The sequence below is a fragment of the Vidua macroura genome, chromosome 2 (assembly GCF_024509145.1).
Source record: "Vidua macroura isolate BioBank_ID:100142 chromosome 2, ASM2450914v1, whole genome shotgun sequence".
Classification (NCBI taxonomy): Eukaryota; Metazoa; Chordata; class Aves; order Passeriformes; family Viduidae; genus Vidua; species Vidua macroura.
Window position 1 is genome coordinate 114257503 of NC_071572.1, and position 72089 is coordinate 114329591.

Below are 72089 nucleotides of genomic sequence, written 5' to 3' on the forward strand. Positions count from 1 at the left end.
CTGTGAAGTGTCAAAGACCTCCTCCTCCTCCACCTAAAAGTGTCTTCTCATCAACTTTGGCTTAAATGCAATCCTGCACTGCAGCACTTCACTGCCTGAAGTTTTGTCAGCCACTGAAAGAACTGCAGCTCCTAGGCAGGGACACCTGAGGATGTTGATAAAATAGGAGGATAAACAATTTAATGAATAAATAATTAACATGTAATTAAAGCTTTATTAAACCAGACTTGCATTAGATGTGCATACTCTGACTCTTAGTGCTTTCCTGAGATCTTACAGGCCTGACTCACTCATTTTTTTGTATTTTCTGTGTAGATCTTTGCCGTGAAAAAGTTAAAAATTAACTGCTACCAGAGTGTAGTGTCTTTTGAGCTATTGTAAATTAATGCACATATTAATGGTAATCAAACCCCAAACCCATTCTTTTTCAAATTATCATGAAATATTGCTATCGTTAATTACATTTATTCCTATTTGCAAAATCTCCCTTCCTACAGAACAAATTGTTTGTTTCAGAGCTCAGCCATGTATAAATTAGGCATAGCAGTATTGCAGAGAACTAAATAAATCTGCTGCAAAAGATTAGGTTCCACAAGACCTAAATTGCTGTTTCTGCATATGCACAAGTAATTAAAAATGATTCATAGGGGCTGTGAAAATACAAGAACCTCCCATAAATATTGTGGACATCAGAAATGGGAGAGGCAGGTTTGGTGAAGTGCAGGAGATCTGATGCTGACCTTTCACAGTGAAATGATGGAGAGAAGGTCCTGACAAGTCACAGCTTCTCTGCCTCCATGGGAAACAGAGAAAACACTTCTGCTCCTCACTGTAATTCTTCTCCTTGTTCATTGTCACCAACCTGATTTTCTAATAAAGCCAGTTGGTTGCTACATTTATTCCTCAGACTCCATTATTTAATAAGTGCACCCTGGAAGGTGACAAGTGCTGGCAGTGGGTGAACTCATATTTCAAGTGCAGAGAAAAGTTTTACAAATTAGTCTTAACTGGTTTACAAAACACAGTTTGCTGAATTAATGTCACTGAAAAAATATTACACTTTGAAGAGGTGATGCATCCACGGCAAAATTCAAAAATTAACTTTCCTCCAGACTGCAAAACTTATAAAAAGATCATCTCAAGATCCCAGTTTAACCCCCTCCTTTTAGAGAGAATCCAAAATATCCTGTGTCATACACATCATTTTTTATCAGATAGGGAAAAGGCTGTGTGGGGTTTAGTAGGCACTGCTGCTAATTTCTGAAATTAGAAGCACAGGGTAAGGAAATAAGAAAGTGCAACTGAACCTTTTAACATCTACATCTTTTTTGTCATTTATTGGGGAGCTTGACTAGTCTTGCTACAGGCCATGCTGTAGAAAATCATATTTTAAATGGGGGGTGAGGGAGAAAAATAACAGAATGAAACAACAAGAATTAATTTATTTTTCAAGAAAGGAAAAAAAAAAAGGAAGTAAGCTTTATGGCATTTTCAAGTTTTAATTGTGTGAAAAGCTTTAATATTTTGCCATTTTAAGAACTTAGTTAAAAGTAGACAGCCCTTGGCAGGACTTTTTCAGAGAGCCATTAACCTCACCCCATACAAAGAAATACATCTTTAACTTGCACTTTTAAAATTTCAAAATATAAAGTTATTGTAGTACACCTGGTCTGTTAAACACCTTCTTTAAGGTCACCTTTCATCCTGCTTTGCTCCCTGCTTCTTTTCCCACAAAGAAAACCTGAATTTTAAACTAATATATATTGTCTCACAACTCTTTTTTAGAAAACCACTGAAATTCAAATATATTATATAAAACTGAATGTGATTCTCAGCAGGCTTTTTGAAGGTATCTCACCACATTGGTTCTTACAGAAACCAATCTGCCTTGGGGTAGTAAGGAAAGCCTGCTTATACATTAATAAGTGCTCAAGAAAAAGGAAAGGAAAGTTATGGGTGATACAGTCCCTCAAGTGAAGATTTGTCATTATTTTATCACTGTGGCCTGGGCTGGAATTGGAGTAGGAAAATGAAATCAGCTACTAATTGGAGAGGGCTAGAGAAGATCTGAGATGCCTTTGATCATAATTGACTACAGGGTTTCCTTTTCAATGTGTGAAAAAATCACAAATCAGTGGCTTTTTTTGAAGGCTAGGAATGTGGTGTTTGGGATTCTGAAGTTAGGGGGGGTTTTTACACCATTTGCTGTGCTGATTTGCTATTTCTCCTGTGGAATTTCTGAGGTAACAAGTAAACTTCTTCAGGTTGGTATTAGAATCCCACATTATGAACCTTTTTCTTACGTGGCTTAGAAACAGGATCCCTTTTACCTCGGAGCCTGTAAAAGCATTGCTGTCAGAACCTGAAATTCCATTTATTTCTCCAGGGTGACAAACCTCCCTGCTTTGACTGAGTTTCCAGGCACCATGCTCAACAACACAGTCTCAACCTAGTTCTTATAACTAATCACTAAAAACTCATTTCCTTTTATTATACTTGTTTCTTTTGCCCAACACACCCAGAAGAGAGAGCCAGGACTACTTTCTTCAATCTGTAATGAGCACAAGCTAATCTCCATTTAATAGCATGTAACTAATGACATCTAAATGACCTCTGCTCCTTCACACCCCTGACTTTATTACATTTTTGAATAATGACCCTCTCAATCAAACCCTTCCTCATAAGAAGATTTCAGCAGCGTGAGCACAGCTCAAGGAGTGGAAGCAGCTGTGATGCAAACATGAGCTGCTGTGACTGTGCCCACAGCAAGGCACACTGAGCCACTGCCTTCATCTAACACAGCACCTCTGTCAAGCCTTGATTTGCAAGAGTCCTGCAGTCCTCAGACACCTGAGCAATTTGTGTCCTTCATTCTCTGAGCTGAACTGCTGAACTAACCTGTAAACTCAATTAACACCTAGGATAACTCAGTGATTTGTTCCCTGACTAGTCACTGGACAGCAGCTGAGATGAGTGGCCACCCTGGGGAATATCAGAGCTAAAAGTACTCCAGTATTGGTTAAAAATAAATAAATACAGTAAGTAAATTTTTTTAAGGTGTAAGAATCTCAGAATCTTTTCCCAAAAAATAATTTCTAATGTAGATCAACCTTGTCATATTACAGCTACACCTAATTTCATACTCTCAACTGAAATTCTGTCTCTGCCCCAAGAATTACCTGGAATAAATCTACATCTTGCTGGGAACTGTGGTGGTACAGAGTGACATCCCACATTTCAAATAAAGCTTTGGGAAGACAGTTCTAATTTTGTCCTATCTACTGTAGTTGTCCAGCATGATGATGATTTTTAATAGGAGTTTTTTGGTTGTGTTTTTTTTTTGGGTTTTTTTTTTTTTTTTGGAAGATCTAAAGGTGAGTTACCTAGTTATTAAAAGCATTTTTATATCCCTAAATCCTTCAGAGCCCTTAAACCCACACATCCCCGAGGCAAACTTTATTAAGTTCACAGACTTCTGATGTCCAGCAACAACTCTATAAATCTGCAAGGCTCTAACACCTTCCAATACCTCCTTTAAAGTTCTCAGAGCCCTGAGGCAGCCCTTTCCATCACAGCATGGCCAGAAGGCATCAAGACAAGCAGGAGCAGGTGGAATATGGACACAGGAAAACTTCAGTGCAGCAGAGGAGGGCGAGGGGAGCAGGCAGAAAAGAGTCCTGGAGTTTGCAGATGCTCCAAGCATCCCTGTGCTGACAAGGAGAGGCATAACCTGTGACAAGGACACCAGACAGATTCTCTGATTTGAATTCTGACACAACCTTGGTGTGGTTTTTCCTGCATCTCTGCAAGACAGGAAGGGCTCAGCCACCCTTCTCGTTACAACCAGGAAAATGACTGCAAGGCGAGAGGATGGAACTCAACCCAAAACGTCACAACAATTAGGAAAGTGGGTATGGACTTAAAAATTTGATGCTGCTGCAGTTAGTGAGGAGGCAAAACACACAGAAGAGGAGAAAATCCCAAATGTCCTGTGTGATCAACACCATCAGAGCACAGAGAGGGAAGGGTTTCTCCTGCCTCTCCCCAGTGGCAGCAGCTCACTCACAGAACACCAGAACTTTCAAACATTTATATTTAAGGATGTTGCAAGAGATAACAGCTGAATACAAGGAAGAAAAGCTGCCAAAATATATATTCATCAGCTGCTAAAATATATTTATATTTATTTTTCAGCTCTTTGAGGTAACCACAAGCAAGCACACAAGCATTGAAATCAGCCAAGAATCAGTATTTCTGATTACAGTTGAGTTAGTGCAAACTACTCCATAATTCTTTTTTTTTTTTTTTTTTTTTTTTTTTTTTTTTTTTTTTGTATTTCCCATCAGATTAAAACTGAAGCCAGAATACTGACCACATGAGAACAGAAAATTGGAAAATTGGTTGTTCTGCCTGTGGCTTCATCTTCAGGGTTGGATAAATGCTCTTGTTGTCTCTTCATAGTAGGTGAAAATGGAACATTTAAAAGAGAAAGACACGGAGTTTATAAAAGAAATAATGTTGTCTGGATTATCTTCATCAGGTAGAACATCCTTGATCACTAAAATAATGGCGTCATTGCATTACCCATTCTGTGATTCTGCAAATAACTCATTTTCTCTCCTTGTGTTTGACAATTGTGACAGAAGGTCCACCAATGTAGAGTTTCTCAGCCACAAGAAATTTTTTTATTCATCACTAGTAGGAAGTAATGCCAGCTGGAAAATAAATTACCAGAAATTCCATGAGACTTCCAAGCCAAAAATGTAGTGAACACAAAAAAAAAAAAAAAATCCTACCAGAAACTCCAACATCCTGGCACAGATTACAAATATGTCTTTACAAATATACACACTTTTTATGCCAAGTACTTGGCCAGTGAGCAAACTTGATAGAAACAAATAGAGCTATTATTTTTTTCTGCAGGAGCAGATTTAAAAGGAGGAAAAGAAGGACAGAGCTCCTTCAGAACAGAAATGCAGGACTCTACAAAGAGAAAAAGGCAGGTCAGACCTCACTTGTGGTATCTTTTCAGGATATGAAATAAAGCAGCAGTTCATGTCACTCCAGAGGAAGCAAATGCCATAATATAACACAGGCACATTGGTGGGCTGACATAAAAAAAAAAATAAATCTATCAACAGATAAGGTTTGTTTGACATTGAGTCTGGGGAACTGTGTCTGATGGCTCTGGTCTAACCAGATGATGGAAATTTTATGAACTTGGACAGCAGAGGTTTTGACTTTGTGGATGAAACTGTGCAGCAGAAACAGTTTCATTTGATTCAATTCATTGGAGTATCGATTTTCAAGGTTGATGATTTATTAAAGTAACATGTGGTACAGTTAGATCTTCCAGTAATGATGATGTTGTTACTGACACTGAAAATAAATCACTGTAAATCTTTAAAAGAATATGAGTGCTTAGCCAACAAATTGGGTGTCCTGGATTTGGAGAAGCTTGGGAATTCCTGCTAAATCATATAGTGACTTTTTTTTTTTTTTTTTTTTTTTCCTGGGGAACTGTTCTCCTTTTTGACAACACTGGGCAGAGGACAAGTTTATTTAAACATACCAGGGAGTTTATAGCCTCATTTTTTACCAAAGTAAAAAATTTTACCATTTTTTATGCAAAGTGTGAAGTACACATTGAATTTAGCTTCTTCACTACTAAACAATCCTGTGTGAAAATCAGGCAGTGATCTAGCAAACTGAACAACTAACCACTGGTGCAAATGCTTACCTATCTTGTGTGGAATATAATTCAATAGTTAGAAAATCCCTGGGCACACAAAAGACAGTTTTGTGTCCATAAGTAATCTCTTGTGTGTCCACCTGGCAGGTGCCTCCCAAATATTTACCCCTGAAGTGGCTGCAGCTTCACAGAGCTGGAGGATTTCCCTTCCCTGGCACTTTTTCATGGTTTTACCTGCTGACAGTAATTTTCAACACTCACCTTTGTAATTAAGGCTGCACTCAGAAGCAGGCAAGTCTTCCCATGGGGAAATGAGTGCAACCAAGATCATCAGCACTCCCCACAGCAATAATGCTGCTGCTGCGCTGCTACTCCATAATCACTTCTAGACTGCCTGGGATGGGATCTCCAATAGAATGGAGTTCCATTCTCTGTGGGAAGCAAAGGTACAAAAATGCTTAGTACCACTGCCCATTGTGAAAATGCATTTCTGCAACACTAAATTACAGGCAATAAATAACTTCACAAGGGGATCATGACTTTTTCTTTTTTTTTTTTCTTCTTCTTTTTTTTTTTTTTTTTTTTATTTGCTAAGGACAACTAGTTTATTTTTCCTTGTAATAAACTTTATTTCCAAACCCTTCCTTTTTTTTTTTTTTTCTATGTGAGAATAACCTTGTTAAGCATAATACAAGCAATTCTGCCTATCGACATTGCAACCTAGGTGTTCCTAAATAAAATTCTCTCAAATATTCTGTCTGTGGTCAGGCAAGCCTGTAAATGAACTGAAAAACTGAGAACTAATTTGTCACATTTAGCCACAGCCTTGACAAGAGGTGTAAAGAACCATCTTCCCTGAAGGACCCAAAATTCCCTGCCCCATTGCTCTGTAGTTGTGCTCAAGAGGTGAGCAATTAGCTAAAGCTCATTTAAAGATTCACCACAGGTCTCTACACTGGGTTAGACCAGAGATTGCAATACAGAGGAGATCAGTAGCCTTGTAGTTCTCTTCCATATCTTCTGTCTGATGAGCCAGGGATTGATATTAGAAGATGTTAAACAAACTTTGTAGAATTATACATAAAAGTCTCACTTACTGGAAAACAGAGGCGGCTCAGAATGAAAGAGATGTAAAAAAAACAGTGAGTGGCAACAAATTTCCCTCATTTCTTTCTGAGTTTATTCTGGATGGGTTCTCTCAGACTGTCACTCACACAATCCCCCCTTGGTTACTCAGTAAAGAAAAAAAAGAAGAAAAAGAAAGAAAAAAGCAAGAAAAGTGAAGATGACATCTATACATCTGCAGAAAACCCACTGGGTCAGCAATTTTTTGCTGTTTGGGAATTTGAAGGTTTTGATAACTCTTCAAGGGCACATCTGTAAAAATGCTCCTTTTTAGCTTTTGTATCATGCAATTATCTTGGGGCTAAAAATCTGTGCTTGGCTGATTATAATATATTAGGTTCTCAATAAATTCACAAGGAAAATACCAAATTTTCTTTAAAAAATAAAAAAGAGAGGAAGAACTAGCGGAGATACCAAATCTGTAAATAAAGCTGTTTCAATGTATAAAAAAGCTGGCCATGAATTATGCTTCTCTTAAGCCCTGGCAGTTTTGTCATGAGTTTTATAGCAGAATAGCTCCAAATGGATCTTTTCTGCTAAAGGTTGTGAGCATCATCATCATCATCATAATGGATTTTACTTTATTTTATTTTATTTTATTTTATTTTATTTTATTTTATTTTATTTTATTTTATTATTTTATTTTATTTTATTTATTTTGTTTTATTTTATTTTATTTTATTTATTTTATCATTATGGATTTGATTTTATTTTATCTTTTCCTACAGATTTACCCCTTCCATATGCAGTACACCTGATGATAGCAAGGTGAAGCCTTCACTGATATTTCAAGTGGGGTCATTCTCTTGTTTCTGACTTGTGTGTAAACTTCTGTGACCCCAAACCTGACAGTCTCTCTTACTTAAGATGAATTTTCCTTGGTAGGTGGCTTGATGGAAGCTCCTGTTACACTAAAGGCTGACCTATAACTATGCAGAAATGATCTCTCCCTAGGAATTGGGAGAGATCATTTCTCCCCTTAGCACAGGCATTGTTGGGATCATGAGGAATTACAGCAGAAGAACAAGAGCTAGACAGAAAAACATAAACAGATTAAAAGCAGAAGTTATTATTTTAATAATTAAACATTTCTTAGCTGAAATTACGTGAAATGCAAAAGCAGCATGAAAGGTCAGGAGAGATTTTCAAAGAGTGCTCCAGAGGAAGGGAAAGGGAAAAGCAATTAAATACAAAAATAGAAGGTTATGATGCACAGAAGATTATTGCAAACAAGTGGCTGCCAGCAACAAACTGTATTGTTTTGAATGTTTAATTAATAAAATAATCTTTTTCATTAACCACTGCCAGGGGGAAGATAGATTGGAAAAAAACATGCAGGAAACACAACAGACCCATTTCCTACTTATGTGCATTTGTATATATGTAGAAATCTGAAAATTAATTTTGTTTGTCTTCAGAACGATAGGATCAGAAGGAATACATGGTTATTACTGACACTGCATGTTTTCATGTAAAAAAGGTCATGTTTTCTTTAAAAAAGCCACCAAATTTGTCCACACAAATGTTTGGGTGGGATATAGGATGCACTTTTTTCTTTGCTTTGTTGTGCATAATACTCAAAGGTAGAAAAGGCAGCTAAGGGAAGCAGCACACTTAAAAGGGGAAAAACTAAATTAACTACTTTATTTAAAATGTGGTTACTCTTTTTCTTGTGTAGGTTGGAATATTGTCTGGTTTTCTTTTTTTTGAGGCATATCTAGTGAAGTAAATGCTTGTAAAGAGTGATGACAAACATGTTTAGTTGTTTTTTTTTTTTGTATGTAAGGAGGTAAAAACTAGACTTGAAAAGGTGTCTACTGATATCTGGATATTTTTGAATTTTTTAAAAGATAAATATTTTGTGATATCTGTTTCCTATAATTGCAGGCTCTGTAATTTTCATGGATTGACAGCTCCTGTGGATACAGGAGGTTGCAGAAGCTGACAGTTAGGGTAAGCATTTATGATTGCTTGATCTTTGGACATATGAAACATTTGTGTGAGTGCTTGTGTATTTTGATTAAAAAATGCATGACTTAGTTTTGTTTGTTTAAGGATGTTTCATAAAGTTCTTGTAATGGCTATTGTTAATTTATTTGCTTTTGTATTTAATTTTAACTAAGAATCTTGGAAGTGAAGAATGTGCTTTAATATGTGATATAAAGTATTTGCTATTTTTCTAAAATACTTTATAAATATTAAAATATTTTTCTAAAGCACTTAAAAATTCCAATTCTGAGCCAGGGTTGGTTAGAGCCTGTTTTTAATAGTGCCTTTTAATTGTGGGTTCAATCTCTGTACAGGCCAGTCACTAAAGAGGTGGGTTTGATAATCCTGGTGGGGTCCCTTCCAGCTCAGAATATTCACAAACAGGTGACTTCATGTGAATAACGCCCTCCTTTATTCCCCTGACAGCAATTGAGATTGAGGGTGTTTGTTTTTCCCTTCTGAGAGGAAAACATTGAGCAAAGCATCAAAGGCAAAAGGAGCTGGGTGAAGGGCCAGTGTGTAAGATTCAGCCTCTCTGCCTGCGCTCTCTGCTCAGTGAAGGTTTTGCTGTGCCAAAACTCTTCCCTTCTGCCTTCAGCATTAGCCCACGAGCAAAGCTGAGCTGCTCAGAGCTCTGACACCACCTGTGATTAAAGCAAGGCCTTGATCAAAAGCAGTTTTTAGACTCCCAGCTCACTGCTCTGTGCGAGGCAGTGACTTTGTCACACCGTACGAATCAAAAGCCCCAGTGGATGTTGTGAATAGAAACACTTTAAACAACAACAACAATAAGGAAGAAAGGATCTTTGATCAGGCTACAGTTAATTGATTAAAATGTCCATTTCATTGTCCTTTAATGTCTAAGCTACAGTAAACAACATGAGAAAGCAGAACTCGGCATGCAGTAGTAGAAAGGAGGCCACGAAAGAAAGCCTGGCAAGTAAACAAAGATTAAAAAGAAAGGGAAAAAAAAGATTATACAGAATAAATACAGAAACATGCTGTGCTCATGCCCAGAAGCTTAACCCAATTCTCCAGCTATGCCACTGAAAGGCAGGGGAATTAAAAACCATCAGCAAATCACGGACTCATATTTGCATTTATTTTCCTCACAGTAGCCATATGAAACCTTTCCTACCAAACCCACAATGTGATTTGTGCAAAACTAACCTCATATAATGCTTCCAATATGAAATGGATTAAGTACTGGGGAAGGATATTGACTTTCATTCTAGGGAAATCTGAAAAAAATCCTTGTCTTTGGTTAACAAATAAACCAGGTTTCCCTCTCTGATGAAAGTGGAATTGCTATAGTTGCAATTTCTCTCTCAGCTGAGAGGTATCAGGATGGCACCCAAGTTCCAGATATTCTCAAAGACACTGAGATATTTAAACATCAGCAGGAGCCACTGAAACACTTCAGGATGCTCACAAGTAATCAGTTTACAGGCTCCTTTTGTGTGCAGTGGAAGAGAGCCACACAACCCCTCCTCCTCCTCTCAGGCAACTCAGCACACTGGTGCTTCAACTTCTTTGAATCTTCTCCCTGGAGAGCCAAGGCTCCCTCTGTGATTCAAACAGAAAACCTAGAGACACCTGTCTCACCAAAGCCCATCATTTTTAATTATCTCTTTCAGCCTTTCTAGTAAGAAGAGATCACAACTTCATTAAACAATTATGTTCAATGCTGGGCATGACATTTGCAAATGGATAAAATAAAGTGAAACAATATTCTAGAGTTTGCATTTTTACTTTTGCCTAAAGAACATCAGTGATATCCCTTAAAAGCATAAGATTCTCAAATAAGATGTTTTTAAACTTGAATTTTATGTGTCAAGGCATGTAAATCAATACACACTGACAGACAAAGCAATTGGGAGGTGAGGCAACTGAATTGTGCCTCTCATGTTACACCTTGGTTGAGTTTTATTAAAGAGGAGAAAAAATTACTCCAGAGATCCTATTTTATCTTGCTGAGCTAAAAACTCGTGAATACAGTCATTTTAAATGAAAGTAATGATATTTTTTCCTAAAATCAATGGTGCAGCAGTAATAACACCCCACTTGTGTCCCTGTCCAGTCTCGAGCATTCAGGGAGAGGCAGAGAATTGCTGTCACTCATATCTTTACCACTTCTGCAGTGGCTGATGCTTTGCAGCCCAAACACCCAGCCCCAGTGCCAAGCTTGATCTCTCTTTTTTTCTCATTTAACAGCCCAAATGCACATCCCCAGTCACTTGGATTTGGGGATTATTGCCTCTTGCTTGCAGTGCTTGATGCGTGAGCTGTGTATGAGTGACTGGCTCCCTTCTCTGAAAAAACATGAAAACATCACTCTGCAAACACACAGAGCTGCCCAATATCCCACCTGAGTCACATTGGGCTTAAAATATAAAGCCCTGATCCTGCCAGCACTTATTGCTGTTTGGGAAAAAGTGACTACCACGAATAAAAGCCCCAGAGAAATCTTCCCAGAGTGTCGCCACTCCTAGCACTAAATTAAATTATTAAGCAGTACTGGTGTAAAGATTGCACATTCAGATATTTAACAGGTGCAAAATCTTCTGACATAACATGACAATTTGCCTGAAGTATTCCACAATTTCCTTTTCTTCTCTGTAACAGTGCAAACAACTCCTCCATCTTGGAAAGGCAAACAAACAGCTGGGTACAACATATTTACCAGCAGACCACTAAACACACTTCTGTTCAAATAAACAGAGCTGCAGCAGCAAACCTCAAGATAATATGGGCTTTTATGGAGTCTTTATGGATCCATTAGCTTGAATAGCTGCTGAATTTTCGAACTAGAATAACAGATTTGCATATATTGCCTCGAATTTGCACCTTGCAAGGTCTGTTTCCTAATTTTGAATGATGAAGGCAGCAATGTAATACCAGAGTATGCCTGAATAGTGCATTATAGAACTGTAATAGTTTTTATTCTCTCTAATTTATTAATGTGCCATACTTCAAACAGCAGGGGCTTTTTCAATCATCTCATTGAAGTGTTAAAGATGCTTAGTACAAACATTTCTAAGATATTAGTTATTAGACTGATCGTACATTTTAGCAAATAGTGAAATCATGCATTTCAATTTAATTTTAATGTTCAATTCACGCAGAACATTTTCACATAGTTTTCAAATCTACTAATATTAGTCAGGCATAATCTTCTGGTTGGAAAGAGCAAGCTTACCAAATTTCATACTCACAAGTAATGGCAGTAACTTGACTTAAATCACTGCAGAATCATGTTCATTTAATTTTTTTAAATGCAGAAAATGCACAGCACTCCTCTCCTCTTATAGCACAAAAAAGTATAGAGGAGGGTAGGTTCTCACCTAAGTGATGTTCAGCACTGATAAAATTCTGGATTTTTGGGGATGAAAATGAAGACAAACAAGGCAGTTTTTCTAAAATATCAAATGGGACCTCCTCTTAACTACTTGTTTTGTGGGGCCTTCTTGAATGCAAACAATCTAGAATAGTTTTATCAATATAAATGTGTATTTCTTCTGCTGCAGAAAAGTAGTTTTTTAAACTACCAAGCTATGTATATAAATAACCAGGGAGAAAAACAAGACAAAAAAAACCCTGAGACAAACACAAGTAAATTGCCAGATAATCTTTAAAGATTTCACTTTAGCTAAATTACGGGTACTGATCTTAATTACCCAAATGGCTCCATTAAACAAATGAGATGTCTGAGAACCACACAGGAATATGTGTTCTGATTTTGCTCCCCAAATTGTTTGATTAATATGCTACAAAGCTAATTAATCTTAAGGGTAAGCATAAGAGTTGTGCTTCATATTGCACAGGTTATCTGTTGTTACCTAGTAATACACCCAAAAGAACTTTTAATCTAAAGAGTACATTCATTATTCATGTGTTTTTTATTTAATATTACATTTTAAGACTGCCTATATATTGCTGATCATTCTCTTAAACACAACTATTTATAGCAAAAGTTTGAAGATTCCAAAACACACCAGAGAAGTGTAGACAGACTTGCAAAGTTCTACTTCAGGAAAAATTGTAATGCTGTCAGAAAGTACAAAACTGAAAACTACAACACTGAGGATGTGGGACTGGAATTTTCCAAACAGCAAAATTTCCTTATGATTTTTTTTAAGCCCTAAAGCAAAGACATTCCTACCTTTGGACACACTGAAAACCCTGGGGATGACACCTAAGAGGAAAATTCTTTCCTCTTTCTTGGTGAGTTGAGCAGACAGCCTGCATGTGAAAAAATGGGAAACAGGACATTTGAAAGAATTTTAAAGAGCAGAAAGATCACAAAACTTCGTGGGATCATCTTAGAATGTCCTAGGTTGGAAGGGACCTGAAAGATCATCCAATTCCAACCCCTCTGCCATGGGCAGGGACACCTCCCCTAGACCAGGTTGAAAAAGAAAGTCTGTGATAAACTGTGAGAAAAAGCAGTACAAAGCAGCTTTAATATTCTCTACTATAACGAGAATTTGACTTTGTAAGATTGACAGAAATTGAATTTACTTATTACAATCATCAACATTAATACATATGTTGCATGTGATAATATTTATATCAAATTGTATCATCATTCTACTACTTAGGGAAAATTTTGCTCGGCCAGCTCTTCAGTGCAAGGAGGTGTAAGGATTAATTAGCCCTGTGAAAATGCACATTCTGCTAACTTTGTTTTTAAGTCAGGGAAGTTCCTCATGGACACTTGCTCCACTTAGTGTGAAAGTGAGATATCTGCTGAGCATTAGGGCTAAAGATTTAGAAACTCTGCATTTCCAAAAGGAAGTCTATTAAGAAAAAAAAAAAAAAGTCATGATCTTTCTTCAAAGATGCATTGAGCTGAATTGCATGTGAAATACTTGAAGAAATAAAGCAGAGTGAGAAATTATATCATCTAGGTGTATTATCTAGGTGTTCCAGCTACTGATGAGATTTAAAGCATATTTTTGGCTATTAGCCAATTACAGACTGCCACATTCAAAAGCTTACATGCAATTTGTCACATTTCTGTCAGAAGGATGTTTTAACTGCCTGTGGGATGTAGGACAATAGAGATAAAAACAGCAGATGGGATCAGAGCACTGGTTTACTGATCCAATTAAACAAACTTATGGGAGAAAAACGTCAGAAATCATGCTAATAAAAAATTCTTTTCTGTAATCACAAGATAAGACCTTAATTATGCAATGTGCCCTTGTCTTTTAGTACTTTGAGAGGATTTCCTACTCAATTTTGTTTTCTCTCTAATCTACATTAGCCCGCTGGAAAAAAACCAAAATGAACCAAAAAAGCAGTTTACTGCCTTATGTTTTAACAAAAAATATTAGACTACAATTTTCTCTCTTTTAGAGCTTTCTACAGCTACAGGAATGTACTATCAAGATAACACGTAAAGATTTTTCTTTTGTAAAACACACCTTTGCAATTACAAAAATTAATCCTAGAGCTTATCAGTTAGATTTGTGTGCACTCAAAGAAACTCATTTTCGAGCAAAATATTTGCTTTTTATTTTTTCCAGTTTTCATAATAATAAGAGTTTCCAGTTGATAAGGAAAAGCTGTTGCAATAACAAAGCAGACAGGCAGAATATATTAAACCAGGAGATGTTTCTTTTGATGGTAAATTTCTTTTTAACATTAATATCTATGCTTTTGCTGAGGTCTCTTGGTCTGTTCAGCCTGGAGAGGAGGAGGCTGAGGGAGACCTCATCACAGTGAGGGAAAGAGGAGAGGCAGCCACTGAACTCTGCTCTCTGATGACCACGATTTTGGATATTTTACCTTTTCAACTAGCATTACCCAATGCTTCAGTGGAGATTTGAAGAGAAGAATCAGTAAAAGAGCAAGAAATATAACAAGAGTGAAATGCTAGAAAGATGAAGGGAAAAAACCAAAAAGTTAAGTGAATCAGCACTTCAAGTGGAAAGGTTGAAAAACCAGACATCTCTGGTATAATTGGAAGCCTCAAAATCATTGAAGTTACTTTGTCAGTGATGAAAATAGAAGCAAAGCTGCCTCTTGTAAAGGAGGCCACTCTCTGCCAGCATGCATGAAAGTAGACAGAGGCTCATCCTACAAAAATCCTTCAAATGTGGCATGAAAAAGGGCGTGCTGGGAAGGAGGAGGAGAAAATGCTCACAACGAGACCTATTTGGGACAAAAATGGGCAGAGGAGGAAACTGTAGGGAGGAAAAGAGGGTTGTAGTGTAGACTGGGTGTAAAAGAGAGAAAAATATGGACAAAGGGATAAAGAGAGATATGAGGAGGTCAAAAAGGGGAGGGGAATTCAGAGTATAAGAGGGGCATTTCTAAACATGTCTAGACATTTGCAAAAGGAAAAAACAATGCTGAGGTCCAGCTAGGAGAAGGAAATGAAGATTTCTATGGAGCAGTTAAAATTGCATTCTTATTTTCACTGGAGATCCAGTGCACGATCAGGCTGAGGTGGGAGCTTTGAGAAAAATCATGGAATGTGTCAAAACAAAGCTTGTGGTCTTACAGCTCCATCCAATCATTTTCATTCTTGTTTTGAACATGGGCTCTTGATTTTTTTTCAGACAAGCAGTTAAGTAAGGAAAAAAAAAAATGGACAATTGGACATCGTCTCTCATTCTGACCTTGGAATTCCTTGGAATGACCAAGGAATGAAAAAATAACTTGAGCCAAAGTCATAGAGGAACAGACCAGGCACATTAGGGACGTGAGGGAAAAAAAATGAAATTAGAAGTAGAAGCTAAACTAAAGTTAGCATCTGTCAGCCAGCAAATCTTTGGCTTTGTCAGACTCTGTAATTTTCATTCCACAGAGGTCGACAGGAGAAAAATGGCACCTAACTGAGGTGAAATGCTTAGTTCTGAGAACATCTCCTGAAAATAATACAGACTTCCATTATTTTCATGCTGCAGCACTAATATTTTAGTGCTTTTTCATGGAAAGCTTCACTTTGATAACCCTGGCTGCTGCTGGCCAGAATGGCGTGCAAAAAAATCGCCCTGCCCAGGGGAAAACCAGGGGAAAAAAGTGGGAAGAAGTTTTTATGTTGTGTGGATGTGAAAATACTGACCTTGCTTTGAAACTTCCTCAAGAAATAAGGAAGGATCTGCCAGTAAAAGAGGTGTTTTATGCACAGAAACTTTTTTTTTTTTTGTTCACTACAAAGTAAGAAAAGGTATCTGGGAGAAATCTCTGCCCAGATAATTTTGTGCTGGGTGGGAAATACAATAAAATAACACTGAGCCCTGTGGTGCTGAGTTAAGCTGTTCTCCAGAGAGGCAGATGTGTGACAACCACACAAGAAATATACATGTGCTAGAGGCACGTTAACCCATCAGGATGAATACAGAATAACTTATTTATATGTCTAGTGCACAAGTATTTGTCAGCAGAACAATGAAAGAGCTCTTCTGCCTCCAAAAAAGTGATCTCAAAGTTTTGGGCTCAGCCAATAAAGACTGCCCTATAAGCTGATTAATCCAATTTGATTTGGATTTATGAGCTCACCAAAGAGAAATCTCTTGAAGGAAGTTGTTTTTAAAACTGTCCTGCCACAGCAGGTTCGTTTTAATGAAAAGACTGAAGAGGACACCAAGAGCAAAACTGGCCCTCATTAGGGTACAGTTTCACATTCTGTGTGATTCTGTGATTTCACAGAAGAAGGAAGAGATGGAGAGTGAGGAAGGTGTTGGGATGGAGAACAAAAGCCATCTTCCAGCTGTTATCCCTGCTGGATTGACACGTTAAATGAAAATTAATGAAACACGTTGCTTCCATCTAAACACTTTTCCCAGTGCTATCACCTGGTGTGAGTAGCATCTCAACTTTTTGAAAAACGTGGGTTTTGATGGGCAATGTTACCTAATTACCACATAATTTGCTTGCCAGAACACCTAAACCCAGGTAAGGTGAAGGTGTGAGCTAATCTGGGAGATATTTAGGCAGACAGATGATGCACCATGAGTGCAGTGAGCTGTGTGGAATCCTCCATCCAACCACCTACACAGTGGTACATAACAGGTATCAAAGACGATATCTGGGAGCAAGTAAATAATTAGAACCTAAACCCACCAGTACTATGGGGCTCTGAGCTATCCTTGGAGGTTGAAATTCTGTTTGGTGGAAATCTGCAGGCTGGAAAGAGCCTGGCAGACTTCAAGGCAGATGAAATAGCATTATTACTCTCTATTTCTGAAATGATTGAGGTGATTGTAGATCAAAACTTGTTTCACTGATTTCAGGGCAGTGTCTGTGAATTGGCACTGGCTTTGTTTCAGGGGCCTGGAGGAAAGCTAAATAATTTATTCGAGATCCCAGCTTCTCTCTTTCATTTGTATTTTTCTCTCTCAGTTTCTACTGGTAGCAATACCCTTGCTCCTGGCTAACTGTGCTGTGTATCACCAAATTCACATCACCTATGACAGAAAATGTAGCTCTTCTCTTTTCCCAGACTGACCATAAGGCTGGTGACTTTTTTCCTACCTGTCATTAAAAGCAACTGTAAAAAAACTAACCAAAAAAAAAAAAACACCAGAAAACTCAACCTCTCTAACTTTGCAATTACATCTTACACGTAGTTAGAAATCAGAGACCATTTTGTAAAGTAAAATCCATCACGGGCATATAATTCACCCTTGGAAAAATCAAATTATGTTCAAAATAAATCTGGAAAGAAAAAAAAAAAGCAGAAATATAAAACTTGATCTCCTGCTTTTTGTGCAATAGTGGAACATATTCTCAGAGTGTTTAAGGAGAAATTTGTGCTTTGCTTCACTGGAGCTACAAATGTTGGATCAGTTTCAAAACTGAGCTAGCAACAAAAACTGATTAAGATATATCTGAAAGAGTTTATGAAATAGTAATGTAAGAAAAATTACAGCAGAGACAAAAGAAGAACACATGCTGGAACTGGAGCTATTGTTTTAAAAGAAAAGTGAAGAAACAACCTTTTAACTTTCCAAAGGGCTGAAAATGAGCGAAGTAGTTACTGTGTATGACAGGAAAAAAAAAAAAAAAAAAGAACATTTATGAAGATGGAAAGGTGAACCACAGCTGCAGTTAGCAGAGAAAATTCAGTTCAATTCACATACTTCACATGCGAGGAAAAATTTCTCTCCTCACTTAGAGCTGTGATCTTTATTAGTGTTTTTGTAGGTGAAGTGTGGAACCTTTATCTGTATTGTGGGGTGATTTTCCCCATGGCAAACAAGTGCTGCAGAACACAGCAGCTGATGCAAACCCGAGACCTGTGCACCCATGGGATCTGTGGAGAATGCTGACAGCAGGGAAAGGGGCAGACAGCACAAGTAATACTCCCTGATAGAAATGAAGAAAACAAATTCAGGTTGGTTTTGATCACATTAAAAAAAAAAAAAAAATCCAAAAATGAGTCTATCATATTCTGGAGTTCTGCTGCAGTGTCGCAGATCCTCGAATGAGCCAATAATTCACTCACAGACAAAAATTAATGGGAATAAAAGAGAAGATTTTCTCCCTGCCTTGTGTGTCCACTGAACATTGATCTTTAACCTGCAACAAGCAAAACCTATCAAAGCTCCTGCAATTTTCCCTGCAGCAATCTCTGGGGAAATGAAGGGTCAATGTCTTATGGTGTCATGTCCTGGAGGTCCCAAGCCCTGCTCAGAGATGGTTGCTGGTGAACCCACACCCCAGAAAGGCAACCAGGCAGCCCCCAACAGCTTCCTCTTAAAGAATTATCATTTCAGACGTGTTTCCTCCATGGAAAATAGGTGTTTTTTTGTTACCACTCTTTCATTGTAGGGACATCCAAGTTGTACAGTGATTTTGACAGAGCTTCAAGTCAGTCTTTTATTAATTGGGTGCTGAATATTCAGCTGAAGGGATGTTGCTGTTAGATCCACTAAGAGAAAAATGCACATACATGAACAACACACAACATCTAAAAAGTTATTTGTGTGTACATATATATATATAGTAATTACTGTTCTGTGATGTGCAACCCACCCATTCCCTTACCTCATCTTCCTTTTCCATGGTATCCTGCTGTATCTGGTTAGATTCTCACCTTTAGTTGAAAAGATGGATTGTTACAATTTTTTTTGTGTCATTTACAAAGTTGAAACAGACCCAGCAGGTACAAATATGTCCCAATAAATATAATATCATACCTAAAAGACTCTTCAACTTTAGAGGGTAAATGCACTAGAAGTGGAATTAATTTTTTTGTTTGCTAATGCATCCCAAAGTTCCAGTCTTAAGTCAATACATGACAAAGTCCTTTCAAATTTTACATGGCACCATACCATTTATATGGAAAAAACCTTTGAAAATAAGAAAATGATGAATGTTTTTCTTGTCTGTTTTGACAAATTAAAGTGCAAATATTTGAATTGGTGAGTCTCTTGCTCTCACTTAACATTTTCAAGCCTACAGATGATCAAACTCTAATTGAAAACATTAGGCAATAAAACAAACTTTATCCAACTTATTATTTAATTTTGTCAAAGCCTGACTGTATTCTTGTTCCTTTTGTTTGGTGAAAGGATCCTGCAAGCATACTAAAAAAATTCCCATTTTTATGACCCTGTCCAAGTAGGTGAAATCTCTACCAAACAGTTACAAAATCAATGCTGTTCCTTGTAATGTTTTTCCAGCAGAGCAGGTAAAGAATTTATGAGTACCTTAACAATTAAGGTTATGAAGTACATTGTAATTTCATCTAATTCCTCCATCCTGAGTGGATTTTTCCCTGCTCTTTGCAGTTCCCACACTTTTTCATTAATTTTCCACATCCTTCATTAATTTCCCATATATTTTCATTAATTTCTGTCATGAAAACATCACTGCTGTGATGGTACTGCAAACAGAATGCTGACTGCTGTACTTGCACACTTTGCAAATATTTCCTTAGTTAAAAAAAAATAATAATAATTCTGACGTTCCTACAGTTTCACTGTGTTCCTTTTTTCTCCACTTCCCCTGAAGCTAAGCTTCTGAACGTTTTTGTTCTCAGTATTTTCCTTAGTCTATCTTTTTAAAGACACTTATTATGTCTCACATTTTATATATCTGCAGTCTCATTTCAAGGAAGTGACCCTTTTTTAAAAGGCACATATATGCTGAGCTTCTTGTTGTGTAATTCTCTTCTGAAATGTAAAAGCATTGATCAGCAAAATTTCATGCTGTTCCTTGAAATGGTAAGAATCTGCTGAGAACTCTTAGGCACTGAAAATCTATGTGTCCTGTGCTCTTAAGAAGTCAGATCTGCATGACCTGGGAGCCAAAAAATTCCAAGGATCATTTACCTGAAATCTCCTGGCTTCATTACAAGGTGCTGTTCTGCACCTGTGAAGATACAGGTTGCTCTCTGCATTATTCTTGTCCCTCTTGGGTGATGAATTCCTGTGTTTTAGAATCATTCTGCAAGCTTCACTTTTGGCAGAGGTGAGTTAGGGATGACGTTGAGGAACTCAATGCTTCCTAATTTCTACTAGGGAGGCAAAATCTGCCTGTTCTACTCACAGAGAAAAACCTCTGGCTGGAAGACATCCTGTCATTTCAAGAGACCTGAGATATTTACAGGATGCTGATGGAAAGACCCTCTTCAGCATGATGATGTGAGAAGAGAATCAGTGAAAGGACACTGTACCATAAACATTTGTTCCTCTTTCTCCTATTGCCCCACATATACTTCCTCTCCATCGATATCTTCCTGCAAAAGATTTATCCAGGGAGGCTGAGGAAAAGTCTGGTGAGAGCTGTTCATTTAGGATCCCTCCACCACTGAAAAAGAATGAGGAGTGTCTTCACTTGCACTTCCCATTGCTACAGAAAGAGCCCAGATGATCAGCTTAGGTCAGAACATTTTCAAGGATGCTAAAGTCAGTGAAATTAGATTGAAAAATAATGTAATATTCCTATCTTTCTCATATTTCTCCTCCTACATCTGAGCTACAACAAAGCAAATTCAGAGGTCAGAATTCATCTTTTGCAAAATGCTGCAGAGTGAGGCAAGTCCCTCCTGATAAGACTTGAAGCAAAATGTGGAAGTGCAGGTGAGGCACACAGGGCTGCAGGGCTGGAAAGGAGGAATTTGCAGTTCTGGAAAGGAGGAATTTGCAGCTCTGAGCTTCCCTGCATCATGTAACCAGATCATGCAGACCCCTACTAAACCAGGGGTGTAAAAGGAGGATGTAAACCATAATTACAGGCAAGAGTCAATCAGCTTTGAAGAAATGCTGGGACATGAATTACAGTTGGCCAGGAATTGTGAGTTAAGCCTCTTTCAAGCACAGCCATTAACACCGTGTAAAAGGCCCGCTGAAAAAAATCAATACATAACTGTAGCATTTATCAAGTTCATATAGATTTGTGTTGTTCCTGTCTAATTTGGATGGGCTTACCAAAGAGGTGTTCACAAGTGGGGTATCAAAACAGCACCAGGGAGGCAATTTCCTCATTTTGTTTCATCCTCCTGGTGTTCTGTTGAGGAATAAGATCTGATGTTAACTTCAGATTGTTTGAAAAGAGATTGTTATTGATCAGAGATCCACAGCTGTGCATGTCAGAGGCTGTGTAAGACTTTCCAAACATGAATCTTCTGTGTGGCTTTTCCTCTTATATTTAATTCTTTGTGCCAATGCTTTATCACTTTTTCCAATTACACACACACACAAGAAAAAGCTAATCTAAATGATAAGTGAGAAATAACATTTGGAATATGCAATGGAGTTTGTTTACATTCTGCTTTTATCTTGAGGGTACTGGTTTTGCTAATGGGAAAAGAGAAAGCCAACAGAAGAGCTCAGAAATTAAATAAAAACCTGAACTAATTTTTCCAAGGGGCAGCCTGAGATCAAAATGCTTAATTTTCAATCCACCTTAAATTAAAAAAAAAAAAATCCCTTAAAATTTTTTTTTAGTGTCTACAATGCTTGCAAAGTCAAATTTTACAACAGTTGTCTTGCATGAGATACTGGCAGTGAGAATTTTCTTACTGCAAGATTCCACGAAATACAAAGCAATCTGTGACCCAAATATTGTTTTACTGTGCAACACTGACATTCTTCACACAGGATAAAAGATTAAATGGAAAAGGAATTTAATTTTCTGAAGGTTCCTCCATCACTTCCCCAACTCTCAGTTTCTTCTCCCTGCTTTCTGCTCTGAATATTTTGAAAGATAGAAAACACAAACCCAGAAAAATATTGCAGTAGTGCAAGGAGGCAAAATTAAGACATCAACTGAAGAAACATAAAGAATAGTGTGACTAAAAGGTGCAGCTTCTTTTTCCTTTTAGTGACTTGAAAACAAAGCAAAAGCACTGTACACAACAAAAAAAAAAAAAAAAAAAAAAAAAATCCCATGAGCACATTTTCAGGATGGGGCTTGCACAGAGCCTCAGAGACGCTGAAGTTGTGTGGCAGATACATTTACTGCTGTAGGAATTCCAGCTAATGATCTGCCTCCCAGGGCTTGTTAAGATTATCTTCCTTGTTCTTGTTGTACTCACTTGAGTAGTCATTTTGTAATTTTTTCCCCCCTGTTTGGAGTTAAGAAGCCCTACTTAGCCAAATAGGTCTTTATAGAAGCTGCTCTGCCATGTAATCAAAGCATCTTACAAAAGGCTGCTCTTCCAGAAACATCAAATTAGCTCATTAGCTCCATTTTTTTCTTTTCTACACCCTTCACAAAAAACCTAAAAGCAAGTGGTTAAAGGAGAAACAAAGAATCTCATGCTGGGTGCACTGCTGGTGGGAATCATTGTTTAATTAATCCAGAGGCAATTTAATTCATAAACAGGCTTAAATAGATATTAGGAATAAATTAATCTTTTAACTGATTTGGCAAATACTATCTGATATCAAAGTATAATTGTGGGAGAGGTTTAAGAAGCTTTTTAAAATTTGATTTTAACATTGAAATATTTTTAATAAATAGGGGTAGGTTAGGGGTAGGGATGGATTTAAGCCCATGTGCACATTCTTCTTTAGAACAGGTTCTAGTGCAAGGTGGACTCCAAAATTCAATGCATCACCAGGAATGCTGAAGATGCAATTTAGATCTTCTGCAAGTTGTTGCTTATGACTCTTCCTGGGAAATTCAATTCACTGTACAGTCCCCCTTGTAGCAATTTCTCCAAGCCAAGCAATAAACCCTCTGGAATTTGTGAAAAAAAAAGGGGAATGGAGCAGCTGAGGATTGCTCAAATTCCGTAGGAAACCCTAATTCCAATTTACTCAGGGCTGATAAGGCCCAGCCCAGACTGTGTGTGCACATGAAAGTTGCAGGTGCACAGAACAGCACTAGTGTGATATTTGCCAGAAGAAATTTTTTTATTAGCCTGGCTTTGCATGGAAACACCTTTCTGCCTCACCACCTCCAGCATCCCCTCACAAAAAATGCAGCCGCAGATTTACTAATCTGAATGAGAAAAAGATTTCAGATCTACCAGTAGGGCACAAATGAGACTTTCTGGCTTCCTTCTGTTCTGCTGTGATGCAGAAAATTCAGTGGCTTTTGTTTCCACTTTGTTTGAGTGTGCTGCAGTGCGGTTTGATGTAAATGACTGAACTAAAAATGAGTATAACTAGACCCAGCCTGTCTCTACTTCTATTTCTCTTTGTCAGCTGTGACTTAAAACAACAAATACATTCCAAGCTACCTTCACAGCCCTGCCTTCCCCAGTGAAACACACAACTACCCAAAATATCATCCCTTGTAGTCACTGCGGCTGTTTTGGATAGGAGATGCTTCCTCTCCCACTTCTTTCCACTCACAAGGGGTTTTTTTAATTAATCTCTTCAATTCAGTTCTAATGAGAATAAAGCTATTACAATGGCTAAGGTTAAAATTACATGTTTATTTTAACAACAAGAGCCTTCCCAACTTCTCAGCTATTTTGAGGGATTTAGAGTTCTAAGTTTCTGAAATAAACACTCCCTCCTTTTCCTCTCTGTTCTCTTTTCTGTTGATGAAAAAGTAAGGTAAAATATTGGCATCTTTTGGATACAAGAAAAAATAAAAGCTAAAAGAAACAGGATTAAACAAAAAGCTATGTAATGCTATCAGAACTGAATCAAACAAAAGTAGCAAACATTTTCAGACTTTTAAAATTTAATTGCTTTTTAATAATTGAAATTATCTGGTTATCATCTCTGATTATGAATACTGTTTCTAAACACAAATCCAAGTTCCAGATAAGCACAACATTTACCCAGCTGTTATCTGTTCTTGATCATCTCCTCTTTACTTTTCCTCTTTCTGCCAAGTAGACCAGACCTGGTGTTTCCACTGTATAAAGAAAGTTTCATGGAAACACAGCTTGTGCATTCTGCATTATTTGGTTAATACAATTTTAGCATCAGCCCACTTTTAACATGTTTATATTCTATAATGTCCAAGGACCTGATATGGATTTTATAAAATATCACTCAGACCTCAGGAAAAAAAAATCAGACATCAACAAAAGCCTATAAACACTAAATACCTTGCAGATGATTGTGTTATTTTATATATATATATATTATTCTGCTCAGCCTGGCTCATCTAGAACACTAAATTTCTGTGAGACTGTAGACTGGCAAGGCACACACTGAATTTGGAAGAGCTGGCTGAGCACTCCAAGCAGCAGAACGTTATAAAAGACACATTATGTTCAGTTGCTGAGAATAGACCAAGATAGGGATTCATTTTGGCTTTTGATACCCTGAGATCTCAGCAACAAACCAACTGCACAGACAAAACCATCTCCACAAACTTCTGCTCTCCAGCTCTTTCTGAGGGGTGCAGAGTGACAGGGCCAGCAGGCCACCCCCGTGGGCCAGGACACGAGCAGGGGACACAAATGGGCTCCACCCAGGGTCAAAGGCTGAGCTGCTGCTCCCAGGCTGGCCAGGCAGGGGATGATGAGATGAGGATCCCTTCCAGCTCCTGGCACAGGGCTCCTGGCCTTCTGTGGGGTCAGAGTTTGTCTGCACTTAATATTTAAGGACTTTCCAGCTGTCATTTTAAATAAATAAATAAACAAATAAATATTTATATTTTTATATAGAATGTAATTATAATATTATATATATTATTATATTGTGGTATATGTATAATATAACATATAATACATATTATATTATATATTATATATTATATATTATATATTATATATTATATATTATATTATATATATCATATATTTATATGATATTATATATAATATATAATATATCGTATATTATATATTTATATTATATATTTATATTATATATTTATTTAAATATATTTATATAGGCTTGTAGATGAAAATATGCATCTATACCCCCTGTATTATACTTACAGGAATTCCTTGTAATCTCCCATTCAGAAAGGCAGTGATTTCAGTCTCAGGGTGAATGCCATCAGCCTACTTGGCTCTCACAGGCTGGAGCTGAGCCAAGAGGATTTTTTCCAAGTGACTGACACTCTGCCCAGGCTGCAAAGACACCCTGGTTCCTCCTCTGTGTCAGGACATGAGGGGACACGTGGGAAAAGCCATTGTAACTTGGAGGTGAATAGGAGACTCAACAGAGGCCAAAATATATTCCAAAACAGCTTAAAAATACAAAAGAGCTCAAGAAAACACAGACAAAAATTTGTAACAAAATTCCCTTTGGAAAAGGCAGTGAAGGCTATTGCTGGTGTTTATTTTAAATATTGTTAAGGCCTTTATAGAGAGAAGGTTAAAAACAATTCATAATGCTGGCAAGGTTATTTGGGGGTAATGCAGACAGTGCAAACTTGATGTGAGATGGAGCTGAACTTTCTCTATTTAACTTCCTCACACTGAAGTCAGTATTTCTCAACTTGTGTTTTTACAATTCAAACCTATTTTGAATTGGGTTTATTGCTCCTAGAACTAAATTCTCAATACTTCATACACAGGGACAGAGGTTACTCTATCTTCCATTGGGTGAGTCCTTCACTTCAAAAGAAATGAAGTTATCATTGCCATTTTTGAGGATGAAATATGCTGGAACAACCATTTACTTTCTAGAGAGAAGCATCTAAAAGCCAGGAGCACTCCCAGTTCCCTTTAGACATGTCACTTCCCTGTAAAACAGCACAGCCCCTCAAGGCACACCTGCTCCTGCTCTACAGCAAAACCAACCCAACCAAGGAGCCATTTGCAACAAAAAGCATCCATGAGATTACTGAATTTATCAATTCTTACGCTGCAGTTCAGCACTGATGTCTCTGATCACATCACACCTTCAGCAGGCACAAAATGACATTTTCTCTTCAAATGTGCCCAGAGCTCCATGAAGAAAGGGTATCAGGTTTTCATCTGGGAAGATGGAACCCATGTTCTGGCAGAAAAGCAATATAAAAATCAATCAGGTTCCAGAGAATAGTGAAGCTGAACAATAAACTGGTTTCACTGTACACCAGTGATCAGAAGCTGACACTTCATTTATGGAAGGCTCAGAAATTTCCTCTTTAACAACAACAACAAAAAATTGGATTTATTAAGTTCAAATAGTCAAAAAAGTCTCAGTGACAAGTTAAGCCTTGCTAATTATTATACACACTTCTCCTCAGTGCTGCCATAGCCTGGCAAAGGCCATGGACTAGGGGTAAATTCTTCATACAGCAGAAATTCCAACTGTCATGGAATTTCATGTCGTGTCTCAGATTTCACTCTGCACTACAGTAAACTTCAGAACTTGCATTTAAAAGGAGAAAAAAGAGAAAAAAAAAAAATCCCCAAACACTGCTGGCTTCAAACAGAGCTTGTCATTGTCTGTAGAGATGCTCTGTTTGTCAGCACTTATTTTTGATGCTACTACTGAGCCTGCAAGGAATAAATTTCTCTGGTTGAAACACTGAACGGTGGAGAAGCTCCAGGAGAGGAACAAAAACCTTACATCACATCCATCTTGCTTGCATTTTAAAGCAAATTTGCCAAGGCAAATTATTTTCAAGGTGAGGGCCTAAGTTAACAAATAAATATGTTATTTCATTAATGGTCCAGTAAAAAAGACAAATTAAATTAAATTAAATTTCTACAAGACTGGCTGTCTTCTGCTAAGGTGAAATCTGTCTTTCCTCAGATCCATGTTCTATAGTGCCATTAGTATTTTTTCTTCCAATATGGACTAAAGGAAAAAAGAAATAAGAAATACTTTGTGAAAAATTCTGCCTTTAAATTTCTTATCTTGTCATTGCTATTATAAAAAAAAATTATTTATTCTCCAGAAGGAGAATAAATTTCCAATTTCCAAGCACTGACAATTATTTTGTCAAAAATAATTCTCTACAATTTCCCAGCAGCTACCAGAACTACCTTTGCAGAGCAGCTGGATGCCTGTAGGCCTACAGAATTCCTGGGGTCTTCCCAAACAAAATTCCCCAGGCAAACCACTCCTTGCAAGGAGGGGTCCTCAGGTCATCAGTCAAACTTGAAAATGTCAATTATTACACTTGAAATAAGTGAAAGATGAACTACTTTAAGATAATTAGAACTCTAATTTGTTTTATAACTTAGATTAGGATAAAGTAACTGATGATATTCTTAAGATTTTAACAAACCTGAAAGAAATAAAAAGCTGTTTAGGCAGTGATGATCAAAAATGACTGTAAATGGTACCACTACAACAAATGAAAAATTTAATATTTTGAAGATAACTTCAATACTTGAAAATATTTAAAATTCATGTCTGTCCATGAACCAATATAAGGTTCCTGTGAACAAAGGTCCATTTAGTCAGCTGGATGCCTGTATTTAACTGAGAGGTGGTTGAAATCACTAGACCTAGTTAAATGTAAATGTGTCTTTACTAATTTTGTTCCCAACTTCAATTTCCACTTTAAAAAAAAAAAATCAGAATTATTTCAGTAAAATCTGAAAAATGTAGCAGGGTGTGTGAGAAGATCAGACAAACTGCCTTCTGAACTTAAAGTATTCTACCTCATGATATCTCATTTTTTGTGTTTCCAGAAAAGCAAGACTTTACTGGCTCTGAAAGACTCCCTTCATCCTCCCACTGACTCTATTTCTGCCTTCTGAGAGAAATGCTCTTCCTTACACCGAGCTCCTCTCATCCCAGGAAGTGACAGAGCCACATCTCACCCAGCTCCAGGTCCTTCATGAATATTCAAACAAAAGAGATCGTGAGAAGGAAAGCAGAATATTGGAAAGGACATTTGAGGAAATCCTCTTAAGAATTACTGAAAATACCGAAGGAGGAGAAGAAGAAGAATGAGATGGAGAAGAATGAGAAGAAGAAGAATGAGAAGAAGGAGGAGAAGGAGAAGGAGAAGGAGAAGGAGAAGAAGGAGAAGAAGGAGAAGAAGAAGGAGAAGAAGGAGAAGAAGGAGAAGAAGAAGGAGAAGAAGGAGAAGAAGGAGAAGAAGGAGAAGAAGGAGGAGAAGGAGGAGAAGGAGGAGAAGGAGGAGAAGGAGGAGAAGGAGGAGAAGGAGAAGGAGGAGAAGGAGAAGGAGAAGGAGAAGGAGAAGGAGAAGGAGAAGGAGAAGGAGAAGGAGAAGGAGAAGGAGAAGGAGAAGGAGAAGGAGAAGGAGAAGGAGAAGGAGGAGAAGGAGAAGGAGAAGGAGAAGGAGAAGGAGAAGGAGAAGGAGAAGGAGAAGGAGAAGGAGAAGGAGAAGGAGAAGGAGAAGGAGAAGGAGAAGGAGAAGGAGAAGGAGAAGGAGAAGGAGAAGGAGAAGGAGAAGGAGAAGGAGAAGGAGAAGGAGAAGGAGAAGGAGAAGGAGGAGAAGGAGGAGAAGGAGGAGAAGGAGGAGAAGGAGGAGAAGGAGAAGGAGGAGAAGGAGAAGGAGAAGGAGAAGGAGAAGGAGAAGGAGAAGGAGAAGGAGAAGGAGAAGGAGAAGGAGAAGGAGAAGGAGAAGGAGAAGGAGAAGGAGGAGGAGGAGGAGGAGGAGGAGGAGGAGGAGGAGGAGGAAACTAGGTCATATCTTCTCCATTTCTTATTCCTTATATTTCAGATAAAATATTTATTTTAAATAGTTTAATAAAGAAAATAGAGAGAAGAACCAAGGAGAACCTGTAATTTCTGAGGAAATATAGTTTCCTAAGCACCTGAGAGGATTTTTTCTTAAGGCAATGGAAGGAATTAGGATGAAGGAGAGAAAGGATATCTGAAGAGAAATAGAGTTTTGAAGACAGATGACTTAATTTACATTCTGACAGATGAGGGACTCTTTTTAACTTCACAGAGCACAGGTAGAGACACTGAGGCATGTCTTTAATGAAGGAAAAAAACCAAAACCAAACCAAACCATACCAAACCAGACCAGACCAGACCAAACAACAACAACCAAAAAAAGCCCACCAAAAAACCAAAAACCCCAAAACCTCCAAACGACATTAATAGAGACATGCTGTCCTGTCCATATTACAGTAGTTTTAGCAGTAATATCCTCAGAGAGGCTCATTTGCTGAAATATTTTGCATTTGAAATACTCCCAGGGATATGAAGCTGTTTAGTCTCACTTTCCTTATGTCCCTTTTCTCTTGTTCTCCCCAGAAAATATTTGCTTGGTGTCAGTTTTACCACTGACTGGAGGCTGACTGGGCTCCAGAGAGTCACTGTGAGCCAGAGGATAGATGATTGTGATTTTGGGGTTATCACTGTTTTCCTTATCATTTATGTTATGTTATATTTATTATATTATTTTTATATTTATATTGTTTATATTATATTTATATTGTTAGAGCATTAACTGAAATCAGAATCTCTCTCTAAGATGGTAAGAGATGGGATTTCCATGGATATTAATTAGATTAGATTAGATTAGATTCCACTGAAATGCATAGTAAATCTTTTTTTTTCCCCTAATATTCCAGGTGGTTGAAAATCACTGTATCTTCTGTAAAAGAAAAAAACATTTCACTCATTTCCCTTCAGAATTCCTCCTGTCCCTTCCTGCTCTTTTTTTCTGGTTATCTGTAGTTTTTTAATGAGTTAATCTGGATTTGGGTGGAGAATGCAAACATGGTATTCCTGTAACCACAGGTGCTCACAAAGAGAGGTAAAATCATCTTCAGGTACAACATTTTTATCGTTTCTGGGGAAATATATACTCCACATTCATCTGACAACAACCCCATCCTCCATGGCTTCCACCAGGCAGGTCATAAAACCTTTGTTATTAAGAATCTGAATAAATCTTAAATAATAGATAAACTTTCTGGGACAACATGAATGTTGTGCATCACGTGGGTGACAATTAATGTTGTCTTTTTGGTGGTATGAAACAGAAACCACTGATATTTTAAGCATAGAGTGATTTTCCCTCCCTTACTGCAATCAGAATTCATTTTATCCATTTTACTCAAATTACCAGGAGTAAAGCAGTCCTGTAAATAATCAGATAAATTTACCTTTTTATTAATTTTTTTATATTAAGGGTCTATTTCCCCTTCACTACGTGTCTTGGTCTTTGCTAGATTAAGGGGAAAATAATATGAAAGCAAACCAGCCAAGCAAATCCCAGACAACTTCATATTTACACCAAATAATTGCTACAAATTTTTGAATAAAACAAAATTTATACATCAATGAAAATCTCAGACTAGCTTTCTTTGTTTTTTTGGCAGTTGAGAGTTTGGATACCAGAAATGGATGATCAGGAAAGATGTATAAGCTGACAAATTTACATGGATTTTACATAGAATATGTAAAAAAAAAAAAAATCCCTATCATTTTATCAGCACCAAAAACCATTTCAGACCCACTTTGTGACATTCTGTGAATATAGTTGCAAGAAAAACATATTCACAAATCACAGGAATACAATCAGCAGCCACCACAGAGCAATTTTCTTAAAGAGTTGGTTCTTTCTATTTTCTTTACTCTGTAAAGTACTGCAAGAAACATAAAGAATAATGTGACTAAAAGGTGCAGCTTCTTTTTCCTTTTAGTGACTTGAAAACAAAGCAAAAGCACTGTACACAGTACAGTGTATTCAGTTAAAATACTCTGTGTGTTTTAACTGTTTATGCTACACTCTTACTGTAAATTTATGTGCACAAACACGAAAGCTGGGACTTTCTTATCTCCTCTCTAAGGAAATCTCATTTTCCTTTTATTTGAGAGAACGCTCAAGATTCACGGCGTGAGCACAAGAGTAACTTCCCTGCAGGCACCATGGAATCAACCCCCAGAAATTCCTCTCATTTGAAACCCCTGCCATACCAAAAAAAAAAGAGGAAAGACACTGACCAACCACTTCAACTGCACCACAGGGTCAGAGATGAGCATTACCGAGCAGAACAAGAATGAGAGCAGGATGTTTTCCCTTCCTGGTAACGTGTGGGGCTGCAGTTTGGATTTGTGGTGGTTTAGTTTTTCTGTTTCTCACACCACCCTGCCAGCACAGCTGACCCCAAATGACCACAGGGATGTCCCAGACCTTCTGGGGGTCATGCTGAGCAACAAAAGCTGGAGGAAAAAGGAAGAGATGATGTTCAGAGCTTGGCAATTTTGATCCCAAGGCCCCATTCCATGTGAGGGAGCCTTGCTCTCCTGGGGATGGCTGAACCTGCCTGCCCGTGGGAAGATGAAAGAATTCCTTGCTGTGCTTTGCTTGTGTGTGCAGCTTTTGCTTTGCCTATTTGGCTGTCCTGATCCCAACTCATGAATTTTCTCCCTTTTGCCCTTGGAGTTTTCTACCAGTGGGGAGGAACAAGTGGCTGAGGGGAGCTGAGCTGACCTCCAGGGATAAATCACAGCCTGTGCTGCAGCTGTGTGCACAAGTGAGTGGATCCAGAGGAAGCCACAGTTCCCCACCCCGTGGGATTCAGCAGGCAAGCTGCCAGACCATATTAACACCCCCTAACAGCTCAAGTCAGATGAGCTCAGATGAGTTTACACACACTCTGGAAGCCAGAGCCAAAAAGAAAGCTTGGCTGACCTCAAAAAGAGGTGCTCAGACCACAGTGAATAACATTCATGAGGCTTGGTTGGCCCAGAACAAAACAGCACCAGTGAACCACAACTGTGTATGAATGACAAATCAATTTGTTGGGAGCTACTCTGAAATAAGATATTTCCCTCCAGAGAAAGGTCACACCTTCAGAAACCTCTCCTCTGCCTCAGCAGTTACCAGGCAAATAATGAGGAGTAATTCAGGAAGCAACATCCCCCATCACCTCTGAGGGAAAACAAAAGACTTGGGATAAAAAAAATTGTAGGTGGACCTTGTAAACCCTAAATTGAGAGCTCCTGGAAAGCAGCAGGCTGTCCTACCCAATAAGCATAAAAACATGTAATGCTCTTCCAGGAAAAGGAGAGCATAAATTTATGATAAATATTGTTTGGGATGAATAATTCACCTAGCTCTAATTATAAGTACAGGGCTCTGGTACTTTATTGATGAAGAGCATCCCATAAGCCTCTAATAACAGCTGAAAAAGAAGATAATATCTGGCATATTTAGTGCTAAATTACACATTAATAAAAACATTATTGTATAGGTACTTTCCCATCTATTTGCTTGGGAGTTCTACAGTGTATTTTATACACTGGAAGTGGGAGACTGCCTAGTGATAAAAGTACTGGAAATGGGAAATTCAGACACTTTCTGGGAAGGTTACCTGTTTTCCCTGAGGCCTGGGCCCCATCTGTGGTAGAATTGCCTGTCTTCTTTATTAGACTCCTTTATTATTGCCTGTCTTCTTTATTTAGAAAATAATTTTTTCATAAATAAAAGAGAAGATTCAGAAAGAGGGGATCCTACAAGTAAAAATAAGGCACCAAGAATTGCTGTCAAACCCACAGTAAATATAGAGCAAGCAAAGGGCTAAAATGAAAAAAAAAAAATCAGCATTACTGTCCTTTCATATTTCAAAACTGTGAACAGCCATTAAGAAAATGCTGTACCAAAGTGGATTTTCTCCTCATTTCTACTCCTGTGGGTAGATCAGTGGAGAGTGCTGATTTTAGATGCCACGGAAAATCATTGCACCACCATAAGTTCTAGGTTAAGATGTAAGATGGAACACAAGTCACAAAACCAACAAAGAAAAATCCCCTACTTCTTTCCTAATATTATTAGTAATTTTCCACTAATAATATTCTTTTTTTTTAATAACTTTTTGTACTAAATTTTAGTAACACTGGAACACAAAGAACCCCTACATTCTGCTTATGGGCTGATATTTTGCTTTTCCCACTACTGCATTACAGGTGCACTGTGCCTGCTTTTTGTGGGGGAGGGGTTTGCAGTTTTAGAAATGCAGAGCTCAGATATCTTATTTTCTGATTTAACTGTGACTAATTGCAATGCAGAACAGATGTAGCAATACAGCTTCGGATAGCAGCTTCACAAATGCCACATATGTTTTTTTTATACTTTTAATTAGCACTTCCTTCCAGAATATATGTGATGAGATTATTTGAAATTGTGGAAGTCCCACAAGACCCTGCACTATCATTGCATGCAAATCCTTTCTAACACATCCCTCCATCTCCAAGGTGCAGAAAATACCTCAGAACCCTCCATTAGCATGCAAAATGCCATTACAAATATTCTCCATTAAAGTGCATTGCCATTTGCCTGAGGATAAGACAGGCAGAGCAGCTCATTGGGCAGTTTATTTGGGCTTTTTAAAATTTATTTCAAGTCTTCTTCAGCTTTCCAGCTGTGAGGAGCACTGAACAGATCACAGCACACGCTGGGCTCCCAGGGGCTGGATTTGGTAGGTGTGTGCCAGCCTGCATCCAAACTTGTTTAGGTAGGTCTAAACCTCTCCACCATGCCAAGGTACTCCATCCAATTTTAATAAACCTTTGTGGCTACACTTCTGCCTTCAGACTGACAGTTGGGACATTCCTGTGGCCTCCCACTCAGTTTGGGAATTAAAACTCAATATATAAGTAATTTCATAACAATTTCTCTAATTATTTTCTCCTGACTATCTTGGACATTGCCACTTATCTTGCTCCCAGCTCAGTGGCAGCTTTAACATTTACACTTTTCTCTGAGGGTGGATTCACATATTTTCTTTCCTGAACAGTTTCTGAACTTGACAAAGTCTGATAAGCAACCCAAAGCCATTTGGGATGGGGCAGAGTGAGCCAAAATACAATTCTCTTGGATATATGATGACTTTTTTTTTTTTTTCAGATGGAAAGGAGCTGAGTTTCTTTTCTGCAGTATCCCAGAAAAAGAGGATGATAATCTTGATATCTAGAAGAATTGTTTAACCAAATCCCTCTTCACACACCAGCAGTCAATCCATAGTTGGAGTCATCCAAAACTCCTCTTCTTGCTGAACACAGCCCTTAAACCCAACTGTTGATTTCACTTATATTCATGTTATTATACAAAACTACCACTCACAGATGCTACCACATAAAATTGCAGACAAACAGAAACAGATGAATGTGTAGATAAACGCACAACACACATTTAGATATGGCGAAGAAGGAGCAAAAATAAAACACAACACAAGCTGTGATCATCACCGTGGAACTTACCTGAAAAATGGTGATATCAAAAAACTCTCCTGGGGAACATCTTGTCTGAGGTCTGCTATGGAAACTGCAGTATGGCTGTGCCATCAGGGTTCTGATCTTTTCCAAAAGCAGAGATGTGACAGGCACTGCCACCCCCTGCCACTCACTGACAGGTTTGGGATGCATGCTGATGGGGAAAATGCAAATGCTGAGAAGTTTCATCATTTGTTTTCCTTGAGAAAAGAAAGTTATGTAAAATAACTGCTTGATGCTTGGTTTTTTCCTGTCACTGCTCTTCAGCAGCAGTACAAATAACCTAAATTTTACAGCTTTGTTCTGGGGGCCTGTTTTCCCTCTGACAAACACTGCCGATGCATTTTTGAGGTGGTAATGTGAACCTTTTGAACAACAATCATATGACAAAGGCAACTTGTTAAACCAGCTTAATAAGGGAAATACAAGCAAGGTTAGTTTAGTTTAATATCATATTTTACATCTTGCCCAAAGTCATAGAAGCCCCGGATAAGGCAATATATTGGCAGCAAATAATTCATTTCTGGACCAAGAGCCCTCAATTTTTCCCTTTCAGCTAAATCCTACTCATCATGTCCACAAGTGTAGAAAGGAGGATGGATGAATTTATTTCAGACCTGGGTACCTGGTATCAGAATTTGGCTGTGCATATTGGTGAATGAGATCTAAAGGATAACTGCCCCGTGTGCTAATTGCCTTCATCAAAGCTGCATGAAGCAGTTCTTTCAACCACAGAGAGCAGAGCCATTTAAATATTTTAGTGAATGGTTTGCAGATACACTGGCATGAAGTGTATGTGAGCTAAGAGACAGCATTTTTTAATTAAAATGCTTTTCTCAAAATAAGCAATGAATATAAGATGCAAAAAGGTCAGAACTATCCTACGTTTACACAGGGGTAGCTGAGCCATTGGCTTCCCGTGTTTCTGGGATTTTTTTCCCCCAGCTTTTAAAAAATTGCTCTGAATGCTGATCAAATAACTTACTAGCTTCTGCTTTTGTTTACAAAAGAAAATTGATCCAGGATAGCTCAAAGTGAAGTCACTCTAGAAACCCAGGAGCACCTGAACACATGCTGAGCAGTAGAGAGAGCCCCTTATTTGTAGCAGTTCATAATGAATGGATGCCCAAATGCTGTGTGACCTCTGAATGGTCTGTAAATGCCCAAATTAGAGATTTCCATAAATCAATCACCTGTGTTTGAAATGGTATTGTTGTTCCTCATGTCAGAGGAGGGCTGGGGCTGTCACCAAGTCATTGGTAAAGCCATCACTGCTGCCAGGATTTGGTGTCACACTGCGCCAGATGACCAAGGTGGTAAACAAAACAGCTTCAGAATAATCCAGCAAGATAAAATTCAGATAAATTATCAGGCATTCCAATTTACCAGGCCTACAGCATTTTTCGGGGCAGCGTTCAAAACACTCCCTTTCCACCCCCAGCATTTTCCCTTTACAACCTGTTGAAATAACAATGCCTACAATTACAGGGTCATTTGTTATGCATGATATAATAGACTGCAAATATAAAAAGGCATTATCATTACTTTTGTCCTTTGTTCTTCCAGGCCAGAATATTGCATAGTTCTTTACTTTGACATTTATTGCTTTTAGATTGGTAATGGAATGGTTTGTGTTGCTCATTATCTTGAATGATGATAATAGTAGAGTTTGGGGAGCCTGCGTTCCCTGTTAAGTAAAGTAAAGGCTTCATATAATTTACCAAAGGTTATTACTGGACAATTACCCACAATACAGTTCAAGTCTAATAAACGTTAGCCACATTCACTCTTAAATACCACATCTGGAGCGTGGTTCCTAGGAAACTGCAGAGAATGATTTATGGCATTTATGTGGCTGGAAGGAGGAGGGGAGTTTATCTGTGCATATGCATCTACATGGCTTTATATGGGTTTTTGGTGGTCACTAATTGATATGTGGGTTTGGTGTTTATTACTGTGTGTCCTTAGGGAAAGGAATATGTATGAAAGGAATATACCTACCTGGGACTCTGAGACTAGAATGGAAGGGGAGGAGGGATAAAGTGTAACCTCAGTTTTCACCCTTACTATTGGGAATAATGGAGTAATTTCATATTTAAATTCCTAAAAATTATATCAGGTTTTGGCCTGAGACTTTACATAAATTCTTATACAACAGCCTAAAGTATTAAATTTATCGGCCAGCAAGGCATGAAGTTCAGAGCCTGATTTTATCCTCCCATCCCTTCTATCACTGACCATGGTCAGCATCTCCAGACCAGCAGCAGGGCCCTGTTCTGGACACACTTCCTCACCTGCAGCCAGGGCTTGGCTCCATTCCTAGCAGAGACTGACTGAGGGTTTTCCACCTGGGGAACTTTCTGGGCTGGGGATCCTTGACAATCCTCTCCATGTCTGAGACTCTCAGATGTTTACATGAGTATAACACTCTGTACACAGGCACACACATGTATGCAAATAACATTTTTTTTTCCCTGTCCTTTTCTGTTTGCTACTCCAGTTTGCCTGCAGCCATTTATGTTCAATTTATGTTTATCAGTTCATTTCTCTAGCAGCTGCACTTTCAATGAAATGTTTTTATTTGGTGCCAAGTAATAGTAGCTGGAGTTATTTGCCCTATGAATCTTGGTAGATTAGTTTTTGTAATTTACATACATATCCAATTGCTACCAATTTTCACTGACAGTTTTCTCTTTGGACTTTTTTTCACTTCTATTTTTGAACTGTAACAGTTTCAGACGTACAGCTCTCTGCAAACTTTATGCTATGCCCTGCATTATTATAGTTATCTAGTAATGCAAAAGAGAGAGAAAACCTTTAACTCAAAATGTTAAAACAGTCTGCAGAAAATGAAGTTAATGTTTCATGAAATAAATGTCATAATACAAAAAGACTTATTTTAATGGAAATTTGCTCAAAGCTTCGGATGTTTCTTTTCTGGCTGACACCAGTTACTATTCCTCACGTGAATCACAAAGCCCAGAGTGATTAGGTCAGCTGGTTCCTCCACAGGGCAATAAATAACTGCAGAACTCCCCAGAAGTGCAGTTATGAAGGTGTGGGATGAGCCCGTGGGTGTGAGTGACACACCTGCAGTGGGTTTGCTCTCCAGAGGGAGCACACTGATGCCTGGGATTCCTGATGCTGTAAGAGCCAGATAAACCCTAAAACCAGGATGATGCTCTTCCATGCTGTGCTAGAAAGGCTGGAGCACACAATTGCATCACTTGATATTGTAATGGGTGGGCAGGTGCAGGCAGGAGGGGCACACCTGCAGCTTTGCGCAGCGTGGGCCCAACACAGGCATCTCCCAGGGTGAGGGGAGGCTTTCCAGGAGCTGCTCTGGGATTTCAGTGAGCACAGAAGCTGCCCAGACCTGTTCAGAAAGCAGTTCACCCCCTGGACACAGCAAGCCTGGCCCCCACCTCCCATCTTGTGCACAGCAATTGGATGTGATGCCTAAAGATTCCAGCTTTTACACTTTTTTCATAGCTCTGTAGACTATTAATATGTGGTTGTACAGCTTCTGGTATTTTTCCTACCCTTTCTCTTAGATTTTAGAGTAATCAGCTAACCTTCCAACACATTCCTGAAATACCATTTAGTCTTATTTGCAAGAAGAGGACTTACAAGAAGAACATTTTGTTTTCCAATCTGAGGAGAAACAACAAGAAATGGGACAAAGAAGCCCTGGGTCAACTCCAGTGGGGAAGTATCTGGGGGAGAAAATACCTAACCAGCTGCTCTTCTAACTGGACAATGTTTGTTAGATATGATAATTTGTTAAACTTGCAAAAACTGTAGAAATCTGATATCGAGTGTGCCCATAGCCCATAACTATGGATGCACCTGGGAGTTCCCAACAAAAAACTGCTTTTTTATCTTACCATTTTAACACTGTTGCAAGGGGTTTTATCTTTTGATACCAGACAGGAGATGCATAACAAAATCTCAATCTGTTTGGTGTAGAGCTCAGCTTGGTGAGTGCAGCTCATGATGCCTGACAGGAGGGGACCTGCAAACAGAAGTTTTTGTTAAAATCTGGAAAGCAGCAGGTGCTGGGGACCTGGAGAAGGCACTGAACATTGCCTTCAGAGTGTCCCTCCCAGACCTGCAATAACACAGAAGGAATTCCTGAGGATTTTCAACATAGCCTGAGCAACTTAGAGATATAAATTAAATCAATGTGCTTGTTACTTCCACCTGCTTTCAACACTTCAACTTAATTTTAAAAAGCACAATGGCAGCATGCATAATGAACAGGTCCAGACTTTCAACTTTGCTTGTCCTCTGAGCTAGAAACTGGGAGTGAATTCCACTGCATGGCAAAGATAGAAGGTAGCAGACAGCTTTCCCATATGAGAAAAGAAATGAATTCCTCCAGGTCTGTATATCTTGACAAAAAAAAAGATCCTGTCATCTCTCAATAAATGAAAATAAAAAAATTCAAAACAACTTGTGATCAAATCTAAGCAATAAAAAAAAAGCAGCTACATTTTGATGAACAGTGTCGCATTCAAAAAAACAACAGGAACCTTCAGCTGTGGAGTTTTACAATATAGCATGTTCCAGAAACACTTTTTTTTTTTTTTTTTCCCTTTCAATATTGAGGCAAGATACTCATAAAGCCGGGCAGACTGCTCAGAATCTCATAACTGAGCTGCACATAGGCTAGAATTCAGCCAGAAGAGAGAGCAGGAACTCAGCAGCCAAGCTCCAGTCACTAGAGAAGACTCTAAATCAAGCAAGGGCAAGTACTATTGATGCTGCCTTCCCCCAGATGGATACTGGTGATGAATGCATTCCAAATGCCAATAATCTCAACCTTTGTTCAGAAGCTTTGCATTGCATTATTGGCAAACTCCCTGCTGCTCTTTGCCACCTCTCTGCCATTGGGTGCCTGCCCATCTGGGCTTGCAAGCATTTCTTTGTTTTCCCTTTCTTATTTCTCCAGTGCCCAGGCAAACGTGGCAAGCTTCTCAAATTAAAGTGACCTTGATGCCTAAATACACTTTCTTGGTCTTGTTCAGCCCTTTTTTAAAATTAAACTTCTACTGGTAAGTATGTTTATGTCAGCTTTTATTAGTTCATTTTTGACGTAGCAGCTCCCAAAACATAGGGAAATTCTCTTTGATCTGTTTGTGCTATTTATGCTTCCACATCCCCTGATCAAATCTTTCAAAGGTTTCACCAGCACTGTGCACCTCAGCTGCAGGAGTTTCTTGCTTTAGGTACCAAAGTAGTTTTGAATTTATCCTTCTATCCCTGCAAACACAATTTCTAGTGCCATTCTTGTCCTCAGATCATTAATATCATGGTTTAGAACAGCAGAGAGATCAGTTCAGTTCCTCTCTTTTCCTGGGAGAACCTGAACCTACACTTCTGCCAGATCACAGAATGGAACTAACTTGTTATGATTGCCCTGATTTTAGTGCTGTCCTTTCCAGCTACAAACAGAAAATTCCAATTTTCTCTGGTTGAATTAATTATGTTCCTTTTTTTTTAAGTGGCATAACAAATTCAATCATTTAGGCTTTTCTGATACACAGCATCAGCCACGATACTTGAAACAACACTGAGCACCATAATAAATCACACACTTTTACCACTACAAACAGATCACAGCAGCAGCTTCAATTTGCTATGGAATAAATATATTTCTATTTAATACACATCCCTCTCCTGCCTACAAACCCTGCAGGGACGCAGCTGCAAAGGAGCACCTGCTCTGATGACTACAGGAGCTCAGTTTTCTTGTGGGAAGGAGCTCGACAGATACGCTTGGAATTTAGGCAGTGGATTTTTGCCTCTCATGGTTGGCTTAAAATTGCATTAAAATTACATTAAAGCAATGAAGGGTTATTGATCACTATCAAAATAAAATATCTAGTTACTCACATATAAGGAATTGAGTAAGCAGGAGTGTGAGCAGAAAATTATAGTGTTCACATATGGGGAAGTGATACTGTAATGTATCCTGGCATAACAGGGCTTGAACAGGAATCTTACAACTGGAAAGAAGTTTGGCTTCCCAAGGGAAATGGTTCAAAGTCTGGCTTAAAGGAAAAATATTTTCATTTCCTGGGGAAAAATGTCTTATCTGTAAGATTTTTTGAACCCTAAGGAAAGAAAAAAAAAACGCATTTACCACCTTGGAAATTTTACTATAATATGTCTGTTTTATTGTCATATGTAATATATCTTCTGGTCTTATTCTTGTTACAAAAGCAATAACATGTAAAGAAAGTAAACTTTTTTGTTTGTTTGCTTTTTGTTTTTGTTTTTGTGTCACCTTTACCTGCTCAGAGGGCTAAACCATAGTTTTGAGTCAAGTAAATGGTCCATTCAGGTCCCTGTCCTGAGCAGAGCCTCTCAGGGCTGCTGTTGTTGGAATGCATAAAATAGAAGCCTAAGTCTCTCAGAGAGAGAAAGGAGTGCAGAGACTGAATTAGAACTTTTAGAGAAACTAAAATATATTAAGCCACACAGACATGAAGTAAGAGTGTAAGTTTTAGTTTTAAGTGCCTTAAGAGACTGTGTTAGCTAGCAAAAGGCCTAAAGCCTAGTTTAAAGTTCAGCAGTGTTACCTTTCACAAAATGAACTTAGTTCCAGACATAATGAAAACATAGCAGATAGAGCATGGCTTACATTTCTAGATAGGACAGACAGAATTATTTGTGTGAATAGATAGAACTATATAAGTAGATTTTGGGTAAGAACTGACGCTACTTTCACACAGAAAGTGATTCACAGAATTAAGCTCAAATAGCTATTTAGATTATTTATAAATAAAATGCCCCTGTATTGGGGTGCAAGAAGAAGGTGATGAAGATGAAGAAGAAGGAAAAAGAAGGAAGAAGAAGAAAGAAGAAAGAAAAAAGGAAGAAGAAGAAAGAAGAAAGAAGAAAGAAGAAAGAAGAAAGAAGAAAGAAGAAAGAAGAAAGAAGAAAGAAGAAAGAAGAAAGAAGAAGGAAGAAAGAAGAAGGAAGAAGGAAGAAGGAAGAAGGAGGAAGAAGGAGGAAGAAGGTGAAGAAGGTGAAGAAGAAGGGGTGGGAGCGGCTGCTGCTGCTTGGAACATCAGGACCCTATGCCAGAAAGCTTTTAGCACAGACTTTAATACTCTGAACTCTTCACTTTTGAGGCTGATGTATTCATGCAATGAACAACTTTACAGCAACCAACAACTGCTCTTGTCTCTTTGAAGACCGAAGACCCACGCAGAACTCGACAGCTGTGATGCCAGCAGGACTGTGCACATCACCTGGCATAGGAGCTCTCTGGAAGAGCCTCCTGAATGATTGCCTCTGCCACTATTGCCTCAGCTTGAGCTGCCACGATTGCCACCAGGAAGAAATTGGCTTTTCTGTGCCTATTGTGTCACCCTAAATTACAGCCTAATTGCTCTGCCCAAAGAAGTTCAGATGAGTCATTCAATACTGCTATTTCCTGTCACTACCCATGTGGGAAGAGGTGAGAAAACCAAGGGTAGAGCTGCACCTACTGTAGATGCCTGAAGTCATGTGAAATTTATTCTGCCAGATCGTTATTGACTCAAAAGATCAATGACACAAAGACAAAAAGCTGTCATTTTCATTTGCTGGATTAGGTTTTGATTCTAACTCCATTCTTGTTAATATTCAAGGAAGTATAATCTGTGTGAAAATTAATGGGAAATGAATCACTGCATTATAACAAGAGAAGTAGGAACACAGCCCCAGTCTAGAAATTTGATTTGAGCTGTATACTGAATGCAGTCCAGGGGGCTGCAGTACCTCATGTGAAGGATAAAAGCGGATGTTTTATAGACCTTTTTATGTTTAACAGAGGCAGTATCACTACAAATGCAGTTCTTGCGAATTTCTTTTTCAGTCTAGTGTAAACACATTCTGAAACCCGGTTTTCAATTCAATATAAAACTAAGAAACAAAAGACCTAAGTGTAAATAATGTTTCTTCAGAACATTCCCTTCAGTTTTTTTCAAAATGCCATTCAAAATCCTATTCTTTTACAACCCCGACTGGTTATTTTGGACAGGTAAGTGCAGAAACCTTGACACTTCAGGAAGACATAGGTGTGTGAGTCCTCCTACAACTCTGAGTTGTTAGAAAAGGGAAATGCACCTGGAAGGACATATATTTAATAAGCAAATTAGAAAGCAGGGACTAGAAGATGAATTATTCTTTCGGTGTTTTAATTGTTCGTGCTGCATCTCTCAGCATTAACTCAGCTTCTCCCTCGGCCATCCCTGTAAAACACAGAGAAAGTCCCCACATTCCTTCCCTGGTTTTGAGACAAGAAGAAGAAAGGCATGGCAATGGCACATAAACTCCTGTAAATCTTTTGATTTCCATAACTGAAACATAAAGGGGCACACCTCAGTGAAAGCACTCCTAAAGGGTAAATATAACTGAGTTATAGCCCAAAAATAAATCCCAAAGCAACACTGCTTGTAACAAACATGATGGAGCTGATGAGTTTCTAAGTTCAGAAAGCAGTGTTCTGCCCTGAACTGGAGGATTTTGTTGTTAGAAGAAAGGAAAACTGCTACCACTAAAATAAAAAATAAATAAATAAATAAAGTTTTTAAAAATTCACCAACAAACCAACCTACTCTTAACCCATTTTTAAGTAAAAGTAGCTTTTATACCCAAACACCATTACACAAGTAAATTCTCACTTTTTCTCTTCACACACCCTCTCACTCATGCATGTTCCTGTGTATTACAAATATGAATTTCACACAGTTGGAAGGAAAAAAAAAAAGCCAGAGATAATGCATACACCACATGGAAAAGCAAACTGCAGTACCAGAAAACATTAAAGCTTCATTTACTCATGTCTGGCATACAGATATTGTAGCAACTTCCAGGATACTCTCCTTACCAAAAAAATACACCATGCAGGACTACAGCTTCTGAAAGCAAATGCGTTGTTCATGTGCAATGGAAATTTCTGAAAATTATTTTCTTTACCATCTCACTGTCTCTCTCTTCCATCTTTTCCTTCAGCTGATGCCTTGCAAACACAAATCTTTTACAGGAATTTGATTTGTTTCTGACTTTTTAATGCAAAACCAGGTACTGCTGTGCTTGAGGTGTAGAAACAAATCAAGCTCATTCATTTCATTTGGGCAAGAATAATTTCATATCTTGAGTTACTACACCCAAATTTAGCAGCCTATTCTTTTAGGTGATCCATCAACCCAGAAGTGGCAATCCTGCATCCAGGATCTCTTTGCATATCTTTTCCTCTGTCATCCCTTTGATCCCTCACTGAATATCTATCTCATTTGTCATTCTTTGTACTAAATAATGAGTAGCTTACAAATACATCTGCTGCAAAATAGATAAAAAGCTCACTGCAACCAAAGGTGTGGTCAAACCCTCCCCATGAGAAGCACCTGGCCAATTTTATACTCTTCACTCCCTCTCTTCAAGAACAAATTCACTTTTCTTATTTACCAGCAAGGGACTGTGACTGGTGGCACAAAACATGCAGGACATGAATTAAACTTCCCAATTTGCAATGACCTTTACATGAAAAGAAAGGCAGAGTGGTTTTCCCAGGAGCTGGAGTGTACTTGCAGTTCCCATTTCAAAGTCACTTTGTCATCTTTGAAGAGAAAGTCCTTTAAGTCCAGGAGTAATGCACATTTTCATATTGCTTTGGGATTTGCTGTGCAAATCCCACACAGTGCAGTGCTCATGGTTCAGATCAGGACTCACTTGAACAATGCAAATCTAATATGCCATCCCAAATTGTTCTGTGTTCACATTTTCTTCTGTGCATACCTGAAATTTAAATTACCTATATAACTCTTCCCAGACAGGTTTTAATTATTCACTGGTTTAAATTATTCATATTTAGCAGAGTCCCTGCTTAACACCCACTGATTTTTTTAATAAAGTAATTTTACAAATACTATGGACCTGTAAAGTTAGAAAAGCCCTCCTACATTCCCAAATCCAATATTCCACTGCTATTAGCAAACATTCATCTATGTTGCAGTCCCCATTTTCACATACTTCCACTACAAAATTTTCTTTCAAGGATTAAAATTCTAGTTTGTCTTGTAGGGCTGAAAGAGAGCCATGCCCATGAGCACCTCAGATGTAGTTAGCTAGCCAGAACCTCACTGCCTCAATAATTTGGTGTTTCAGGAGACTTTGGGATGTTGACAGAGCTGAGCCATCTGCTTCCTACCCACTGAGGCTTCTCCAGGGGCAGCTGTAAGGGACTGTCCTCCAGGCACACCTCCTGTGCTGACCTCTCTCAAGCTGCTCTTTTATTGGTTTTAAAGTGCCTGGGTAGCTTCCATAGTTTTTCTTAGACTGTATAAAATAGCAAAGCATTATCTAGGCAAAAAAGGAAAATCTCTTTTTCTATTCTATGCTGAAGCTGACATTACTGCAAGCAAGCTCTTCTCCTGCTCCAGGGATCACTAAAGCAGGGTGGCAGAAGAAGTGGATCAATGGGAATTGACTGTCTGGAAGGAAAACAGGAGGTGACATCCCTGGGAAGGTTGAACTCCAGCACTGCTCCCTACTGTGACAGAATCCAACATTTTATCAGAGCATAGAGATGTATCCCCACAGAACTTCCACACAGGCCCTTACCACCTTCATTCTCCATGCAGGAGACTGAAGGACACATTTTGACAAGGTATTTAGATGGTTAATTTTTTGTTGTTTGATCTCAATTCCCTCCACATCTCTGCTCTTCATCAATCCAGTAGCCCAGTGCCTGGGTCACTTTCCTGAAATCAGAAATAGAGCTGTCCTCTCTCAAATTCCCTCTAACATCCCAATAACCACTCCCACTTTTCCCACTTAACTCCAGCCAGTGCTTGAAACCTCAGCCTGCACTCCCCTCCCTGTTGCCACAGATCCAATTCTCCTGAGCAACAGAAAAGCCAAGTGAATGCTAAATAAAGAAAGTAATTAAAGCAAGATAAATGAAACAGGAAGGTTTAGTGCCCTTTTTCCTGGACAGTCTGGAATGAGGTGTCTGACTTGTTCAGGGAACTGTTATTTAAAATCCAGGCAGGCTTTTTACCTTGGCTGAAGGGGGAATGAATCATTGCTGATGTGTTAATGCAGTTAACACCACGTAACACCAGGGTCCAGGGGAGGAGTGTGTGAACATGTTTGCATCCAGTAACAACTTCACATTTGAATTTTTTTGGGGGGGTAGATTTTGATAAAAGCGTGATGGATTGATTTCAGCTTGTCACAGCCACTGAGACAGGAAAAGCAAACAAGAGACTACTCACTGAAATTAAATTTTTGCAGTGATGTTTGAGCAACTGCTTGTTGTGCCAGGAGAAATAAAACCAATATGAAATACTTTTATATTAGGTGTCATAATAATATAATATCAATACCCAAGCTCAGCTGTCTGGTCTCAGAATAACAGGGTCCTCCTGCATTAGATCTACTTTAGAGAAATCAAAACTGTCAGGACAGACAACCCCAAAGCAAATTCTGGGTAATTCTGTTAAAGCAAAGACTCCTCTGGCTGTGCTATCTCATGACTCTGGGTCTCCTAAAGACAAAAGATGGCACAACAGACTATAGTCAATGCACAAATATCAACCATCAAAACCAGCATCCAACTCCTAGAGCAACTTATTACAGCACCGTAGGCCTTAAAATGTCATCCACATCCAGATCACCTGCTCAAATTACCTCATTTCCTTCCTTTGCTCATCCTCTGGTCCTCTGGTCCAAGCAAGCATGACCTCCTAAATTTTTGCCTCTTTGGCAACTGCATCTTTTCAGGAAGTTTCCCAGGTCTTTGTCTGCTTGTTTGCTCTGTTTTGCTTTTTTTTTTTTTTTTTTTTTTTTTTTTTTGGTGGGTGGTTTTTTTCTTTTTGGTGGATGGGGGTTTTATGACAGAGGGCGAAGCAGTTTTAAGAACCAAGCTGTTATTTATAGTAGTGTCTCTATTCCTTTCAACATTTCCCATACAATATTTGTCCCATACCACCCAGGAGCTATAATGATGGATGTATAAAAGAAGCCCTTGGCACAGCATTTGGCCCTTTGCTGACATCCCTTCACAGGACCCTTCGTTTTGCTGCCAGTGGCAGAGCCTGAAGTCTGAAATCTGGACTGAGTCAGGGCTTGGCAGGCTCCAGGGGGGAACACAACCCACTGCCTGCCAAACCAGCACCCTGACAGATCATGCTGTTACCCTTTCTCTCTGCTGGTGTGCAGCAGCAGCCCAAATGAGTGAGCTGCCTTTGCTCCTCATAAAAGAAGGCAGCACAAATGGCTCAAGCTGTTCTAATGATCTTACCCTGCTCTGGGCTCCTGTAGGGGCTTGGTTTGAGTTCAGCTTTTGTGTTCCTATCATCCTCCTGGATAAGACTGTAGCTGTTTGTGCTCATGTGCTCAACACTTTTTAAGAGAACAAAGACCTAGCACAGAAGCAATTATTCAAAGGCTTTCTATTGGATTTTATGTCAGGCTTTTGTAGCAATTGAACAACTTTTTGTTTTTTTCTTTACCCAAATATTTAAATCCAGAGAGATGTCATTGCAGGTTATTTGGTAAGTTCTTTGGCAAAGTGCTTGGGTGAAATCAGTTTATATTTGCTAAACAAGGTCAACAGTGCCTGTCACCAGGATGAGTTATGGGAGTTTCTTGACTTGCTGGGAGATGCCCCAAACAATAATCTATTCCTGAGCTGTTTGGGTTTGGTTTTTATTGTGACTGATGTGTTAATGAGATTCTAATTCAGTGCAAGCAGTACTGCTTTTAGGAAGATGAGATACCTTGAGGAAGGTTGACTTTAAGCCATCAGGATTAAAAAAATGTTCCTACTTCTCTCTTCTGCCTGCTTCTCCTTTCCTGTGATACCCAGCTGAAGAGGATGTCCTATATGGAACAGTTTTATATGACTATAAAACTCAGGACTAAAGGATAAATCAGGTTGAAAGGAACCTCAGAATGTCCCTGTGAACCTGAGCAACAGGGAATAAATACTCCATTACAGCCAGTAGATCACCTGCTGCTTTGTATACATACTGCTAATCCAGTGAAATTGGATTAAAATATTTTCCAAGAAGTTCACTGTGAGAGACTTCATCAGTTACAGCTCTGAACTGCAGTTTTTGTAAAACATAACTACAGGTATTCAAGTGCTCCACTCTGATCCAGGAACAAACCACAGGCAGGAAAGTTATGATCACTGGGAAGAAGCTTATAAGGACCTCAATAAACCTGAGAGAAACAGATACGAGGAACAGCAGCCAGCAGACAAATGCATGGTTTGAAATAATGCTCAATTTGTTCAAGGCCTGTGAAACCTTGATCAGTACCAGCCAAACACAAAGTAGTTTCCCTCTTAAAGCCAAACTGGGCGCTGGGCAGCCTTACATCAAGGCATGGCACTGGTCCCTCTGCAGCACAGCTGGGAGCTGTGGATAGCATTCATCCCTCCAAGGCTCCCAGCAAAAGGCGTGGCAATGTCGTCACAGAAAGGACTTATGTCCCACACCAGTTAGGGGATGGTTTTCAGTGGCAATCAAAAGAAAATCTGTACCACAGCCAAACAGCTACCTCCTTTCATCCTGGCAGCTCTCCCTCTTATCTACAGGCCCGTGTCTCTGTGAGGTTCATTTTCTCTGTGTGCAGCAGAAATCTCATCTGTTGTACCCAGAGAGCTGCGAGTTCTGTTTTGCCCTTGGCAGCCAAGATACCAAACCTCCCCTGTGACTCCTTTTTTCTTCTCCCATTCCCAGGCAGCTACAGCATTCTGGGATCCATCCAGGATGGATGAGTGACTCTCTTGATTTAGATTTCACTTTTGTATTATTTTCTCTCCTTCGGGAGAACGAGCTTAAGAGCGTTTACCAAAGACAGAACTATCATCAGGTCCAAACTGGCTGCCTTTATTTCTGACCATTTATTCCTGGGCTGTATTTTTAGCTCATTTTGTTCTCCTCAAGTCAAACAGTTGTTCTCATTTATAATTCCTGTAACCAGGCTCTCTTTTTTCCCAGCTGACTGCTCACACACACTGCCATCACTCCAGACCTGTCATTCACTAAATTATTTTCCAGGACATCCAGAAGTATAAATGGCCACGGACTCCTTTGCTGTGCATAACCCCCAAACTGCTGACTTTCAAACACCTAGATTGCTATCAGCAGAGAAATCCAACATCTTTAAGTAGCCCCTAGTTCAGCAAGGACAACTGCAATCAAGCATCTCAAAAATAACTGGGGAATTGGAAGCTCTTGTATGTAACAGATTTTAACTCAGCTCCACTCACAAGTCAACATTCTAGGCAGGAGGGCAAATCAGAGTAATTTGAAATATTTACTATTATAACACTGGCACACGAACACTGATTTTTGTGTACCCCATCTCACTTTTATCAGTGTGTCAGAAAGCAAATTTTGCATCATTTTCTGCTTGTTCTGGTGCTTTCTACCTTAAGTAGCACCACTGGTTTCAAGGGGACCCCTCACAATGGGCAAATTACACACTACCCTTCAAACACAAGCAAAGGGACAGGATCCTTTTCCACAGCTCCCTCCCATGTCACCTGCTATGAACTTCACACTCTAATTGTAAATACCACTGTCTTCATTTTCTACTTGTCAGGCACGGAGGTCTCGTGACCTGATCTTGAGAGAAATGAAATAGCTTTCAAGGCAAGAGAGAAACAGTTTGCTCCAGAAGATACACTCAGAACTCATGTCAACATATGTTTATCCCAAAGGTTTTAAGTGGCATAGAAATGAAGGCATGGAACAAGCACCACACTTAGTGCTTTGATCTTAATAAATTTAGTTTTCATGTATTCAATTAACCATAAGTGTTGATGAGAGCAAAATGATAATTCTGGAGCACAGTAAATAAAATGCAATTAAAAACACCAGTGTAGCAACACACCTGGGAGTTACATTTGTGCAAGGATGTGATTCAGTAGCAGATTGGGGACACATGTCTCAGAAATATTAGTGTAATATCTGCAAAAATAGTGGCAGATTTCTTTAATTATGGCATAAGCTTAATCAAGTTGCAAAAATGTCAGGAATGTCTGATTCAGCAGCTTCTTGTTAATGGCAATATAATACAACCATTATAACACCAAACAAAATAAATTTCCTCCAGGTAGATCTGCATGATTTTAAGTCCAAACTTCCTCATGCACTGGTCAACTGCAGAGTACTTAGAGAATTCCTATAAAAATGGAGGGAAGCTCTGTTGGCATATAACACCATCTCACCTCTCCAGCAACAGCAGTTTTCACAGATGTACCACACAGTGAAAGAATATTAAATAGACCTGTTGTGTGTGATAACAAATGAGGTCGTAAGCTAAACATATGGCCTGGAAGATTTGGAAATTTCTGTCTCTAAAAGTAGAATTAATGGGGCTTTTAGGGAGTCACTGAAAGAAAGATTCCTTACTGGCTCATTTCATGTCAAACCAGCACCCAGCCCCAAATAAAAACCTTCACAGCCTGCACAAGGTCATTTTTCTCATGGATATGAATGAAATTAGCAGTATGACATCTTAGATAGGTAGTCTTTTTCTTCCTATATGTCTTTTGCCTTGCAGTGGACCACAATATATATATATTTAATATATATAATATATATATGTGTATATATATATAATATATATATGTGTGTCTCTGTGTGTGTGTATACATGTAATATATATGTATGTATATCTATATTATATATATATATATATATAAAATGTATTGTACAGACCCTGAAAAAGGTATTACTTGTAGAATATATTGATATGCCAGATTAGAAGGCATATGTTAAACAAAAACAAAAAAAAAAAAAACAAAACTACAGAGCACTAGTAAGGTTGATTTGCTGAAATAAATATGATCTAGGACAGTAGCAGAGAACAAATTGAATATGATTTTGGAATTAAGAAGCCATTGATAAAAAGAAATTAGGAGCTTCCTGCCCCACACAACTGAGATGGTCAGGGAGCACTCTGGGCAAGCCCTGAGCATCCCAGTACTGCTGTTTGAGAGATTCTGGTGTAGCAGGTGTAAGACACTACCTTGTATTCTGTGTCCTTCTGGACAGGACACCTGAAGTAGGTGAAAAAAAAAAAGCTAAACATAAGCCCAGATTCCAATTAAAAAGGGCTTGAAAAGGCAGTTTAGGAGAAAACTGCAAATAAAGAGAACTGGCTTGTAACTATTTGGGTCATAAGACACCTGTTTACATAAGATACCTGTTTACAGTGTAAAGCACTGAAAAAGTAAAGGGTTGCAATGGATTAAGATCAATGATATAAAATAAAAACAAGGAAAAACTCCACAAGATCAGCATTTGAGACACAGAAGCCTGTCAGTAGAAATGGAGAAGACCCCTTCAAGAAACTCTTTTTTTTTTACAAAAGAGTTTCACAAAGCTCCTGTGACCACCAAAGGGTAGATGACAGAAAACAATCTGGTGCTGTGGGGGGCTGAGATGGATGACCTCTCATGTTTTGCTGCGCTCCCAAATTGACAACCACAAGGATTGCAGCTGCAAGTCAAAAATCTGGCACCTTCAGGGAATGGTTTGAAACATAAGATCACAGAGACACAACAAACACCTGGTCAGAGTTTCACCAGGGGTGATTGAAAGAAAACAGGGGTGTGACAATTATTTCTGTTGACTAGGGGAAATGGAGTTTTCAGGGGAGAGAGATGATTAATTTTTTGCATCCTCTCCCCAGGCCATTGGTGGGTATGAGAAATTCCTCTGGTCTTTCACCCACTTTTGGAGATGTCATTGTCCCAGAGAAGGAATATGAACCTGAGCAATAGAGTCACACCCAAGGGACTGAAAATGAAAATTTTTGTGTGTCTGCTTCACATGAAAATGCACGTTAATGTAATCTGTTTTTTAACCTAGACAGCAGGAGCATTAAATAGTATTAAATAGTCTTTAATATAGTATTAAATAGTGAGGAGTATTACAGGATGTGTATCTCTTTGGGGCCTCCCATCTCCCCAGGGAAGGCTGTGGTCTTCCCAAATCTAGACAGAGAGGAGCCCAAGGGACAAATTAAATATCTGCCCTGTTTTCTCAAAGAAAAGCACAATTTTCTATACATAAATAGTATTTTAAATGCATCTATTTGTCATCTGGCAGTGTGGAAACCCCAATGTCTCACATCCAGAGCTTACATTCAATGTTCACCATGGAACAAAATGGATGTCATTTGGCTAAACTGCATAGAGTATAAATAAAAAGAAAAAAGAATTGCTGAATGTAAAATATCTGATACAAAAGTATCAAAATGCATTTCCCCACACGAATATTCATTCAATCACAGAAGCAGAGAAAACAGAGCCACAAGGGAAATCATCAGGTCAGTTAGTCCGTTCTTCTTCAAGGTAAAAATCAACTATTCCAAAAATCAGAACAGAACCTGTAAATTAGCTTTCAGTTTAATGTGCAGTTGCCTTTCACTATTTTTCATGTTGTTGTGTCAAAAAAAAAAGAGGACCAGAGCTGATGAAATCCACATTTCAAACCAACAACAAACAAAATATTTTTCTCTTGAGACTGATATGCAAAACCCTTCAAATTACTGTAATGAAATGTGAGGGGTGTACAAAAAATGAGGAATGCACATCTAATGAAAGAAATGAACGTTGTGAGATGAGTGATTTGTTGGATGCTGCGAGCACAAGCAGCCATGAATCCTTTTCAGAAGCAGTCAGAAAACCTTACAATGGCTCATAAATCTAAAGCTAGGGGGGAAGAAACAGAGGCAGAAATAAAGTAAAGCAGCTGAAAGGAATGTGAATCTCAGTCGTGCACATTTTAGTTTAGGTGCTCTCACTTCTCCTATATTTCTCTTTAGCCAGGTAAATTCCAGCACACAGGTGTGGTTTCGTACACATCTCACATCCTGGCACTGGCCTATGGAAAATGTACACTCAGAAATAACTTCTCTCATTGATAACAGAACTCCTTTTCATGTTCCGTCTTCCTAGGCAGCAAAACTAGCAGATCATCCAGTAAATATGAAGATAAAGATGTTATTTGAAAGTAATAATAGATGCAGACTCTTTTTCCAATTATATACATGAGGAAACAATTTAATCTGTTCTTCCAAACACACTTTCATAAGAATAATGCCCTTTATAACATTGGCATTTTGTTGCCAGTACCTCTGAGCTTTTATTATTTTTGGGACTAAAGGCAGTCAGAAGGCCTGCATATAAACATTTAAATTTATCTGTGTGATATTTACTGGGGAAGAACTATACAAAATACATGGAACTTTTGTGGTTTTACCCTATTCTGAAATACAAATATACAGGAATCCAGTTAACTACTGGTTACACATCCATGCCTTAACTATAATGGCAAAAGTGATAACTGCATTTTTTTTTAGCTAAAATAATAAATGATTATATTAAGATCTTATTAATCTTTACTTTTAACATTCAACAAATATAAAATCCAATAAAAGTTGGTTTCAGTGTGAGACTAAAAGAAAAGAAAAAGAAAAGCCTCCAAGGATTAGTGTACCTGATTAAATAAAAGTTTGAATTTAATAAACCCGAAATGGAAAGAAGGAAAGGGATATGAATGCTCAAAGAGCACGCTGAATAAGAGTAAATTATGGAGAAAAAGATGCCACTCTGCTCACTTTCTTTGTCTCATTAGAGACCTGGGGAGAATTTTGAGCATGCTAAGAGAAGGCTGTTGGCTGAAGGCTGCGGTCCACTGAGCTGTAAGAAAATCACAGTTGTTCACTGGCTGAGTTTAATGCTCATGGAGGACGCTGGACATGCAGCACTGCAGGGTGAAAAGGTCTTTAGTCAGTTCATGGCCAAGATTACAGAAACTGCCAGGGGCCTGCTTGCCATGCACCAGGCCACTTCCATCACCTTGGTTTAGTGGATCTCATGCTGGAGTGGAAAAAGCTCTTTGGTGGCAGTTTTCATTCAAGAATATCTGAATTACCTCTTCAAAAGACAATTTTTCATCTTTATGGAGCGATGTAATTGCCTCTACTAACCCCCATTGTTGCACTAGAACAATTTCAGCTGTTCAACAATGGGGCCTCTGAGACTGATGTTTCATGACACAGAAGCTATTGTAAAAAGACTAGTTTTAAGCCTTAATTAGGTTTAATTAAGACAAATTTGTCCTGGCTACTCATTGCTGTCTCTGTTCAGCACTTTTTCACTCCCTGAGTTTCTCTATTACAACCTGTGTTAAATCAGGGCCACTTGAAAAAAAAAAAAATTTAGGCAGGATTTTTTTTTTGTTCTGACCAAAGATAACTTTTTTAACATATTCATCAGGACAGCCCACAAGACATTAACTCAGTTGACAGAGGGCACTCTATTTCCTAGAGACCAGAATATGCTGCCAGAAAACACCTTACACTAAAACCATGAGAAAAAAAAATCTGCAACATGGAGTTACAACCTAAGATTCTCCCTCTCATTAAATCAGTGTCTTTCTAAGCTAACTGAAAGTAAATTTCCATGCTCTGGGAAACCATGGAAAGAGATTAACTGATTTCAGGCACGAGCTGGAAGCTACAAGGTGTGTCTCCAGGTCCTTGCCTCCACAGCAGGTGTTTTGAGATGGAAAAGGCCATCTGTACAGAGCAACTTCCCCAAAGCCTGCAGGTCACTTGCCAGCAGGAAACTTGGCCTCCAAAGTTCCCCCTTTCCTTTTCTCAAGGCCTTTCCCAGCACATGTTGAATCAGAACTGAAAAAACCCAAAAAAAAAAACCAAAAAAAAACCACAAACAAACAAACAAAAAAAATTTAAAAAAAACCCAAAAATTTTTAAAAACCCCACATTTTATGTGTCAGCTACAGCAAGTACTGACACTGCTCCTAAGAGCAATCCCTCCTTCTTGAAAAAAGAGCTGAAACAAAAGCAGCAGCAGGGCAGAGCAATGTGCCTGCTCCATGGCCTCCCCTCTGCAGTAACAAAGGAAATGTTTGGCTCTTTGCAAAGCAGCAATTCAAACCCATTTGCCCCTTTCTTCTGTGCCTTCTGCAAGCTGCTCTCCTCAGTTTTGAGGCACTTAGCTCCCTCCTGCAGCTGAGGAAACAGCCACAGATTTTTCTCCAAAATGAAATAGTCAGCTTGTTCCCATTTGTTCAGATTCTGGTTTTGAACCAATTTGCTTTTGTCTCCTCTTACTTTTGTAACATTGACATTTTTATGCCTTTCCTGGGCACGTTCAGTGTCCCTGCTGATGGATTCAGACCTGGCCAGGGCACGAGCTCCAGGCCTGGAAGAGCCTCTGTCCCTTTCCCCCCAGCATTTGTGTGTCCAAGCTCCAATCTGAATCCCCAAATGTGGGACTGTTCTGCTCCACTCCCTGTCTGAGCTCAAAAATGATGAATATCTTATTGACTGGTAGAATTCTGACATCAGCAATGGCCCAGCCAGACATCACAAAGGCAGAAAATTCATTTCCTCTGAGCTGTTCTGGTGTTGAAGGTTCTGTACAAACCCCTCCATGCTTTGATAAAGCCACAGTCCACAACTCTATCATAACTCTAAATGTGACCCCTTAATGACATTGCCCTCATTTTTTGCCAGCTGGCAGTGGAATTTTTGCTGTGTACATTAGATGTAAAGATCAGATAGATTTTGGAGAGTACACACAGCAAACACTGTAAGCAGTCACTCTGGAGTTAAAGGGAGCCTCAGACACTCACAGGTTATTTTCAAGCTAGGAGAATTTAACATCCTCCTCAATCTGAGATAAATATTCAAAGAGTCACTCACCACATCTTGGTAGCAACATCAGCATTGTTGTTGAACATTAGCCCAAGTTCTTTTCTTCTTCTCTTTTTATTCTTTTGCCCTGTCATAAGCAAAAATGGTTTAGGATCAATAAAATCTCCATTTCACTTCATCATGATCGCATTACTTGCATTAAAAGGGTGAATATGATATTTTAGAAAAAAAAAAAAATAACCCAACCAAAAGGGTACATTAATTCAATGGAGATATTAACTTGTTTTGCTATGACACATTTTCAAATAAAATAATTGTGAAAAATCACACTCTTATGTAAATTAAGATGTCGAATCACCAACCAAAAGCCTCATAAACTCTGAGCACCTTAAAATTCAGAATAGCAGGACAGTATTTTTTATTAAAAAATAAAAATATATATAAATTTCCTGCCTCTTCATGGTCTGCTTTTATTTTTTAGAAGTGTGTGAATGCATATATATTTTAATGTATCTGTAGGCAACCCTTTCCTTCTTTCAGTGCTTTCTGTCTTTGCTCTTTCTGAGTGAGAGGTGACATAAATCCACAACTTCTATCCTACACTATGTGGCACTCATGGGTACCCCAGAGTATCTGGGGAAACTCCTTTGTTAGTGACAGTGCAGGATCACACACACACACAAAAATCCTTCTGGAAAATCATGTGGAGCACAAGGACACTGGGAGAAGGGAATTCCTCCCCTCTGTGGAGGGAGATGCCCCCGTGACACAGATTTCCACACCAGAATTCTGAAATTTTAAGTTCTGGCTTCACCCCAGTAGAAAAATAAGGGACAGCAGCAGAGACCACAAATTTATGGCAATTCCTGTGTAATCCAGGCATGTTCCAGTGACACCTGTGACCTCAGGACAGACCCCCCAGAAATGCCTTACAAGGCCAACTCTTCTTTTACTCCTGATAACTGGAAGATTTCAGAAGCTCAGGTATCCAAATTATATGAATATATTCATATTACATCCTTTCATTTGGGGAAACTCAGGTTGTTTGAACAAATATTTAATTAAGCCTCATATGGCACAGCAGGGAAAATATTTTTAATGATATCCTGCGGTCAAAATCAAAATTTCCTGTCAGTTCCCTCAGAGTGGTGCCTGAATTTAATCCTGTTTTTGGTTTTTTTTCACACAGATAGAAGGACTGTGTTTAGCAGCACTTGGCAAAACCTGACCTCTCTTAGTTATTCCTCACAAAGCTGGGACAGCTTTGGGATGAAATGTGGCAGGTGTTGGATACAGCAACACCCTGAGCAAAAGGGTTCAGGATGGGAAAATGCATCAGGATGGGAAAATGCATGAATTTATCTCCTCTAGATAAGACCATTGGCATCTATAATTTTCTGAAGCCATGGTCTGAGATGTACAAGAAGCAGTGAGATGACTTTAATTTTACCTCTTCTCAAAGGTGTAAAAGGTTTTTTTTAAGGGTTTATAGGTTTTACCTATATTAAAAGGTTTTTTAAAGGGGCCAAGATTTCATCAATGTCAAAATACAGACAAGTTTAATATTAGAAGCTAAAGGTAATTGCTGAGAAGTTTCATTTATGTGTCTGTTCTGGCAAATTTTCCATTGCTCAGAGATTTCAGCCAGCCTGTGGTTAGAGAAGTTAAGCTTTTCCTGCAGGACAAACCAGGTGTGAGAGACTTTATTTATAAACTAAACTGAATAAGGAGATTCTCATCCTGGCCTTTTACAACTATTTCTCATCCTCAGAGTCATTGCTTCATTTGCAGATTGATGTAAACCAGAGTATTTTCAGCATCTCCCTGAAAGGGATTGGAAGAGTGTGCTGGGAATTGATCAGCACTCCTCAGATCTTGCAGGAAACTAAGATGTGTCCTGATGGAAGGGAAATCAAGATATTGATGTAACCAAAGTAAAAAACAGGTTTGGACATACCACAATAGCAAGATATAATCCTAATTGCTGTTTCAACAATGTTGCTGCAAAAAGGAAAGAAGCATGATGCTGATCAGACAGGCATTAACAAAGAAATAATGTCAGGGCCCAATTTACTACAAAGAATTATAAAAATTTATTTTGACTAAGTTCAAATGGCTCCTTTATTTTCAGCTGGCAGTGAGACCACATTTTATAAGTATTTCCAGTAAAATAAACTAGAATTCCTTATTTTTAAATAGATGAAAATGTTTCAGGAAGTTAGGAAACATTTATTTATACATACTGACATCTGACGTTACTGTCAAAGAGCTTAAAGCACAAGCAACATTTCTTAGCAGGTAGCCACATGTTAAAAAGAAAAAAAAAAAAGTGCTTCTAATGAAACGAGAATTAGTTCAAGACTAAGAAAGCATTTATTCCCAAAATTAATAAATTGCATAAAAATATAATTTGACATCCTACATAATGTCTCTGAGTATTTCTTTGACACAGATACATTCATCAAATCATAGCAGCCTTCAGATTTTTATTTCATCAAGAAGTAAGAGGAAAACGTCACCTTTGAACATGACAAATGTCACTATGAGCAAAAACGGACAATGACTGATCAATGAATAACCAGAGATCCTTCTCCTGCTTCCTTCCCATCATCTGTACTGCAAAAGCAGAAACAAACATAGAGCTGGCCAGGAAAAGAGATGGATTGTGATGTGTGCATGTCTAGTGCACTAAAAAGGTGCTCTGGAGACAGATTCAGAGAAGTGCAGGTACAGCCAGGCTTAAAGAGATTTGGCTTTGCAAACACTGACTGCAAGGCAGCCACACTTTTATCAAACACAAGCAAAGAATGATGAATACAAGCCTGGGACACTGCAAAGACGTTTTCCCTGCGCTCCTGTGCGTGTACCTGCTGTGTAATTGTCAAATGCCAACGCTGAGTCCCAAACACCTCTCCCAGAGTGGAGATGCCTGGTAAGAAGCAGAGTGCCTGGAGACACCAAAGCATGACCAGCCCTTCAGAAAAACCAGCATGGCACAGCAGATTGCTTGCATCAATTCCAGATCCATTGGTACTTATAATATCTACATATGCACCTAATCCCATACCAGTTTTAGCCAATATGTCAAAAATATATTTTAGCCAATATGTCAACAAAAATATAAAGGCAAATGAAAAAAATGAAATTTTCATTTAATCTTTCAGAGTTTTTAGTTATTCTTATTTCTTTGTGGTTTAATTTTGGGTTTTTTTCTTTATAAATATCCCAAATAATTTATATTCATAGAAGACCAGTTTAGAAGGAAGAACAAAAGCGAACAAAATTTCAGCAGTTGCTTTTGTCTCTGCCTCTTAATTTCCTTTCTATTAAAAACCTGAAAGCAGAACTGAACCAGAACAACATTTTAAATTCACATAGCCAGAATTTTCAGACTTTTCTAGGCATCACTGCTATGTTCACAATTAACCAAATTGATCCCAATTTCAAGGAGCTTTTAAGAGCACTGAGGAGTTGTTGATTTATCTTGTTGCTCATTCTGCTATTTATTAACCTGGTTGTTTCACTCTTCTGCAGTTTACTAGCAGTAAACAAATCCCATGTGAGACCCAATAAAATACTTCTTTTGTAATGTTAATGCTGCTGTCTTTATAAATCTTCCATTCAAGGTACAGCCTTAGCTCTGTACTGGCTTTGATTTCCAAGTGGGTTGACCTGGGCCTAACCCTGTCAGCTTTGGTTCTGAAACAGTCCTGAGGATTTCAGGCCTCTGATCTGGCAAATTCCTGAGAGAAAAAGAAAAAAAATTAACTGAGGATGACTCTCTCTGTCAAGTGATAAAGCCCTGTTCTTTTCAGGTTACACTAGAGATGGGGTTATGGTCAGAATTAAGTGAGAGACACAGGGACAACAAAAAAAAGTCACATGAGGGAAAAAAAAAAAAGAGAATACAGAGTTTATGGGAGAATTATTGAATAGGAAAGAAGGAAGGGTTATTGAGAATTATTGAATAGGAAAGAAGAAGGGAAGCAATCAATTCCCATTTATAAGGTAGGGAGCCTAGCAAACTAATTAGCATTAGAGCCAGATCAATTTTCTTACACAAAGTATTTTATGAGATTGTTACATGACAGCGTGCTAATTAAAACCGATCGGCCTAATTAGAGCAGCATTAATAACGTGGCAGCAGCACCCCTCAGTCCATGATGTGCTGTAGGGATAAAGATCCTGAGAGCCATCCCAGGCAGCCCCTGCTTCACACAACATTTTGGTTTGCAGCAGGCCAAGTCTGTGAACAGCCTGCTTTCCTTTCTGTTGTGGGGGAACAGGAAGAAAAATGGCAAATTCGACAGCACAAAAGGGAGAGACAAATTGAGAGCTGAAAACAGCAGTGTGTGAGCCAGCTAATTAGTGAGAAACAATTATAAAGCACGGGCCTGACTGTCACATGCCCTGAACCCTGGGAAATAATTTTCTGGGACATCACCCCAGCAGTGCTTCAGCCAGGCTTTGCTTTGTATTGAATAAAAAGCTTCATACAATGCAAGGTAGCAGAAAAAAAACCTGCTCAGCTCAGCAAATTCCAGACCTGGGAGTCTACAAACCCTGATCAATATCCAGGCTTCTCTCAAGGACTGAGTGGACAACCTGTATTTCACCAGGCTGGCCATGAGAAGTTGTCCAGATTGAAGTTTTGATGAGCTCTTTCTTTATAAGAATTATTTTCTGAACACAAATAATCAGGAAAATATGCCTGCCTTTTTTTTTTTTTTTTTTTTTTTTTTTCCCTAGGAAAGCACCACGTAGCATAAGCAATCCTGATTTTATAATTCCAGAAAATGAATGAAATTTCATTAAAAGCATGCTTATAATTTGACTCTGAATAATGAGTAATGGATGAATGAAGAACCTTCTACAAGAGTTTGGCAGAAGACAAGTCATTAAATAACTTTATAAAAAAAATATTACTTAAGTATGCAAAAAGAAGCCAAACTATTATTAAACAAGTTGAAAAATAAGACTTATTCAGAATTAAGTAGAATATTCCCCATGGCATTTTGAAGTCTGTTTTCCATTTAAGCTTTACCTACTGTGATTTTGCCATGGTAAGTGAGAAATTAACATGCACTGAAAAATGGGATATTTAGAGTTTGAAATAGTATCTGCTGCAGGTCAAGATATTGCAAATTTTATATTAAAGAGAAAGATAGGTATTGCAACAAGGTGGGCAGCTAGACAATTAAAAAAAAAAAAAACCTTTAGAAAGTAGAAATTTGGGATGTTTTTTTTTAGTTCTGGTGTAAAATTTCCAGTCTATAACAGTTCTGGTGGTAAGTGCTGCCAATGTTTTGGTCCTCACTGTACAAAAGAAACCCAAGCACAAAAATTATTTGGTGTTCTGCTCCCAAAAGCTTCTGCCTTGAACCCCCCTGTCGTGGCCACTGCTGTCTCCCACAGCAGCTGCTACAAAACAGGTACTTCATGCACGTTATCTGCAAAGGAGATGCATTTCAAAAATTGCTCCAGCAGTATCAGAATTTTTCACCCCTGTGGGCAAATTCTCACAAGCAAAACAACGTTGCTTCAAGATAACTACTGCAAAATAAAGTTATTTAAAAAAAAAAAAGCATCAGAATTCATTCTTGCCATGGCTGTCAACTTCTCTGAGTAGAAAAGTGCTTATACAGAATTCCCACCCAGAGAAAAAGGAGAAAAGAGGAAAATGCCCATGAAGAACCTGAAATAAATGACAATATTGTGTTTATAATTTTAGTTGTTTCCCTATCATGCATAAATAGGTACTCAATGCTTTTACATAAATTTTGTATAGAATTTCCTAAACAAATTCTTGGTACAAAAGCAAGTAACACAGAAGTAAAATACATACAGGACTTGATTTTAAGTTTCACAAATAGAATTATTAAGCTTCACATTAATTACATAAAAGTTCATACAAAGAAAAGTATTTCTGCATCGGGGAAGGTAAATCTGCCACTAAATTATAGTCTAAAATGCATAATGAGTCTGAAGAAACCAGGACAACTCATGGACCTTTGCTGAGCCAGCCACATGCCTCAGCTTTGTGCTCTTCCACAGTGCACAGCATCTGCCAGGTGTCAGGTTTCTTTAAAAAAGAAATCTTTAAAAACAAATCTTTAAAAAAAAAATCATTTAGAAATATTTAAATAATTTCTATTTATTTTACACAAACCTATCTCAGAACCGTGGGGAGATTTTACTAACAGCCATTTGACAACATCTGATTAACTCATGACCTGGAGAATTATTTCATTTATTACTAAGTGAAAAAAAAAAAGAAAAAAAAAGTTTAAAGCCAAATGTTACAGAGAAGTGAACAATTCTTGCCCTCATAATCATATCTGAGCTGTTTTTTAGAACTTTCTGATGGGTGACACAGCTGAATGCACATTGTGGAGCTGAAGCTCATCCTCGAGCTCCTTGTCCCTAAGATCCTGCAGCACTGCCTCCGTTCTCCTGGCTCACAATGATCTTCAGCTTTTGTGGGATTTGGAAACATTGGAAAACAATTGGAAACACCCGAAAACCCATCTGTGAGGAGCTTCAGAACCTCTGCTGAGCCCCAGGTCCACCCTGTTATTTAAAGGTATTTTTTCTTCAAACAAGCAGCTCTGCTGGCAGCCTGGGTTTACAGCTCTCCTCTTTGGAAGTACATAATATTTGACACAAACTGATTCAAGGACTGCAGATGCTGCAAAAAACTTGTCATTGCTATACACAGTACAAAAAAATGACTGGATATAGTGTGAATGAAATAAAATCATCTTTTAGTGATATGCCTCAATTTTTTTTGCCAGTCCTATCCCTTATATTTTGAGAAAACTTAGGTTTAGGTTTCTTTGTACTGTGCCTAGTTTCTTTCCCAGTCAACAGTTTTTTATGCATATAATTCCTTCATTCTTGGATGGCCCTATACCTAAATTACCCCTCCAGCTATCAAATAATTCCCTTTTATTGCTTTTAAATGCATCCATAATCGCCATTCATTCTGCTCCCTTTTCACTTTTGCCATTCCTTAAGCTAACAAACTTGTAACCAGCAGTTTCTTTTCTCTTCTGCAGATTTTTCAGTCTGCAAAGCCTCTTGCTAGAGATTAGAAAATTCATCTTTTTCACAGGTTGCATCCAGGCCCCTTTTCCTGATATCCCCCTCTGAGACTGACTTGGAATAATTGTAATTCACTCTCCTGGTTAAATTTCACAGTTTATGACTAACCCCACATGCTCTAAGTACCGATTGATTAAAATACATCACAATGCTAATCAAAACTCATAAATTGTGCAGTATAAGTAAACCAAATCTGGCCTCCAGTCATCTCTTCCTGTCCTGAACGTCAGGTCATCCTTATTTGTGTGCCTGAGTATGGATTTGAGAGCTAAATTCATGGATAAGTTTCAAAACTGTGGTTCAGCTATAAAGGAAAATTAAAGTGCTACCATTCAGTCCAATTTGTTGACTGTGGCAGTGCCAGATGTTTTGGGGAACAGCACAAAAATTGTCCTTCAACTCTTAGGCTGATCCAAAGAGAAAGGTCTTTTTAACCTTTACTGTCAGCAAATTTAAGTGTTAAAAATTTAATATTAATTTTAAAAATTTAAGTGTTAAAAAATATGATAATACAGCTGAGAAATCTGAAACTTTGAGCTTTGCAGCAGAAATGCTGTTTGTAGTTTTAGGCAGCATTGTGAAACCTTAAAGCAGTTCAGATTATTTTGAATGTTTTCAAAAGGCAGCTGCCTTCCACTTCAGCAGTACCCTGAAGTGTATTAAAATACCACAGGAAGGACATTAATAAAACAGAGGTGCATCAAATGCATAAAAATAAGAAAATGCTGAGGGGTCTGAAATTGTAGGAAGTATAATCATGTTTACTAGCTTTTATTTAGTTTTGTTTAAATACACCACTAATGGATGTTAAAGATAGTGGTCCACATCCTCAGCTCAGGAAAAAAAAAATCAATAAAGTTTAAATAGATCTGGATCAGTTGTGGTTCTGCCCTTCTATCCTGGTATTTACATTTCTGTTTGTTTATTTGTCTTCAAGTCTGCTTCTTGAGGGCTTTAAGTTTTGCAAGCCGTGAGAAAACCATGATCTTTTGGAGACTAGTTCTGGTGCAAGTCTCACTGCTGAAAACATAATCACCCTTTCATGGAATCTCATTTTGACTGGACCTGCTCACATGTTCTTATTGCTTAAAAGGAAAATTTAAGTTCACATATTCCATGGTAGGCTGTGGGCAACTTAAGAATAAACCACCATAGAAAACCCTACCTCAGGGTATTTATTTCTCTGAAAAAGTGTCTCCTCAACCCCAAATTTTTGTAAGGATAGACTGGTTTTGGTGGAACAGATTTTTTTTTTTATTTTTAATATTTTGACAGTCTTGGTATAAACATTTTATGGAAGAAGAGGATGTTTGCAATATTTTGCCTTAAATATGTAACATTTCAAGAAGGGAGAAAGCATTTCTGTATTGTGAGAATAAATGTTTCAATTTATGCATTCCTACTCTACTGCCCTATCCAAAAGTGCATTAGAAAGCATTAATGTGATTTAATCCAATTACAACATATTTACAATAGCAATTCATCCTGTAAGAGGGAAAAATTTGCGCCTTACCATAGGTAAAAATCTTCCAGCTATGGAAAATAATTTTTACAACCCAAGTTAACTCTGTAGCTGGAAAAACACCATATCCTATCTGTTACAGCATTGCCAAAACCAAAGCTGGTGCTGCATGCCCTGAACAAATTGGCCAACAAATAAATTTCTTTCAGAACACAGAAGGGAGAATAAAGAAGCACACATAGAGTAAAGCATTATTTGCTGAGCTGGTGCACCAGAACCTTGAAAATCACTCCTAATTACAGCAGCAGCAAAGCTCCAGACAACTTTCAGGTCCAATTTTCAAGGGAAAATTGTGTGAAGGGACACAAGGAGAGGTTCCTTGTTCAAGGTGACAACAACACCACTGGGAACAGAGCCCTGGCTTCCCTCACACCATTTCATACACCACACAATTAGCATGCTGTGCACAGTTTCACTCCACACAATGAGAAAGATTTAAAAAATGACATCTGAAATAGCTCAAGAATGCACAAATCATGAATCAGAACTACTTTCAAATGTGTGGCTATACTGCTTGCTTGCCTGGAATCATCCCAACCACAGATGGAACAATTTCACAAAGACTATTCTGACTGTGAACACTTTATGAATTTGGGGGAGCATAGGAGCATTTAAGCAGTGAGAAGTCTACAGATCAAACTGCAAACCAGGATCTGAGTAATGAGCCTTCATTCTAGATGCCATCAATACCAGAAGTCTGTTAATCCTGACTCTGCATTCAGATCCCCTGGATCATTCTCAGACTCCACTGCATCCAAAGCCACCTGATTTCTCTTTCCAGATGGTGTCAGATGTGTAACTAACTCCTCCACAAAAACATCTCACAGGACTGAGAGGGCTCACCCAAGAGCACCTTCAGTGATACTTAGAAATAACTGCAAAGGGTAAAAGAGAGACATTTTATGACTTATGCTCCATCTCCCCCCTTGAACAAAGAGAGGGAAGCATGAGGTGGGTGATGTCTCAGTGTTTGCTTCAAAGTCCAAGACGGCTTGGGATGGATGGTCTCTGATGATCCCCTCAAGGAGGAAAGCAAAGTGTGTCCTGAGGAATGGAATAGGCCTGGCTCTGCATGCTTGGATCTATGGGCAGCTGCACAATGGCAGAGGAAATAATGGAGAGGAAATGAAGAAGCAATCAGCCAGAAAATCCTTTCCTTTTTTGCCATCTGTCTGAGGCGAGAGGCCTTAGGGGCTGAACCTGCAGAGGACACAACGCTGTGAGGAATTCACGGTGTCTGCAGTAAACAGAGGGACTCAGTCTGACCCCAGGTACCCTGTGGCCAAGCATCTTCTCCCTGAGAGCTTTTGGAGGTGTTTTGGGTCTGAGTGCTGCCTGAGGCCAGCCAGCCCCTTGATTCCTTTGTACAGAGGTCACAGTGGCAGGGCACAACATCAGGGTGATGCCCAAATCTCTGTTCCTCTCCTCACAACAGAGGGACAGATGCTCTCCAAGCGGTGGGGATACGCTGTGGACACTGATTCAAAAAGCTGCAGAAAGGGACTGGGGAGGGGTTTTGGCCAGGCCATGAGGCACAAAGGCAGACTATTAATAGCAAATATTTAGAATAGAGTCTGGACAAGGTAAAGGCCTTGTCAAGCCTCTAAAGGGGGGAAATGATGCTTCAGGTTTTGGCTTTGATATTTTTCAGATTCTGTGCTTCTTTAGTGTGCAGTTCTGGGCTTCATATCAGTGGATATTGAGCTCTCTGCACAGAGCAGGGAGACAAAACAATTCCTTCTCCAGCTGGGGACCAAGGACAAATGATCCAAATCTCAGGCCCAGGAGCACAAACAACGTGGGCTGGAGAGAGAAAAACAAGCAGGATGGGAGTGCCTGGGCTAAAGCTGGAATGGGACAATGAACTGCAAGGTGCAAATGGAGCAGAGCTGATCCCAGTGAGAGCCCCCGGGAGCGCTCGTGCATTTTGGGACCATTTTGGTTCATCTTGGCTGCAGCCCTGGCTGGGCTCTGGTGCTGCCAAGGTGGATCCATTGAGGCCTTTTCATAAATCCCTGCTTTATTCTGTCCAGCCTCTGTTCTAGGTCAGCTTCTCAAGGCATCACTGCACTTGGGGCCAGCTGTGAGGCACAAGGAGGTGTTGAGCTGAGCATGTCCCAAGTTCTCCCTTAGACAGAGAGATGGGTTACATCTTGGCACAGTTCCATTTCTACCATGAAATTGGGGTTCTCCACTGTGGGCAAGCACACACAAAGGTCTCCCAAAACAGCATGCCTCCCCATTTTTTATCAAGAAATCAGAACCCTGGAGAACCCACTTCTCCAAAAATATTTATTGGACAGCATGGAACACAACCACCCCATTTTCCCAGCCCAGTTTTTTTTTATTCCTAAGCTTTCCTTTACTGCTCACTAAAAGTGTTCTTTAAAAATACTTAGGTTTTTTGTTTTCTTTAAATAATTGTCTCTACTGCTGAAAGCTGAGAATATTTCATTTTGAAAGTGACCCTTCCCCCCAAAAGATTAAAACAGCCTAAGCTCTGCTTTCCTTCCTTTCCATTCAACTGTGATTTCCTTTTTACTGCTCAATACAAGAATATTTTAAATATTTATGTAACATTTTGTTCTTGAGATTGGGGTGGGGTTTTTACTGGCTATTCACTGAAATAACAGATAGAAAGATTCAAAAAGTGGAAGAATAGTAAAAAATAAAAAGAAAAGAATACATGAATACACCCCAGGCATCTTCTCCAGATACCATTTCTGCAGCATTATAGGAAAATAAAAAAAAAGAAATGAACACATGAAAGAAACTGTGAAGAGGCTTTGTCAAAAATCCGCTATACATAAATTGAAAAAGCTTGCAATCAATATACAGGGAGGAAAAAAAAGTGTAACCAGGTATAGGAACATTGATGTGCCTGGCAACTTGTTTTGGAAAGCACAGCATAGTGATCCAGCACTACATCAACTTCACCCCAAATAACAAGCAAGAGAGAACTCAGAGGATGAGCCTGTGAGGAATCCTAGTATGACAGTAACAATTTTATGAATATTATGTGCCCCATTGGTGTGATATTTATGTCTTTGCTTTATGATTTCAAAATGTTAATTCAGGTAGGAAAACTGGCAACGGCTTTGTACAGCACCATTTACCAAACTTTAAAGGACAACACAGGTGGGTTTTTTGCAAGGAAATTACACCTCAGGCTATTCTGAACTGCAGCATCTGCTTGTAAACACAGATAATGGAGTGCAGGAGAGAAAACATGTAACATTTGGTGGATAACAGCACAATTTCTAAGAAATGAGGGGGAAATGTAGTAAGGAGTTCCATGAGCTCACTGAATGAGCCCATAGCTATCAGGAACTTGGGACTCCAGGAAGAAAAAAATCTAATAAGCAAGTGATTATCCTAAAAAGTGCAATTGTGCCTTTTCCAATGTTCAGAATATTTAATTTTAACCTCCTCTTTTTTCCTTTGTTGAAATTCAATTGCATTGTGTTCCTAATCTATGGCTGCAGTTGCCAAATGAAAGAACAATGGTTATAAAGATCAATTAAAGCCTTTTACTACTGGTTTCCAAATCATGGTCACCAGAGGGACCTGAGCTAAGGCCACACTGACCACAGGATTATGTCCTGCAGAAAATGGTCAGGTTCCCATCTCTACCTTCTTCTGACTTCTGCAAATCCTTACCTGTCTTTGCATTGGGAATGGTAAAGTTGAAACATTTTAGCAAAAGATCTTTTCCAAGCTTCCTAAAACACTAAAATTTATGTTAAGCAAACAAGAAGAAACAAAAAAAATACAAAAAAAAAAAAAAAAAAAAAAAGATATCCATGCATGTGTGTGTCTGCACAAAAGAAGGAAAAAATTACAAAGGGCAATAAAAACGTAAATAGAATCAGGACAGACTCATATATAGGATTAGAAATCTAAATCCCACTCATGCTCCCAAAAATAGGCCCTGCTTAAATATAAGGCTGATAGACAAAAGAATAAAAAAATAAGAAAACAAGGCCTGTATAAAATATCTGCCCCTATATTCAGTCATGCTTTTTATTCTGCGCTGCTGCAAATTCTGTTATCACATCACAAAACCTGCACAAATCCACAAGACACTGCCTGGAGAAAGAAGGGCTTTCTGAACAGACAGACAAATATATTTCTGTGGCTCCTGACACAAAGGAGTTTATAAAAGGTGTGAAAACGTGAATATTTTGTGTTTCCCTGAAGGTGATAAGTCTTTTACTTTTCATCTCCAAGAGGACTTCACAGAATCTGATGTTAATTTTCTGTGATTATGAACCCTGGCTGAGGAGGGACAAACTCTCCACAGAAAAGGTCTTTGAATCCAAGTTATTCACCATGGAGCACATAAATGTGAATACTTTCCAAAGCGGGATACCCCTTTTGCTTATAAAGAAATCATCCTATAAGAATACACCCATATATATTACCACATCTTAAATGCTTACCCTCTTCTAAACTTACAAAAATACCATAAAATTAAGGGCTGCATGTAATTTATGCAGCATTTGAAGAGCAGTTATTTTCCGTGATCCAATTGTCCAAAAGCAGCTTTAAATAATAGCGCTGAATCTTTGGTAGGGTTGGAATTTTCACATGTTCTTGCATGATGGGATAGACATTTTATAAGACTGCCTTTCCATATATATTATATATGTGTGAATGTGACACCAAAATAAATTTCTGTGTGCTTTGCTCTTGATTTAGAGCACTTTGCCTGATGAACTGCACCAATTCACACTGGTGTCAGTAGAAAATAATCTTTACTAACTTTGGTGGTGTTGGAGGTGCAACCTGCAGTGGTACAACAGTAGCCAAACTATAACTGCAAACATCACACTCAGTTAAGGGACAGCTCAGTTTTCATCAGCTTCCTTCTCCCAACAAACAGAAGGTTTCAACTCTGAAATCCTTCATTCTTTCCTCATTATTCTGCACTATGAAATCATTCCTTCCTCTTGCATCAGAAGAATGACTGGCTGCAAATACCTCTGCTTGTCAGAGGAAAAGAGCTTTAAAACTTCAGAGTTACTTGGAATCATTTTCGCCATCAACACTTTTGGAAGAATTTTTAAAATAATCAAAAGTTCTCAGTCTCTTCCATTTCATTTAACAAGGAAAACGTAGAGCCAACATTTGCTGGGTCAGATTTTCTATTCACATCTCAAAAGCTGCAAATGACACATTATCTACTTTCTCATCTTATTTGTAAAGTGGGGGAAAAAAAAAATCTATTTTATTGAGCTGGATGCTCAGTGCTCTCTCACTAACACAGTATTAAGCACCCTTTTCTGTTGCTTTAATTTAAAGCAGAGCTTTAAATTAAACACCAAATCCCTTTTGTCAGGTGAGGCATGGCCAGTGCAGGCCCCCCTCAAGCAGGGGTGAGAGTTTGGCACTCTGGGTCTATCACCAGGCATTACTGGCTAATGCATCACTGCTGGTAGGGCACAGCTCTTGTACACCAACCAATTTAAGCTTTCTCCCTCCCTCTTCCCATCAAGGCTTTTATTGATATTGGTTCCACTAATAAAAGTTCCTTTCTAAATCCAATCAACAGCTGTTTCAGTAGGCTAGAAACAGAAAATCAAATATTTGAAGGCTTGTTTTTGAGTTTAAAAAAATCGTTCACGGAATCTGGGGAAGATATTCTCTCTGACCTGTGAGGAAACAAAAAGCAGCTCTGGATATTTGATTTATACAGGTGCAAGGAAATTCAAAGTATGGAAATCATTTGCAATCTATCCCCTTCAAATGCAGGAAATTGAAGGGCATCAGAGACAGCTGAGGGGTTTTGGGACTATTCTGTGATTTGAATCCATCAGTTTCCACACTCTTACAAAATTCATCAAGTGGATATACATAATTTCAACTTCAATTGTTCATGAGCATACGCCACCTCTCCTAACCTGCTCCTAAATTAGGATTTTTTTCTACAGGCTAAGAGTGCATACATTGAAAACTGCCCAGCTCAGTTTGTGATCAAATGTAAATCTTAAGCCTTTACCAAGTTACATTCACTGCAGGAAAGCAAAAATGTCTTAGCCTCGGGTTTCACTGGATTTTCTCCTAAAATCCTAAACTGGGATGCTCCAAAGGGTTCAGGGCCATGTTGGGCTCCAAATTTTACCCAGCTTTGCTGGCAGGAGAGAGTGCTCACAGGTCTCTCAGCAATAGCAACAGCAATTTCATGGGCACACAGGAGAAATAATTCATCCCTTCCAGGTTGAAAATAAAAGGCATGTTTTAAAAGACATGAAAACTTTACAAGATCACTCGTAGCAAGTGATCTTAGCAAGAAAAAATCTGGCTGGAAAGAGACAGGAGCTTTAATGGAGTGCTAGACACAAAATGAGGGACAGAGTGAACCACAGACTGAGCTCCAAAATACAAGAGCTTTACATCAAATGTTGAAAAGAGGTGGAAGAGGAGGGAGAAATTTTCCCAAAATCTGTATTTCTTACATGATTACATTATCAAAACCTGTAATTCAGCCCTTTAGAAACTTTGAATTTTGGGCTGAAAAAATTATTTAACTAAAGTATTTCTAAAACAAGTGAGTAGAACAAACATTTTCTTTTGCCATCTTAACCTGAGAGTTCTGGTTAATGTTAGAAAAAAGAGTGATGCTACTGTTTCAGGATTTCCCAATTGGTTCATTCTTCCATGGGTTAGGCAGTAGTAAAGATAAAAGTCCACATTCAAAAATCAGAAATTTTCAAACTGCTGGGTGTTTGCGTTAACTATTCAATACACAGATACATTAGTCTATGTCAAAACTTTTTTTAAAGGAAGCATGTTAGGAAAAATTAGATGAAAATATCAGAAAATGTATTAAAATGCATTTTGAAGACATGAAATTGCAGAATAAAACACGGTTGTTCTTCAGACAGCCACTTACAATCACATTTATTGTCTAGACTAATCAAAATTGTTAGTTGTATTTTTGAAAAAAGAGTGTTCAATTTTTTTGGGAAGAAATAAATTGCATAATTTGAGTAATCCATTTGTTGCCTTTCCTTTTTTCCCTCTTATCTTTAAGAAAAAAAAAAAAAAAAGAGAGAGAAAACAAAAGACAACTTTCCAGTTTTTTTGTGAAAAAAAGGGTTAACTAAGAAGAGAACAACTTTATTGCATTTTGGATTTCTCAAAAGCATGTTGTGTCAGGGTTCTGCACACATAATTCAACCATACACACATTTTGTGACTACAAACACTGAAAGAACTTCCACTATGACTTATCCACCTGCTGCAGCAAACCACAGCAAATGGTTCCATTATTAGCTGGTTTTAACATAGAAAATGGTCACCTTAATGCATCACCAGAATCCTTCATAGAAAAATTGGATAATTCTGGTTTTAGAACTCTGCAAGAACAGGCTTTGCTGTTTGAAAGCAACTAAATCAAGCAAGTAGTAATCACAGTGTGTGGGGAAGAGACATTAAAGTAGAGGAGTAAACATACAATAGGCTAATTTGAACTATAATTTGTTGTTTTTCAGTTGTGTACCACTGCTAATGGAAAAGGAGAAATATTGGAGAAAAATGCTCCTGTCTTAGAAACAAGAAAATAAAGGTGAAGACAGAAAAAAAACCACATTAATTATGTTTTCATTTACAATCTAACTATAAACATTCTGTATTAATGGCTCAAGATATCAGAGAAAAATTTGGGGTTGTAGGTTATAGCAACTCATAGTTCCCTATATTACATGCATAATTTGTGTGCATGCAAATGCACCCAGTTAGAGACAGATGTTTCTAAAATTGGTAAAATATTTATACCACACAACTAACTGGAGTTACCCCACCTTAAGCAAGCAGGGCAGCTTCTGTGAACATCATTACTTGAAAGATAAAGAAGCTATAATAGTGCCTACACTGTCATTGTCTAGATAACTACTGAATAATTGCTCCAAACCAAGGCAATTAGCATTTCTTTTATCTCATATGTATGATAATAAGAGTCATTCTGCTTGTAATAAGGCATTTGATTAATATGGGTGGCTGGTATTTTCAAATTATTAATTCCCTTAACCATAAAGAGACACCCATGTACTTGCAAATTTGATGTAAATTGAAGCTGATATAAATTATCTAACACAAATTGAAATTTACAAAAACCATTAAGCACCACAAATATGAAAATAAATCATACTTGGCAAACCTATGGACTTATTTGCTTCTTCTATAATTCAGATTACTCTGTGAAAATTATTCAAACTTTTGGCCTTAAAACAATTAATTGAAAGGAAATGGAGACAGTTCTAGTTGGGCTTGGCTGATCAGTGCTCAAGAGTGACCTCCCTGATGCAGCACATGCTACCACTCAAATTCCACAGGTTTTACTGAGGAATAGATAAGTCTCTGTAGGGATGAAGAATGTTGAAAGAAGCTTGGGAAAAAAACACTTTGAAAGGAAGTAGATGTACACAAATGATTAACTGCTATCATTGAGCTAGAGAAAATTCAGGCACAGAAGATT

The 72089-nt window shown here is 38.4% G+C and overlaps 1 long non-coding RNA gene across 2 annotated transcripts; it reads right to left on the minus strand.

The window, feature by feature from the left end:
• Nucleotides 1–4349: 4349 nt before the first annotated feature.
• LOC128803419 (uncharacterized) lies at nt 4350–55104 on the minus strand. Of its 2 annotated transcripts, none has more exons than XR_008435711.1 (3): nt 55033–55104; nt 5954–6123; nt 4350–4715 (listed from the first exon to the last, which is right to left on the minus strand). It is a non-coding gene; the product is annotated as an uncharacterized LOC128803419 (long non-coding RNA). The 2 variants fall into 2 exon arrangements; XR_008435712.1 differs by lacking the exon at nt 55033–55104 and adding an exon at nt 34261–34413.
• Nucleotides 55105–72089: the final 16985 nt, after the last annotated feature.